We start from the raw sequence: 71,859 nt of genomic DNA on the forward strand, positions 1-71,859 counted from the left end.
AGGATTAGATTTAGGGTTAGGTTAAGGGTTAGGTTTAGGATTAGGATTAGGTTTTGGGGGGTTAGGTTTAGGTGTTAATTTTAGGTTTAGCATTTGCAGTGTGCTTCTGTCTCCGCGCTGTTGTCGCCCTGTGATGACGTCAGCTATGCGGTTTTGTCGAGCGCCCTTTAGTCGAACGCGGTTTTGTGGTGGAACCATGGAACACACAAGATGATTCTTAATTCATTTCCATTCATTGCTTCTTGACCTGCCTTCAGGTGCTTTGGAGAATAGGTTGCTCGCCCCTCTTTTTCGTGGCAACCCCATAGATATTGAAACACTGTCATTGTGTCACTCCTCCTAGCCCTTCTTTTCACTAGGTATACCCAAATTCCGTTCTGTTTTTATACCATTAGTGGGTTATACCATTTTGTTGTTGTTAAAGGCCAAACGAAAAGTAAAAATAGCAGAGGGAGCTTCCGGGCGCCTACAATTTCTTTTGTAAGGCAGGGTTGACTGCCCAGTAAAACTTCCTCTGGAATCCCCCTCCGATTCAGGGAGCTGGCAGAAAGTGGCTGTTTCCCCCCCCACCCCCTCGCGCAGTGCCTGCACACAAATAGAATTAAGGTTTCTAATATGACACCAGGACCTGTAATTAAAAGCAAAACGGCTTTACCGCATCCCCTTGGAAGTCTCCCAATAAATCCACACTTGTTTGTGTTGTTTAAAGTCCCGCTTTATTAAAAATAACTGTTGTTGTTGTTGTTGTTGTTGTTTTCCATGGCAATGGCAGTTCCTGTCCACTCCCCTTCCATCTCCAGTCATTTACATTCACTTGAAAACAGAGATCCAAGACAGAGACTCAAGTAGACTCTTTGGAGCATGCAGGGAGCCAGAACTATGTGTAACCTGCGTGGACAGTAACGTAAAAGTTTGGTGTTCAGGCAACACAAATTGTGAGCAAACCTGAATACTGCAATAACAACCTTATTTTTGTGCTAGTTGGTCAAATTTGCATAAGAGTCATTTTGCATAAGAGTTGGCCAGTTTGACTGCTTTGCATAATTTATTCTCAATGTATTCTAATTTATTTTCACCCAAGGGTAAAACCCGTAAGGCATTGCAGGGTTACTGAAGCCCCACGTTTTCAAAACTCGCTTAACGGCAATTTCAAATGATTTCAAGCAAGCATTGCCCCTAAGCACGTATCTCCATAGGCCCGAAGGCCGGAAAAATCCTGAAAAAAGGAAGCAAAACATTGAGAAAACAGACTCTCGGGAAGATTAATTTTGCAGAGAAATGTTCTCCTGGACTCCTGGCTAAAATGAAAGCCTTAAATGCAGATCCCTAGAACACCTTGGAACATCTTTCCAGCATGCCCACAAGGACCAGATCATGTACACATAGTGGTTAATGATTTTAGATAATTATTGACGTTTTTGAAATTGCCAAGTCTGCAGTTTTCTTCCTAATAAACTCTGTTAAGTAAGAAACACTGTCTCTCTGTAACACATTACCTCTCCCTTCAATGCTCAGAGGTTTTATCTGAACTCAAAGGATCCTGGAATTGAGCTCCAACACTGAAAAGGTCCTGACTGAAATTGGGTGAATAAAACGTGGGCACAAATTAACCCTTTCAGGCAGATACTATGCAAAAAATGCCTAGTACACACATTCTCAGGTCTCTTTGCTTTCATGCAAGTATTAAGGCACACATACGTACATACTCACCATTTGTACAAATACAGATACAAAACGCAGAGCTGCTCTATTTTCTCCCGCAACCAAAGACCGGGTTGTGTAACACCAATATTTTTGCTTCTAATACGTATGTCTTCCCACTGTGATTCTGCTCCAAAGCTTCTCCCCCCCCCACTCCCCACCATTTTTTATTTCCCTCTGCCTAAATCCTGAACGAACCACAGAGGATTGAATGAGGTGCTTTGGGGGATGATGAGAGCATCTGCAGCTTTGGGAATAATGGGAGAGTTAAGGTTATCGTACAAATGTTTTGAACCTGCTCCAATTCTGGAACACAGCTCTGGAGATTTTAAAGAGTCCCACACGGGAACATTTGTAGTCTGTTCTGGTGACATAAACACCTAGCCTCAAAAAACTTAAAAATTTCAGATTCTCAAACCCATTTCTGCAGTTCCTGTACCACAGGGCCTACTCAGGGTTCTTTTAAGGTATCTTCAGATGTTATGTTTATATAAGCTGCTACACTGATTCCTCAATTCTATGATTCATCCTAGTCTTAACAAGAGGGATCTGGGAAAGTCTGTGGTTTCATTTCTCAAACGCAGGCCTCTGCGTTGAAATTTCTATAAGATATTTTTTAGTCATTCCAGGATAACCACGTTGGAATTACACGGTTCCTGCATCTCACTTCTCAAATTGAAAGACATGATTCTAGAGCAGCCTTCATCAGTTAAGAGGTCATCATTTGGCCTTGATCTCTGGAGGTATTGGGAGTGGGAACTTAACAAAGCCGCTGGTGAATGCGCTACCATCTCACCAAAGGTCCTGCCCGCAGAAGATTTTTATGGGAGAGCTGCAAGTCTCTGCCTAATTTCTTCATAATGGCTGGAGAAGGAGAAACCCAAGGAAACCATAAAACCTTCAATGGGTGATCAACATCATTAATAACCGGCAGGTTCCAGCCCTGACATGTTCCTTTTCAAATAGTTAAATTTTAAAAGAGGATGATCGGGATCAAGTTCGAGATGCTGCAATGCACAGGCCCAACATTCCAGAAATACACCCCGCTCCCCCGAAAAGTGTTGGGTTTCTTGGTCTGTACGGAGCTCTTGGGAGAAAGGGAGGAGGAGAAGAGTCTTTGGTTATTGGTGTTGCCACGTCAAGTCTCGCTATGAGATTAGTAAGGACACCATTGCTGTTGATATTTCAGAATACCCAAAAGAACCTTTGCTGGAAGTAGCAGTTGTTCCTGAAAGAGGCACCTCCCTCTCTAGCGTGAGGTATCCAGTTGGCCCCAGAAGACTCTGCCACCGGGGCAGGCAGGTAGAACCAAGAACAAGGAGGTGTTGGTGGACAATGACAAAAAACGTAGCACCCTTGTGTCTCCTACGTAGGATCCAGCTCAAAGACACTGTCATTGGTTGGTGAGGTGAAGAAGCAGGTCTGGTCTGAGGCTGGCCGCCGACTGCCCTGGCTAAGCCCGAGGGACTTCTCAAAATCCAGCAGCTGCCCCATGAAATTGAAGTTAGGTGAGATGTTGGACTTCTTCCGCTTCACCAGGTCGTAGGCATCGTTGAGAGACAGGTTGAGCTTCTGCATGAGGTAGGCTACAGTGACGGTGACCGAGCGACTGATGCCTGCCAGGCAGTGCACCAGAATGCCGCAGTTCCGAGAGAGGGCCTCATCTGACGAAGAGATAAGGGACAGATGGTCAAGTCAATGCAATCGTACACAAGGGCCGCCACTTCTAAGCAAGTGGGATTTGTTAACACTGAGCTGGGGAAAAAAAAATGAAACGGCGCGTCATGATTTCTGTGACTCATTTCTGATCCAAGAGAAACAGCTTTCCGTATGACTCTGCATTTTTCCCATCTTTGTGCCTGGTGTATAAGAAGATGCCAAAGCCTATTTTTCACAGTTAAAGCAAAAGGGGTGGGGGGGACTTCAATTTCATAATCAACCTAATCATATCCATATTGCAAAAACTGGTTTGAAATGAGAGCGCGATTTGAAATTGCTTTGCTACGATATTGCCCAGTAGTCCCTAGATTTTGTAGATGCATGTTACGTTTTGTGGTTCCACCACAAAACCGCGTTCGACTAAACCGCGCTCGACTAAACCGCGTAGCTGACGTCATCAACAGCACGACAACAGCGCGGAGACAGAAGCACGCTGTAAACGCTAAACCTAAAATTAACCCCTAAACCTAAACCTAACCCCCCTAAACCTAATCCTAAACCTAACCCTTAACCTAACCCTAAACCTAAACCTAATCCTAACCCTTAACCTAACCCTAAACCTAACCCTAACCCTTAACCTAACCCTAAAGCTAACCCTAAAGCTAACCCTTACCTTAAGTTGAATCGGCTTGCTTTCAAAGCGCTATTTAAAGCGCCCTTCTTTCTCCGCGCTCGCTGTTGTCGCCCTGTTGATGACGTCAGCGACGCGGTTTAATCGGGCGCGGCTTAGTCGAGCGCGGTTTTGTCGTGCCATGACATTTTGTTAACCAACCAGAAATACCTTTCTAACTGAGGAAAAAAAAAACTTTTAACAATAATTCACTTCGTTTATTCGTGATCTAAATATTAATACCGGTGTCATATTCTACATAGCATTGCAGGCCATATCAGCATATTATCAAGATGACACAAGATCTGGGAAAGATGAAACAGCTGATAGCAAGGGAAGAAAAAAAAAAACCTTGATTCTTTTAGTACTGAGGCTAAAGCAAATTGCAAGCCAATGGCAGAAAGAAAGGAATGGGTGGGAAGAAATGCATGTTTCTGGCTTAGACAAACCAGTCAGAGTGACAAATGTCATTATAGGTAGTCCTTGGCTTATGACCCGTGACCCGTCAAAACCACACTCGACTAAGCCGCACCCAATTAAACCGCATCGCTGATGTCATCAACAGGGCAACAACAGCCAGCGCGGAGAAAGAAGGGCGCTTTAAATAGCGCTTTGAAAGCAAGCCGATTCAACTTAAGGTAAGGGTTAGGGTTAGCTTTAGGGTTAGGTTAAGGGTTAGGGTTAGGTTTAGGGTTAGGTTTAGGGTTAGAGTTAGGTTAAGGGTTAGGTTTAGGGTTAGGTTTAGGATTAGGTTTAGGGGGGTTAGGTTTAGGTGTTAATTTTAGGTTTACGGTTTATAATGTGCTTCTGTCTCCGCGCTGTTGTCGCCCTGTTGATGATGTCAGCTACGCGGTTTAGTCGGACGCGGTTTTGTGGTGGAACCCTTATGACCAACCCCAAAAAGGGGACTTATGATCTGTATTCAAAGTTCAGACAGTTGAGTGCCCTCCATGGTCATATGACCATGTCAATAACGGTTGCATTTATAGTCATTTTGCAACATCCTGTGTTGATGTGACCATGATTTATTATGGTTTTATCGAAAACCAGCCCTTGCTTTTGCTTAATGACTGCTGCAAAAAAGATCTTAAAATCAGATTGGTCACATTTTAAGTCTGTTACAAAATACGAGCATAATGGGCAAGTTCCATCAGTGACGAGCAGTCAGGGGAGGCATAGCCTCACCACTGTCATCATGAAAAGAAGAAAAATGTAAAAGGAAAAAGGCTGAGCTAGTTGCTGCCAGAGTCACAGTGGATGACTCTGCTTAGTGCTTAACTGTTTAAAAAAGCCTCTAAAAAAGTGCCCTCTACAGGAGGAGGCGGGAGAACGACATGCCTCATCTAGTCTGGCGTTTTATGATCACTCGAGCAGAGTTAAGCAAGGGTTAAAAGCCGAAAAATTCCTTATGTAGATGAGGCACGTGGTTCTCTCGCCTCCTCCTGTAGAGGGCAATTTTTAGAGGCTTTTTTAAACAGTTAAGCAGAGTCATCCATTGGGGACTCTGGCAGCAGCTAATCCAGCCTGACCTCAGCAGCTCTTGCCTTTTTCCTTTTACATTTTTACATTTTCATGATGGCAGGCAAGAGCAGAGTTGAAATCCTCTGTGATTGTGAAACAGCTGGAAAAGGTATGTGGGTCGGAGGGAGGGGGAGGAATTCAAAATTAATGTAATTTGTAAGTAATTTAAGTAGTGTGTGTATATGTGTGTGCGTGTTTGTTTCTTCACTCAAACAAACTCTCTCTCAATGCTTTAGTCAGTGGGGTGTCGGGGGCAGAGGACTGCCTCACCAGCCATAAACCTCACCGCACGTCACTGGGTTCCAAGCCGAGGTGGCGCAGTGGTTAAATGCAGCACTGCAGGCTACTTCAGCTGACTGCAGTTCTGCAGTTCGGCTGTTCAAATCTCACCGGCTCAGGGTTGACTCAGCCTTCCATCCTTCCGAGGTGGGTAAAATGAGGACCCGGATTGTTGTTGGGGGCAATATGCTGACTCTGTAAACCGCTTAGAGAGGGCTGAAAGCCCTATGAAGCGGTATATAAGTCTAACTGCTATTGCTATTGCTATATGTTGAGGTCTACCTGTATTAATACTGCAAGTTTAATTAGTGCAAAGAGCTGACCTTTAACTACTTAGGCTCCATTCCTCACCCCTCCTCTCTCTGTTCTTGGATATGCAAAATCCTCTGGGCCTGCGCAAAAGCCTGAGACAGTTTGCACCTCCACACTTGTCTTTTGGCAATACGAGTGGAAATTAGCAGAGGATATGAAAATGCCTTGCTCTGAGTAGATTTCCCAGCAAATCACCCTGAATGAAACACCATTTTCTATTTCCCTCTCTACGTTAATTCCGCACAGGCTTTGAGTCCTCCTATTTACTGTACCTCATCCACTTGAGGGAAAAAAGAGCTGTTCTGAATAGCATGATGAAAGGATCCATGTGGAAACCTGACAGGTTTTAGGGCGCTCTCAAGAATGGTTGCATGTTTTAAGCCCCCCCCCCCCCCGAGCCTTCCTCACAGCATGGGGGCCAGCCATAGCATAGATCCTTCGATAGCTGACATGCAATAGCAGACTTCTGAGTGTGACAGACCAGTAACGTGCATTGGAAGCCAAAGTATCCAGATCTCTTTCATTTTGGTCTTTGCACAAACTTTGGCAACTCATTATAATGGACCCTGGCTTGGGAAAATTTCATTTTCTTTACCACCTGACTACAGAAGGGCATTGGGTTCCGATTTAAGGCAGAGAATGCAAGCACCCTCAATAATCCCCATACTATTTATTGGATATCATCATTATAAAGACTCCTCTCCTTCCTTCTCCCCTCCCTTTCTTTTTCTATTGTTATAGGTCTCTCTTTCAAATCTCAATTTGTGTTTTCTTGGGGTTGGTATTTCCACAAACCCATATAGTTTCATATCATTTCCTTTTCCCCCTCTTTCATTCTAGGAAGAATTAAATAGGTTGCCTCTCCACAGTAGGGACAGAATCAAACAGGGTGTGTGGGAATCGGCAAGATATCTAAATGACCTGATCTCCCCAAAACAAAGAATAGCTTTCTTCAGAGCCAGATTTAACATTCTTCCTTCAGCACTCCTCCAGGGCAGGTATAAGAGAACACCTACAGCAGAACGGGTTTCTATATGTGGTAAAGGAGAAGTGGAAGATAATTCACATGTACTATTACACTGTGAGCTATACAGAGCTTGTAGGTCTGCACATATCCTCCCCTTATTAGAGAGATTGCCAGGGAGGGCAGACAATGTTTATCTAGGCTTCCTCCTCCAGGACACTAACTCGGTTACCACGTATGCAGTGGCAAAGTTCTGTGCGGCTGCAATGTCCATAAGAAAAAAAATGGCTACAGTATAGTACCATCTTGTACCAATTATGTGGACATACCTTTAACAATCTTTGGACCATAATATTATTATCCATTTTTAATGTCAATACTTTTAATTATATTTTAATGTTAGTATTTTTAATATAGTGTAAAGACAAATGTATATTGCTGGTCTTTGACCGTCAAAAAGATCTTACTTACTTACTTACGTTCTACAATCTATATACCTGCTATCGTCCTGAATTGATTTCACCATTCTTAACCTTCTTATTTTATTAATCTGTTTATGTGCTTAAAATAAAAATTCATTTAAAAAAAAAGACTACAGAAAGTCTTAAACAGACTATCTTGCAGAATTGTTATTTATTGATTGATTTATAAGGTGTTTCTCCCTTACGGCTGACCTCTGGAGAGACCAGCACAGCTAGTCTTCCATTTCCAGGAACACATGTAGTTTGAGGGTGACCAGAGGCGTAAGGAAATTACGGTAGATCACCGTAATTTGGGACTTAGAAGATCCTCCCGACAAACCCCTTTACTGAGGAATAATCATGTTAATTGATTTTCAGCAAATGACCTTTTTAGCTGTGGAGTAATCTATGTGTGAACAGGACATAATGTACTCATAATGTGTTTGACAGGGGGAATTGTTGGTTTCTAAGGGGGCCTAAATGCTTATAAACACTGAAAACTAGTAGGGGCACAAGAATGGGGAAGTTAGACACCAATTTTTTAAAAAAGTTTTTTTTTTTGTTTTTTAATCTGCACAAATAACTATAATGATATAATGGAGACTTTAGTATTAAGTGTTAGGCTTAAGATGGAAATCTTTATTATGTTATAAATGATTTTGCAGCGACATCTCTAATAAAATGGAACTTTGAGGAAACTCATGCCTTGGGGTCTTCTTTCGTTGGGGGCATCACTTGGCCCCCTGGCATCTATTAGTGCTAACGTTGAGTTTTAGATGTACATTTTAAGCATTTTTATGCTTATCAACATTAATATTTATATATTGATGTTTCTAATATTGACGTAGTTTTTAAACTGATCTGAACTGTCCATTTGAGCCGAGGTGGCGCAGTGGTTAGGGTGCAGTACTGCAGGCCACTTCAGCTGACTGTTATCTGCAGTTCAGTGGTTCTAATCTCACCGGCTCAAGTTGACTCAGCCTTCCATCCTTCCGAGGTGGGTGAAATGAGGACCCAGACTGTGGGGCGATATGCTGACTCTGTAAACCGCTTAGAGAGGGCTGAAAGCCCTATGAAGCGGTATATAAGTCTAACTGCTATTTAACGGTGGCTTGTTCATTTGTTTAATTGAATATGCCATCCAGAGTCGCAAGCAAGCGACTCTGCTTGTGCTTGAGATTGGGAGTAATATAAATTCAATTCGAAAATCAATGATATCCCCTTTCAACGATTTAAGTTATCTAAGCGTCAAAGTGTTAAACATCTCCAGTCAAAACTGTATGAATATCACTGTATGTGCAGCGAGTATTCTGCCTACATTTCCCATGAGGTAGTTTCTTAAAGGAGACAGTTCTCAATTCCTACACTAGCTACATACCTCTGGGGACAGCACACTGTACCCAAATTACACAATGTACTACTTGTATTTTATAGTGGCAATGACTGCAACGTTGAGGGACCTGAAAGACCAGATTAGGGATGGATCGTCCTGGAGGAAATCTATGTGGCAGCTAGGCAGAGGTGGGTTCCTACCAGTTCGCACCTATTCGGTAGAACCGGTTCGTCAAATCTACCGAACTGGTTAGAAGAGGTTCCACCAGTGGACCCGGAAAGCAGGCCACACCTACAGAAGAGGTTCCAAAATTTTTTGAAACCCACCACTCGTCCTTGGATAGGATTATTCTACACTATCCTGCTCATATTTATAAGACTCAGTGCCTCTGTGAAAGGTAAGGATGACTACTGCGTTTGTGGCGCAATCAGAACATTGTGTGTGTGGAAGTTGTTTTAACGCAAACCAAAGATGCCTTTTAAAAAACAAGTTTACATCCTATTCTTATGCATGCCGGTGCTGTGTGTGAGGTAATTTAAGGTGGTTCTGACAAGTGTCGGAACACTTTTATTGTAAGCCGCCCGGAGTCTTCCGAGAGTGGGCGGCATACAAAACTAATAAATACAAAATATCTTCATATCTGGTCACATGGGCGGCAAGCCACTCCCATCCGGTCACATGGGCAGCAAGCCACTCCCACAAAGGAGGGAGTTAAAAATGATGTAAGCACACAAGCCATCAAATCATCATCATCATCATGGTGGTAATATTACCCTTCAACCTGCTGACACTCACCAATGAAATCAATAGCTTCGGGGAAGAACTGAGAAAGGTTCTGGCTCCAGTGATCTGAGATGGGGATTTGCTTGTAGTGGAAGTCGCCCGTCTTCTCAAAGAGGTTTGGGAGGTTCGGAGTCACATTGAGGATGTAGTGGATCCCCAGTTTGGCCAGAGTGTCCATGTTGGCAGAATCACGGGCACACCCCAGGTAGAGATTGGGCAGGATCTGCACAGGAAAGGAGGGGGGGCTCGTGCCTTCAGACTCCATGCCGCTGCTTAGGGGTTCCGACTCGGCATCCGAGCCATCTGAACTTAAGCTCAGGCCTCCCAGCCCCACAATGGGAGCCGCCAGAGGAACAGGAGACCTGCTGGTACTGGCTGTGTCCAGGTTGGTTTCACAGAGATGGGGCCATTCAGCCTGGAATTTATTGAAGCCTCCTGGAGGAAGGACAGATGCAAGAAAGGAAAGTATCAGTGTTATCGGACGGCATCGGAAGCTCCCCAAATGTGACAAACCTTGAATTTGAATTGGTTTATTTATAGGCCGCCCTTTTCCCTGAGGGGACTCAGGGAGGCTAACAACTCATAGGAAGGGGGATACAGACAATAACATATAACATTACATATAATTAAAAAGTAAACAACATTCATCCAACATTCGGGTAGGGGCAGATCAATCTCTACCCCCAGGCCTGGCAGGATAGCCAGTTCTTGAGGGCTGCGCGGAAGGTCTGAAGGGTGGTGAGGGTACGGATCCCCACGGGGAGCTCGTTCCAGAGGGTCGGAGCTACCACTGAAAAGGCTCTCCTCCGCGTAGTGGCCAGCCGGCACTGGCTGGCAGATGGCACTCGGAGGAGGCCTAATCTATGAGATCTAATCGGTCTCGAGGAGGTAATCGGCAGGAGGCGGTCTCCCAAGTACCCAGATCCACTACCATGGAGGGCTTTGTAGGTGGTAAGAAGCACCTTGAAGTGCACACGGAGATCAACAGGTAGCCAGTGCAGCTCGCGGAGGATAGGTGTTATGTGGGTGAACCGAGGTGCACCCACAATCACTCGCGCGGCCGCATTCTGGACTAGCTGAAGTCGCCGGATGCTCTTCAAGGGCAGCCCCATGTAGAGCACGTTGCAGTATTCCAGCCTAGAGGTCACGAGGGCGCGAGTGACTGTTGTGAGTGCCTCCCGATTCAGGTAGGGTCGCAACTGGCGCACCAGGCGAACCTGGGCGAATGCCCCCCTGGTCACAGCCGACAGGTGGTGATCAAAGGTCAGCTGTGGGTCCAGGAGGACTCCCAAGTTGCGAACCCTGTCTGAGGGGTGTAAAATTTGGCCCCCCAGCCTGAGTGATGGAATGCTAGCCGAATTGTTTTCTACCCATCCCACAAGTCATTTGGAAGATTTATCCACATCCAAGGGGGGTAGGCTGCATACATCCTCATTCAGTTTCCCCACAATTGAGGCCAACATTCCTGTTGCTAAATAAGACACCTGTTAAATGAGTTTTGCCCTATTTTACGTCCGTCCTTGTCAGAGTTGTTACGTGAATCACTGCAATTGTTTTTTTTAATTAAAAGTTTTTATGAGTTTTACAATTATATACCTTCCACCTTCCCTCCCTCCCCCCCCCCGATCCCCCATCCCCTCCTGCCCCCCCCCCCAACCTCCCAGAGCAAATACAGGGTATAAACCAGTGTTTCTCAACCTTGGCAACTTGAAGATGTCCGGACTTCAACTCCCAGAATTCCCCAGCCAGCGAATGCTGGCTGGGGAATTCTGGGAGTTGAAGTCCAGACATCTTCAAGTTGCCAAGGTTGAGAAACACTGGTATAAACCCTTAACAACCATATACTAAAACAAACTAACTAACTTTAGCATCATCCTTCACCTGTACTTTAATTCCCCTTTTGTAAAACTAACTTTAGATTAGTTGTAACATTCCTTGCTCATTCATTCATAAGCTATCTGAAGTTTCTTAGTCCCATATTTATTTTGAATGCAATCAATCCATCTTCTCCATTCCAGCTTGTATTTCACATCTGAATAATCCTTAAAGTATGCTGATATTTCAGCCATCTCTGCTAAATTTGTTACTTTTAACGTCCATTCTTGAATAGTAGGCAATTCTTCCTTCTTCCAGTACTGCGCCACCAGCAGCCTTGCTGCCGTTGTTAAGTTCAGACTCAAATTAGTCTCTATAACTGTACAGTCTGTGATTATACCTAACAAGAATAACCGAGGAGTAAACTTTATCCTCTTTTTAAGGATATGTTGCATAATCCACCGTATTTTTATCCAAAATGCTTTGACCTTTTTACAAGTCCACCATATATGATAATACGTAGCATCAACACAATCACTTCTCCAGCATTTAGGTTGTAAGTTCAGATACACACAAGCTAATTTTTTAGGGTCTAAATGCCATCTATAAAACATCTTGTAGAAATTCTCTCTCAGAGAATCACTGCAATTGTTTAGTTAGTAACACGGTTGTTAAATGAATCTGGCTTCCCCATGGACTTTGCTTGTCAGAAGGTTGCAAAACATGACCCAGGACACTGCAACGGTCATAAATACGATACAGCCAGATTTTTGATCATGTGACCAGGGGAATGCCTGCAACTGTTGTAAGTGTAAAAAATGGTCATAAGCCACTTTTTTCAGTGACTTTGTAACTTTGAATTGTCACTAAACAAGTGACTGTAAACCAAGGTCTACTCCTTGCTACATTTTTGTCTCATACTTTCATGTTGGAATATATTCTGTTTTTGTAGCTTTTTTGCTTTTTTTTAGATTATTACATTGTTTTGTAATTCTAGCACCTCAAAGCCGTTGGAAAAAATATAAATGCATAATAAGAACTATTGAATTAAAAAGGTTATCAAAATATAGATAGCAACAAGGAAGGGGGGGGATTGGAGAAGAAAAACAAAAGCAGGAATAAAAACACGAATCTAGCATTTACGCAGAAAACACCTAGCTGGCCAAATCGATCGCTCGCAGAAACCTCGTGACGTAACGTACCCTGGGTCAGAGGGAAATAATTTCAGAATATTGCCACTTCTGCAGATGCATTTCACCAGGGTGAAAGATAATTATTTAAAGAATTTATATTGCTGCCCAACCCTGAACAATGCAAATTGTGGCACCTTATAAAAAAAGAAGCAATTCAAAAAGCAAAACAACGATGAATAATAATCAGTAGGTGAAATTTCTACATAAGGCCCCATGTGACGGGCTCTCCCCTGCTAAGCCCATCAAACATCCGGATTTTTTTTAACAAAAAAGGCCAGCCATTGCAGTAGTCCCTGACATACAACCATAATTAAGCCTGGCAATTATGATCATGAATTGTGATGGACGTAAAGTGGATCACCAAGGGACCAGATCCATTTTTTCGACCTTTGTTCCAGTTGTCGTTAAGCAAATGTTTTTTTTTATTGAAAATTTTTAGAAAAAAAAACTTTTGCAAATGTTTACCTCCTCCCCCTGCCTTCCCCCCCAACCTCCCCCCCCCAAACTTCCCAGAACAAATACAGGGTATAAATCTTTAACAAAGATGTTCTAAAATAATCTTAAAGATATTTAGTATCATCTTTCATTTGAGCTTTAACTCCTCTTTGCTAGGCTAACTCTAAACAGATTATATCATTCCTTGTTTCTTCAGTCATAAGCTATCTGGAATTTCTTAGTCCTATATTTATTTTGAATATAGTCAATCCATCTTCTCCACTCCAGTTTATATCTCTCATTTGAGTGATCCTTGAGATATGCTGATATTTTAGCTATATCTGCTAGGTTAAGCAAATGTTGTGGTTGTAAAGTAAATACCGCGGACATTAACCAAACCTATTTCTTTTTGTTATGGGCCAGTTTTTGCCAGAAGACATAAATAAATACTGATTTCCAGCAAAATAAATGTGGCAAATTGCAGTCATGTAACTCTGGGGCACTTCAAATGGCTATAAATAGTTGCCAAGCCCCCAAAACATGGTCATGTGACCATAGTGATGGGCAACATTGAAACTTCAAAACTGGATTGCGAGTCCCTTTTGGAGGCTCGTCATAACTTTGAATGGTTGCTATGCGACTGATCCTCTCTATCAATCCCTTACTGATTGTCACTTGAAAAAAAGCTAAGAAGGCCAGAATTAAAAAAACAAAAAACATTCTATAATAGGGCAATAGCAAACGATTTCCATTTTGTCCCCAAGAAACCTACATGGATGTGAACACGATATGGATTTGAGAGAGTTTTTCCGTTCAATGGAGTGGCTTAATTTGCCGTATTTCTCTACTTGAGGAGGTCATCAGAGTTGCAAAACTGGATAAAAAAAGGAATCGATCCACTCTCATTTCTTTCAGTTTGGTTCCCGCTTCTACACTCGGAAACTCAGAGAGGATCGAATGTAGGAAGCATCACATACAGCATTCAAATATTCTCCGTTAAAAAATGGAAGTGGGCCTTGCGAAAAATGGCGAGAAAGTAAGCCAGAGAAGATTCTTGCCTGACGCTCTAGAGCAGGGGTGTCAAACTTAAGGCCCGGCGGGCGGGTCTGGTCCCTGGGATGCTTAGAACTGATCCTTGGGGTTGCCCTGGAAACAGGGAAGGAAGGACCGACCCACAATAAAAATGGAGCTCAGGAGGGTCACAGGAGGGTTGCGGGAGGACGTCGCAGCCGGAAACGGAGCTTGGGAGCCTGTTTTCTTTGGCAGTGCACTCTGCCAGCACAGCACCCCGCCCCGCCCCGCGTCACATCAAGCTGGCCATGCCCACCCCGGTCCTCCAAGGTCAAACAACCCTGATGCAGCCCTCAATGAAACCGAGTTTGACGCCCCTGCTCTAGAGATTCATTGCCCCTCCTGAGGGCAGACCTCAGACCTATGATTGAATTCAATAACTAGATCCTTCTCCATTGCAATTCTGGACAGCAGCCCTGTTGGCCACTGTTTAATAGCAATAGCAGTTAGACTTATATACCGCTTCATAGGGCTTTCAGCCCTCTCTAAGCGGTTTACAGAGTCAGCATATCGCCCCCCCACAGTCTGGGTCCTCATTTCACCCACCCCGGAAGGATGGAAGGCTGAGTCACCCTTGAGCCGGTGAGATTAGAACCGCTGAATTGCAGATAACACTCAGCTGAAGTGGCCTGCAGTACTGCACCCTAACCACTGCGCCTTTCAGTGCCCTTTGAAACAAAGTTAGAAGTCCTAGGGTAGAAATATGACTAGTTCTTACAATGTGAAAAGATACAATGTGATGAGCCGAGGTGGCGCAGTGGTTAAATGCAGCACTGCAGGCTACTTCAGCTGACTGCAGTTCTGCAGTTCGGCTGTTCAAATCTCACCGGCTCAGGGTGAGCCTTCCATCCTTCCAAGGTGGGTAAAATGAGGACCCGGATTGTTGTTGGGGGCAATATGCTGACTCTGTAAACCGTTTAGAGAGGGCTGAAAGCCCCATGAAGCGGTATATAAGTCTAACTGCTATTGCTATTATTGCTATTGCTATATAAGCACAAGGATTCCGATGGGAGAAATGTCTTTTATCACTTTCTATTAGTGATCTCCTCCTTCCAGCAGTGATAGGGCCAACTGTGAAGACAGCCAAATTATTTAGCTTGACGTGAAAATGATGTATATATAAATTGTAAATTGTAAATTGTAAATTTATTTATAGGCCGCCCTTTTCCCTGAGGGGACTCAGGGCGGCTTACAACTTGTGTGGAAGGGAATACAGACAGTGACATATAAAAACAGTACATAATTAAAAATAGAAACAACATTCATCATTCGGGTGGGGACGAATTACAATCTTTAACCCCAGGCCTGACGGGATAGCCAGATCTTGAGGGCTGTGCGGAAGGTCTGGAGGGTGGTGAGGGTACGAATCTCCACGGGGAGATCGTTCCAAAGGGTCGGAGCTACTACTGAAAAGGCTCTCCTCCGCGTAGTTGCCAGTCGACACTGACTGGCAGATGGAACTCGGAGGAGGCCCAATCTGTGAGATCTGATAGGTCGCAAGGAGGTAATTGGCAGGAGGCGGTCTCTCAAGTACCCAGATCCACTACCATGAAGGGCTTTATGGGTGGTAAGTAGCACCTTGAAGCGCACCCGGAGATCAACAGGTAGCCAGCGCAGCTCGCGGAGGATAGGTGTTATGTGGGCGAACCGAGGTGCACCCACAATCACTCGCGCGGCCGCATTCTGGACTAGCTGAAGTCGCCGGATGCTCTTCAAGGGCAGCCCCATGTAGAGCACGTTGCAGTATTCCAGCCTAGAGGTCACAAGGGCACGAGTGACTGTTGTGAGAGCCTCCCGGTTCAGGTAGGGTCGCAACTGGCGCAGAGATTGTCCTTGACTCGGTTTGAAGTTATGACAGGCCCATCATAACTCAAAAGGGGGTCTGTCTTATAACCTGTCAAGTTCCAGTGGTTGGGCTCCCCCACGGGGTCATGTGATCATCTTTCGGGCACTTGGAAACCCGCGATCACATGACCATGATTTACAACAGTTTTTTCCGGAAACTGGTGTTCACTTCCGATTGCCTACAAAAACCACCCATTGCGGACACTAGGTTCGCTTAATGAAAAAAAGATTGCGCATATCTTAAAGATCATTCAAATGAGAGATATAAACGAGACTGGAAAAAATGGATTGACTATATATAAAACAAATACGGGACTAAGAAATTCCAGATAGCCTATGCTTAAGATCAGGAATGATTTAAATTGTTTAAAATTAGCTTAGCAAGAAGAAGCTAAGATCAATGCAGAGATGTTATTAACCCTTTTTTAAAAAATGTTTTCTCTCTCAATATATTTTAGACTGTGTTTGTTAAAAATCTATACCATGTATGGGCTCTGGGAAGTCGGGGGGGAGGGGGAGGGAGGTGGGGGGTTGGTGGGAGGAGGGAGGGATATATACTAGATTAGATTTCAATGTAATGTGACTTCACATGTATACTGTTTTTCTATAATTTCTCTGTAAAAATAGGATAAGTTAAGCACACTGACATATAGTGGAAATACACTAAGGGGAGGAGAAGTGGGATAGAAGAAATACGGGTAGAGAGGGACGGGAGAGAGGATGGGAGGGAGGGTGAGAAGGAAGGGAGGGAGTGGATCGGGAGAGAGGAGTGGTAGAGGGGGAGGGGAAGTAGGGTAGAGGGGGATGATGGAGGGAAGATAGAAAGTTGGAGGGGGGTGGAAGAAAGAGGTGTATGGAGAGGGGAAGAGGTATATTGGGTTTGTATTTTTGGGGGGTATTGTTGACAAGAGGAATTGCTGCGATTATTGTTTAATGTTGTATGGCGCCGGCTATGCACAGTATATATGTGAGTGTATGAAAATGAAAAAATGGAAAATAAAAACCTTTAAACATTAGAAAAGAAAAAAAGAAAGAAAGAAAAACAAGAAAATAAAGATTGCAAAATTGGGCACAGTTACATGATTTGCTTAACGACCAGTATGATTTACAACTATAATTTCTGGGCTCAGTTATAGTCATAAGTTTGGATCTGTACGTGCATATAACTTGATAGTGTTTCATCTAGTAGCAGCTGGTTAGGAAAGGGATTTGGGGGAAGTCATTAATTATTATTTTTTAATGACCCATCGTTATAATAATCTATAGATCAAACTCTTGTGAAAAATACAAATTTCAGAATACAGGGCATTTATACAAGTGGCCAAGCTAAAATGCCAATATGGATCATTCTCAACTTAGGACCACAATTGAGCCCAGCATTTTTGTAGCTAAGTTGTTAATTGAGTTTTGCCTCATTTTGTCACAGTTGTTCAGCAAACCACTGCAGTTGTTAAGTGAATCATATGGTTGTTAAGCAAATCTGGCTTCTCCCATTGATTTGGCTTGTCGGAATCTGGCTGGGAAAGTTAGAAATGGTGATCCCTGGGACAGTGCATCTGTCATAAGTACATGCCAGTTGCCAAGCACTCAAATTTTGATCACATGACCATGGGTGCCGAAATGGTAACGTGAAAAATGGTCGTAAAGCCACTTCTTTTCAGTGCGGTTGCAACTTGCAACGGTCACTAAACAGATGGTTGCAAATCAAGGACTACTTGTATTGTCTTTGTAAGCAAATTATGAGAGTATGCTTGGAACTCAGTGCATGAATCTGGTTATCGTATCATTAAAAAGATGTTGTTGAGTTTAAAAAAGTGACAACGGCTAGCATTTTCTGGTTTAAAAAAAAGTAAACAAAGGGAAAGTAATGGAGCACTGGGAAATAATTCCTTGTAGAAATGAGTACAGAAAAGTTATTTCCACCTTCGATGGACAGTGAAACATTCAGAAGAAATACGATGAGCTTGTCGATCAGAAAGGTCAGCAGTACGGCGGTTCGAATCCCTAGTGCTGCGTAATGGGGTGAGCTCCCGTTACTTGTCCTAGCTTCTGCCAACCTAGCGAGACCTTCATTCAGAATTTAATTATTACCGGAAATTTCTTACGGCAAGAAAGCCACCAGCCCTACTACTTTGAAAGGCAATTGAAGAATAGACTAGAATATTAGAATAAAGAATATTATAATAGGCATTAGCTCCATCAGGGGCTACTAATCCTAATGACTATGTATCACTTCCAGCAATATAAAAGGCAATGGCAAAGGTTTCCCTCGCACATATGAGTTAGTTGTTCCCAACTCTAGGGGGCAGTGCTCATCTCCGTTTCAAAGCCAAGGAGCCAGCACTGTCCGAAGACGTCTCCATGGTCATGTGGCCGGCATGACTAAATGCTGAAGGCACACGGAACGCTGTTACCTTCCCACCAAAGGTGGCTCCTATTTTTCTACTTGCATCTTTACATGCTTTTGAACTGCTGGGTTGGCAGAAGCTGGGACAAGTAACGGGAGCTCACTCCATTACGCAGCACCAGGGATTCGAACCGCCGTACTGCTGACCTTTCTGATCGACAAGCTCAGCGTCTTAGCCGCTGAGCCACCGTGTCCCAGCAACATACCTGTGCATAAATGTGAGAATGGCACCGTGCTCTTGATCTTAGTCATGAATTCCCAGATGTTACTGGCTGGTCACCATTACATGGGATGCTAAATAGATGGTTCTAACTGTGCCAAAAAAGCGAGATGTAATTCAAGTCAGCAAAGGTGGGCATGTTTCTAGTCCCTTCCGCTAAATATTGCCATCTGATGGGAGTTAGGAAGTGGGCCATTTTGTGGCCACCTTTGCCCTATCGAATAATTGGTCCCCTGAAGTTTGATAAGCTTCTGCCCACATATTTATTTTATTTATTTGCAAAATGTATTCGTTGCTGACCTTGGTAAACATGGTAAAACTTGGAAGACCAGGTTTTACCTCCAGATGCTGGGGAAAAAATGAAGTGAGTACACATCAGAAGTCTCACTCGGTGCCAGGTTTTTGTTGGTTTTAATGCATTTAAGTTTTATAATATGGTTTTTGTGCTCTTAACTTTTTTTAATGAAAATTTCGAAAAATTTTTTTTACAAACATTTACTTCCCTCCCATCACCCTCCCCCCCCAACCCCCCCCCCCCGACTTCCCAGAACCAATACAGGGTATAAATCTTTAACAAAAACATTCTAAAATAAACTTTTAAAAAAGTTAATATCATCTTTCATTTGAGCTTCAACTCCTCCTTGCTAGGCTAGCTCTAAACGAATTACATCATTCCTTGTTTCTTCAGTCATAATCTATCTGGAATTTCTTAGTCCCATATTTATTTTGAGTATAGTCAATCCATCTTCTACACTCCAGTTTATATCTCTCGTTTGAGTGGTCCTTGAGATATGCTGATATTTTAGCCATCTCTGCTAGGTTTGTAACTTTCAATGCCCATTCTTGAATAGTAGGCAAGTCTTCCTTCTTCCACTATTGCGCCACCAGCACAACTTAACTCTTAACTGGGAGCAGCCCAGAGTTGGTTATAAGACAGGTGGCTATATCAATGTTTTTTTATTAATAAGTATAATAAATTAAGTTGGCATTAATTCAAACTAATGGATTTGTCACCTGCTTCCTTCGTGGCACAATCGACTCTCCCCCATTTGAACGGTTGAAAGTCGAGGAAGTAAGTACACACTGGTAGGGCAGCAAAGAACAACAAATAAGTAGGATAAAGGAAAACCGGCTGTATTTCCCAGCCCCCCAGTTTATTGGTGGATTTTTACACCTCAGAAGGGAGAATTCCAGCAATCACAATTTTGGCCCAGCTCCATTTTTACTCTCCTGCACCAGTCAAGAATCAATCTAGAAACTAGCATTGATCAGTTATTTCTTTCTCCCACACAGATAGCTTTTTTCTGCACACCTACCCTGAAGGTAGTAGGCCAGGCAGCCCTCCTCTCGGAGCTTCTGCAAAAGCGTGAGCAGCACTGATTCTTCTTCTTCTTCCTGGTTATCCGGCCGAGAGAGCTGGATTGTCCCCTCGTCGTACAGCAGAACCATGTTCTCACAGAGCCCCTGAGGGGGCCCAGGCAGCAAGGACCGGACCGCCAGGCTCCCCTTCCGAAGGCGGCGCAGAAGTAGTCCTGGGAGGGCCACGCTCAGGGCCCGCTCCACGTGGGACGAATCGTACAGGTCCCGGCTGCGGCAATCAAGGATGTGCAAGCATGGAGAAGGGGAGGCCAACTCGGCCTGCAGCCACAGAGTTGACTTGCCCAGGTCCTCCATAAGGCTGCACGCCACAGTTTAGGTGGCCAGAACTGTCTTGGCCCAAAGCCTTCGGGTCAACCTTGGCAGAATTTCTGGAGAGCGTCTGAATTTTCCCACTCAAGAAAATGCATCAAGAGGAGAGTTGTACTTGCCACTTAACTTGCTTCCCTCCCTTCCAGTGCTTGAAAAGGGAGAGTGTGTGTGTGTATGTGTGTGTGTGTGAGAGAGAGAGAGAGAGAGAGAGGGAGGGAGGGAGGGAGGGAGGAACAGAGAGACAAAGAGAGAGACTGAGAGAGAGAGGGAATGCACACACGTAGGGGATGGTTCTGCCAGAAGCCCGAAGAATGCTCCAAATCAGGGGACTGGAAGATCCCAAGTTCTTGCTCCAGAGAAATGTCTACATTGTGTTGCCAGTGTTGACGGCCTTGTCCTCCATCCAGTTTTTGCTAGAAAAACAAGAAAGGGGCATCCCAGACCACGACATTGTGAGCAGAAGTCATCTTTCGTTTTGACAGGGTAAAGAAGGAGCTGCAGCCTTTCCAAAGAAAGATGTGGGCATCAAACAAGGCTGGGACTTCCCGGAGAAGCTCTGGAAAAGAAAAGGTCTGATGAAGGAATAGCCCCAAACAATTAGCGGTATTCAGATGCTGCTCTGCTTTGCTCTCAATATCCCTGATTAGCGTGGCTTAGCAAAGATCGGCCGCTATGAAGGCTACCGGATGAAACTTCATCTCCGTAAATCCAGAGTGTTTATCTTGTTTATCTGAAATAACCTTTGTGGTGGTGCTGCTGCTTCTGCTGCTGCTCGTTTGAGTTACTGCCACAGCTGAGCAGAGCTACCACATTTATGGCCAGCCTGGAGAAGTTCCTCCTTTGGTGTTTCCAAATCCAATCTATCCAACTCCCCTGGAGAGGATGTGCAGAGGCCAAGTGGCTCTGTGGTAAGAAGGCATCCACATAAGCCGGCGAGGGAAGAGGGGGAATGAAAAACGAAGAAGGACCACCGCAGGCAGGGACACACAGCAAGCGAGCAGTGAGGGATGCCTCAGGACTCCAGAGGACAGAGTGTTGCTTGGATGGCTTCGAAAGCCATCCCTGCACAAACCTGCAGCGGAGAAGCCAAGGGACAGAGGGGGAGTGGGGAACAAGAGAGCAAGCAGCTGGGGAAGGGAAATACGGGAAATGCGTGTTCCCTTCCTGGCACCTTGCTGTCCCCCCCTCCATCCTGGCCAGATACTGACGAGAGACTTCCTGGCAACCGAAGGGAAGACAGCTGCAATTCCCAAGAACTGGAGGGCAGCAGGAAGAGAGCCCCCCCCCCCCCACAGCAGCCCCCTCCAAGGCCACTTCATTCACAGGGGAAGAGGTGGCCAGCCTCAACCTGCCAGTCAGAAACGTCTTTGATCCACAAGGAACGTGGTGGCGACTGAGGCTACAGCGAGGGAAGCAGGAAAAAGGGGAGTTTGTTGAATGCCCGTAGCTCAGCAACAGAACATCTGTGTTGCATTCAAAAGGTCCCAAGTGTAACCTCTGGAATATCAAATAAAAGCTGGGAACAATTTTTCCCTATCTTAAAATGAGAGGGATATATAATTGAGTTATAGGGAGCAGAATCTGACTTGTCTCCGAGGGCTGCCCCAGAAGATTAAACTTACGGTATTTATGGAGTTCCCACAACTCACTGATCCATGAACAAATTGCGGGGGTGGGTGGAGGTGGGATGGGACAGGATCTGCACAGCACGTTTTCTAAAAATGAGCAAGCTTAGGACTAATCAGAAGGTATCTCATACTTTCCTTGCACTGATTAAGGATGTTTGTGACCACAGCCAGAATACCGGTAAAATGCAACTTCTCACAACTCTATGCCACTTTTCCAAGAACATCCACTGGAAACTCAGTATATTCAGTACTGGGGTTAGGAGTAATCCTGCCAGCAAAGTAGAACATTGAAATAACTCCTATTGTCATCTCTCCCCTCCTCAAGCTGAAAGGCCCCTTGTTTTCCTAAAAGCTGTACCCCTGGGGAGGCAGGAGAGGCCAAGACTTGTTCTACTGTGACGGCTGCTGGTAAACCAGTATTAAGACCCCTTGTATCATGGCTTTGTGCTCTAAGTAGAGGTTACAGCCTTGTACAAAGTTTTGAGGAGCTTGAATATGTGCAGATTAATGCCAAGAACTGACATGTAACACATCCCAGGAAATGGGCCAACCTCCCAACTTTGTAAAGAGGAAGCAGGGCTTTGCTTATTCGGTTCCACCACAAAACCGCGGACAACAAAATCGCGGTCGACAAAAGCGCGCATTTGACGTCATCACAGCGTGACGAAAACATCGCACTGTGATCGAAAAATGTAAAAATAAAGCGAGAACCTTACCCTAACCCCCCCAAACCTAACCCTAAACCTAACCCTAAACCTAACCCTTAACCTAACCCTAAATCTAACCCTAAACCTAACCGTTAACCTAACGCTAAACCTAACGCTAACCCTTAACCTAACGCTGAACGTAACCCTAACGCTCTAAACCTAACCCTAACCCTTAACCTAACCCTAACCCTTACCTTTATGTGAATCGGCTTGCTTTAATTTTATTTTTATTTCAATTTTTAATTTTTTTCGTCGCGCTGTGATGACGTCAAATGCGCGCTTTCGTCGATCGCGCTTTTGTGGACCGCGGATTTGACGGGTCACGTGCTTATTCATGTGATATATCCCTGAAAACAATTTCACTGTTGGTATTATTTTATAAGCAATCCTCTATATCCAGTTACAAATCTATGAACAAGCAGGAGCACTTAAGAAGATTTAATTACAGATTTCATAATCCTTAAGTCATAATATTGGGTCGCCAGCCAATCAGCAACCTGTTTTATCCCTATGCTTTCAGGAGAAAAGTTTTTTTTTAATAACATAAAAACTGACAAGCTTTAAGTGTCAGGCTTTTTTGCTAAAGATTTCCAGATCTGACTAAGCTGAACAAGCTATACGTAGGCTGAAATCCCCATTTACATCTAAAAGCAGTGGGTAACGCTTCCACCACACACTGAATCTATTTAATCTATGACAAGTCTTGATTTAGTAAAACAAAATGATGTTTGGACAATCCACTAAGGCCAAGATCTGGGAGCATGAAAGGAATGAGAGAGGAAGGTAGGTAGGCTGATTAATGATTAGAGCTCCCTTCAACTCTTTGATTCAACTCTATTTTTTGCCTTAGCCAGTGGAACAAAACAGAAATATAGGCTGAGATCATGCTATTATATTACTTTGTGTCTGCTTTGGTTTTGATTTAAGTGTGATTTAATAATTCATGGTTAAGTAGGCCATGGCTTGCTACATTCCAGGAGTCAATGCTATACAACATAGGTGCTTATTTTGTTATCTTTATGCCATGAAAAGGAATATTTATTTTATTTTATTTTATTTATTTATTTCTATGATTTATAGGCTGCCCAATCCCGGAGGACTCGTAGAATAGGCTAATCAAGCAGAGTTTACTCCTAGTTCTTGAAGGTTTAGGAAGCAGAATTCAGAATCTATTTTCAAACGGGGTGCTCTCTGTTTTAGAAAGTTAACTTGGATTGACCCAGGAGAATTTGAAAGCAATGACCATTTATCACTTGGGTAGAGCTTTTAATGTGTCAAGTGTTTTATTGCCTTATGAAGTGGGTTATGTTGTCAAGCTCACAGAACTCGAAACTGTGCAGCTCCCCATAGGCCATGCAGTCATCCCATAGCAAAATGAAACACAAGCTTGGGTTTCTATGGCTCTATTTTTTTCATGTGCCTTAGAGCTGAGAAGCCATTAAAGATGACAAAAGTGGAGAATTTCTCCTCTGCCAGCCTCCGTGGAGAATAAACTGGAAAACTTTCTCGAAGGCTGTCCCCTCATATTAACTACAAGGAGAATTAGGGTACAGTAGGGTTTTTTTTTATCTCTCCCCCCCCCCCCCACGTTACTCCTTTCTAAATGCTAGAAGCCTCCAGAATTAAAATAATAGCAGGACTAGCTGTCATAATTCATTATTATCATTTGGGGTCAGTGGTAATAATGGTACTGAATGGACAGTAGCTAGATCTAATAATAATTTTGCTCTCAGTATAAACGGTCAATCAAGAAATCTGTTTTTCCCCTTAATAAATGCTTATCAAGGTCCCGTATTCCGGATCAGTCTCTGCCCCAAGTAGATCTCTGGGAACAATGAGGGGATAATTCAGTGTTTCTCAACCTTGGCAACTTGGAAGATGTCTGGACTTCAAGTCCCAGAATTCCCCAGCCAGCATTCGCTGGCTGGGGAATTCTGGGACTTGAAGTCCAGACATCTTCAAGTTGCCAAGGTTGAGAAAGAAACACTGGCCTAATTTATAAGGCTGATGTCAGCTAATGCAATTCATAGATATCCTCAGGACAACGAGCACCCCCGTTCAGGATAGGTTTTAAAACGACTTTTTCTCTCCACCTCCTTTGCTCTGCCGCCCTTGGATGCTTGTTTCGTGGGGAAGACTGCCTGGCACGCCGCACGTGCTACAAACGAACCGTTTGCCTGGGAGATGAAACTCCACCACGCAAGACGGCTCACGATCAGTGGGGAGGGAGAAGGCTCTCTTGCGCGTGCCCAGAAACCATCCCTACACTTACAAGGGAACTGGGTTTTTTTCCCCCCACCCAAAGAGGGGCATAACTGGGATAAAAGTTTATAGCGCATCTAAAGGTTAGGTAATCCCGCTCTCTGAAACGATTGCAAGCCGTTTCTCTTACCCGGTTTTGGTCTCGCTTTTCTCTCCCCCCTCCACAACGCCCTGCAGTCCGTTTCGTCGCGTTGGATGGTGGCAACCGCAGATCAGAAACCCGCCTGCCCGCAACTTCAGCCGTTTCTTTCAGATCCCGCAGCAAGGGCCGGTTTTTTTCGGAAGAAGGCGAGCGAGCAAGCAGCAATCTCCGCAAGATGATCCCCCCCCAGGGCAGGCAAACCAACCAACCTTGTGCAGCCCCCGAGGGTGTTTTGCTCCGGTCGGTGATGCCGTTTGATCCAACCAGCGCGGCGGTTTCCTCTGAATCTCCACGGTTACTCCACCCACCACCCCCAGCCCCGATTCAGTCCGTTTCTTTTGCTTCCGTCACCAGGGGAAGAAGAAAAAAAGAGAGAGAGAACCGCCGTTGCTGCAGTCTCAGCAGCAGCACCAGCAGGAGCGACAAAGTAATCCGCCGCCTCCATCTGCAACGGGGAAAGACAGCGAGAGGACGGGCCCCTCCATCAAGGTAGCTGGCTGGCTGGCTTGCAACCTGGCTCGATTGCCAAGGGCTAACTTCTATCGGGGCATCTAACTTTGCAACGACGTTTTTATTTTTTGTTAAGATCCCCCCGGAGAAAGAGAGCAGAGGAAGAAAGAATGGGCGATGGGGCAAATGATCGCCCAGATCTTCCCGGCGGCCGCCCACTCCTTGCGCGAAGAACCTCGAGCCAAGGTTTCCCGACGCCGCTGCTACACAGCTGCTGACTCTGCCTCCTCGGATGCTCGGCGGCTGCCAGTCCCCACCCCATGCCGCACGTGGTGGCTGTGTACAGCCAGGAGCCCCGCCCAGCGGGCTCCTGATTGGACGGGGCTTCCGCGGGAGGCGGAGGGTTCCCGTGCGCGCGCACGAAGGGGGGGGGGAATCTGGAGCCGGAAACGTTTTCAAGGCAATAGCAATAGCAGTTAGACTTATATACCGCTTCATAGGGCTTTCAGCCCTCTCTAAGCGGTTTACAGAGTCAGCATATCGCCCCCACAGTCTGGGTCCTCATTTCACCCACCTCGGAAGGATGGAATAGTAATAGCAATAGCAGTTAGACTTCTATACCGCTTCCTAGGGCTTTCAGCCCTCTCTAAGCGGTTTACAGAGTCAGCATATCGCTCCTGATGCAGCCCTCAATGAAACCGAGTTTGACGCCCCTGCTCTAGAGATTCATTGCCCCTCCTGAGGGCAGACCTCAGACCTATGATTGAATTCAATAACTAGATCCTTCTCCATTGCAATTCTGGACAGCAGCCCTGTTGGCCACTGTTTAATAGCAATAGCAGTTAGACTTATATACTGCTTCATAGGGCTTTCAGCCCTCTCTAAGCGGTTTACAGAGTCAGCATGTCGCCCCCACAGTCTGGGTCCTCATTTCACCCACCTCGGAAGGATGGAAGGCTGAGTCAACCTTGAGCCGGTGAGATTAGAACCGCTGAACTGCAGATAACAGCTGAAGTGGCCTGCAGTACTGCACCCTAACCACTGCGCCACCTCGGCTCTTACAGGCGCAGTGGTTAGGGTGCGATGGGAGGGTGGAGGGTGGATTTTGGCCGGCTGGTCATTGAGCGATCGGAGGCGAAAGGGGTTCTTCGGCCGCATCAGAGCCGGGCCACCGAGGCCAGAGACGGGTGGTTTAATTAGGAGAGGAGGGGGGAAGCGGGCTTACTCCAAATACAGAGTAAAAACGCTTTTTGTTGTATTTTTTTTAATTTGCATTCTATTTTATTTTTCTGTATGTACCAAAGACAATATACCTCGATAAATTTGAATGGACTGAATGCACACACACACACACACACACAAAAAGAGAGCCCAGATGATTAATAATTTTTTTATTTTAAACACATAAACAGATTAATAAAATAAGAAGGTTAAGAATGGTGAAATGATCAATTCAGGACGATAGCGGGTATACAGATTGTAGAACGAAAGAGAAAAAAAATGAAATGATATGAAACTACATGGGTTTGTGGAAATACCATCCCCAAGAAAACACAAATTGAGATTTGAAAGAGACACCTATAACAATAGAAAAAGAAAGGGAGGGAAGAAGGAAGGAGAGGAGGAAGGAAGTAGAGAAGGGAGGGATGAAGGAAGGGAAAGGAGAGGAGGGTGGAAGGGAGAGAAAGAAAAGGAGAGATAGTAGGAAAGGAAGAGGAAGAGTGGAGGAGAGGTAAGGGAAGAAGAAAGAGGTAAGGAGAGGTGGGTGGAAGGGAGAGAAAGAAGGAGAAGAGCGAGGATGGGAGAGAAAGAGAAGGAGAGAGGGTAGGAAAGGGGAAGAGAGAGGGTAAGAGTAGGGGAGAGGTAAGGGAAGAAAGTAGGGGAAGGAGAGGAGGAAGGAAGGAAGTAGAGAAGGAAGGGAGAGAGAAAAGAAAAGAAAGAGAAAACAAGGTGGTGTCATAATAGGCGCTAGGGATGGTAAACAAAACAATCCAAACTACCTTATAATCTTTTAAACGGAATAACAAAAGTATAAGAACGGCAAAGAAAAAGAATAACTAGAATAACCTAGAATTGTATGCAAGAGAATACACAATAGTAAGAATATATAACACAATATAGGTAAACAATATTTGGTTTTAAATAGCTAAGTATAAATAAATATAGAATAGTACATAAAAATGAATAACGATTAAGGGGACCATGAATGCAAGATAGAAATATATAGAAGGGAAAACACTAACTGTAAAGAAACCGATACGGAACTGCTGTATGATATATGATGGAACTTCTTGTTCCTATGTTGTCTTAAGTCATGTGTTTGTTTTTGTTGATGTGTTTAAAATAGAAATTTATAAAAAATTAAAAAAAACAAAGACAAATTCCTTGTGTGTCCAATCACACGGCCAATAAAAAATTCTATTCTATTCTTTGCAAGATGGGAGGTTAGAGCGACGCCCCCCCCCCCAACCTGGTGCCCCCTTGGATGCGCAGGATCAAAGATCAGGGAGAAGGAGGGCGACGGGGTGGGGTGAGGTTTCAATCCGGCCGGCCGGCAAAGATACAGGAGGGGGCTTAACAAGAGTGGGATTCCTTGAAGAAGGCTCACAATCGACTTAATGTGTGGCAATTTCCTCTGAGAGGTTTAAATGCAATTTCAGTGAGGCTGCTGTTCAGTTCGGTTTATTCTGGAAGGTATTATATTTATTTACAGATATAAAAAGGGGGAAGAGTAAAATAGCTTAATAGTCTGGAATGAGGCAATAGCAATAGCAGTTAGACTTATATACCGCTTCATAGGGCTTTCAGCCCTCTCTAAGCGGTTTACAGAGTCAGCATATCGCCCCCAACAACAATCCAGGTCCTCATTTTACCCACCTCGGAAGGATGGGAGGCTGAGTCAACCCTGAGCCGGTGAGATTTGAACAGCCGAACTGCAGAACTGCAGTCAGCTGAAGTAGCCTGCAGTGCTGCATTTAACCACTGCGCCACCTCGGCGCAGTAGATCCGTGCAAGATCTCAGATGTCACCAGCCCAATACCCTCCCATTTGGATCTGGGATCTTCTGCTTTTATGCAGGTCTAAGAACAACCATCAGTTACCTTCCTAACAGGCTAAATTAAGCCAGCCAGTTTGACTGTTCTAGTGGTGTTACCTTATAATTGCTTACACCTGCTATCAGACATCTCAAGAACACAACCAGTTGTTAGAAGGTGATTTATATGCCACGCTGTATCAAAGATAAATTTCATGTTTCTGGGTCACTTTGTACATAACAAGAGCGAGTGTGCAGGTACAATAAAGTAAAAATAAAACTCCCACCCCCACCCCCAAAGCCCACGCAGTATGGATCACCCTTAATGACTTCCAAAATAACTGGCTGCCACCATCTCTGGAATAGATTCACAAGCTCACACAGGCGCTAATCCTTCATGCATTTATCTGAGAGTAAAACTAAAGATCATGCCTGACTCATGGTGGCTTCACTGGGACATTCAAGTAATTTCTTTGGGACCAGGACACGTGATTTGCTAGGGCCTACTTTGTGAATGCTTTCCTCAACTTCCCAATCCATTCCTATAGTCCTGGTAAGCCTCCCATCCAAACACCAGCTATCTTAAGCTGAGCTGAGTTTCTGAACTCATAAGAGGTATTAGTATTGCCAAGTGTTGCTGAATACATTAGAACTTGTTCCAGATAAGATCAAATTTACGCTCTACGTGGGGCTGCCCCTGAAGAGTGTTTGGAGACTACAGTTGGTCCAGAATGCAGCCGCGCGAGCAATATCGGGTGTACCTAGATACACCCATGTTACACCTATCCTCCGCGAGCTGCACTGGCTCTCTATTGGTCTCCGGACGCGCTTCAAGGTGCTGGTCATCACCTTTAAAGCCCTACATGGCCTAGGACCTGGATATCTGAGAGACCGCCTCCTGCCACATACCTCCCAACAGCCGATAAGAACTCACAGGTTGGGCCTCCTTCGAGTGCCGTCGACCGGACAATGCCGGCTGGTGGCCCCTCGGGGGAGGGCCTTCTCTGTAGCTGGTCCGGCCCTGTGGAACGATCTATCCGTAGAGATCCGGACCCTTCCCACCCTCTCAGCCTTCCAAAAAGCCACCAAAATCTGGCTGTTCCGGCAGGCCTGGGGCTGTTGACCCATGAATGAGGTCCAGCCCCCAGCTAAGCCGAGTGTATGGTGTGTTCTTTTTAAATTTGTTCTCGTCTTTTCCCTATTTTTCATTTTTGTTTTATTCCTGTATTTGTAAGCCGCCCGGAGTCCTACGGGATTGGGCGGCATATAAATTTATTAAATTACAAATTACAAATTACAAATGCCGAGGGTGGAATAGACAGGAAAGGTACACAGGTAGTCCTCAACTTACAACAGTTCATTTAGTGACCATTTGAAGCTACAACGTCACTGAAAAATATGATTTATGACCGTTTTTCAGACTTGTGACTGTTGCACCGTCCCTGTGGTCACGCGATCGAAATTTGGATCCTTGGCAATTGATTCATATTTATGATGCTTGCAGTGTCCCCAGGGTCATGTGATCCCCTTTTGTGACCTTCTGACAAGCAAAATCAATGGGAGAACCAGATTCACTTAACAACCAGGTTACTGATTTAAGAACTGCAGTGATTCACTTAACAAATGTGGCGAGAAAAGTTGTCAAATGGAACAAACTCACTTAAATTTCTCACTTAACAACATCAATGTTGGGCTCAATTGTGGTCATAAGTTGAGGTCTACCTGTACTTGATGGTATTCTCCCAAGTGTAACTTTTGTTACCAGCTGTCCGATACTTTCTTCTGAAACACCTTTGCTATGGCTTCAAGACCTTGATCATTCCAATCAGGTTGCCATGTCCATTCTTCCCCCTGTTGCTTGTTTCCCCATAAATCAATTTATATTTATATAAATTAATTAATTTATATTAATTTAAAATTACACACACAGAAAATATAAAAGAGAAACAAAATAAGATGAAGACAACTAAATTAAAGCACAATAAAATCTTGGAAATTTGAACAAAAGTAAAATATCTTTTCGGATTTCCTAAAGGGTTCCACCACAAAACCGTGGTAGACTAAAGCGCGTGTGACTAAAGCGCGGTGACAAAACCGCACCGTCAAAACCGCGCGACAACAGCGCGCCGACAACAGCGCACCGACAGAAGCGCGCTGTAACATAACCCTAAAAATAACCCTAAACCTAACCCTAAACCTAACGCTAAACCTACCCTAAACCTACCCTAAACCTAACCCTAAACCTAACCCTAAACCTAACCCTTAACCTTACCTTAAGTTAAATCGCGCTTCTGTCGGCGCGCTGTTGTCGGCGCGCTGTTGTCGGCGCGCTGTTGTCGGCGCGCTTTTGACATCGCGGTTTTAGCGCCGCAGTGTTGTCGGCGCGCTTTTGACATTCGCGGTTATGTCATGCCACATTCCTAAAGATAAGAGCTATACGTCACTGTGCACAAAAAGCGATGCTTTTAACTTTCTTATGTTTTCCTCTTTCTTCCACCGGATATCAGAACACAGTCATCGACAACCTGATTTCTGTCACGGAGAATCCCATCTTCCCTCCAACTTGGGTAGGAGTGTTATTTGTGAGTCACAGCAAATGACTACAGACAAAGCAAAATCTCCAAAAATAGTTTATGAAAGCACAGTGCACACACAAAGAAAGGCATAGCCTCTTCTTACAGTTCTAATCACCTTGGCAACATGCCCATTTTCATCTTGTAAGAAAAGTTAAAACAAAAATGGAGTTTCCCTTCCTATGATGAGTGGGTGATTTTCTCCATTAATGATTATTTAAGTCATGTTTATCATCAAGTTTGTTCAGCCAAGAGAGAATGCTTGTGATAGCAATAGCAATAGCAGTTAGACTTATATACCGCTTCATAGGGCTTTCAGCCCTCTCTAAGCGGTTTACAGAGTCCGCATATTGCCCCCAACAACAATCCGGGTCCTCATTTTACCCACCTCGGAAGGATGGAAGGCTGAGTCAACCCTGAGCCAGTGAGATTTGAACAGCTGAACTGCAGATCTGCAGTCAGCTGAAGTAGCCTGTAGTGCTGCATTTAACCACTGAGCCACCTCGGCTCTGTGATGCTCCTTGTGATGCTCTGTGCACAGTCACTCATGCCCTCATCCTTTCTCGCCTGGCGTGCATTACGGAGACCTGGTTGGGTCAAGAGGGGGGGTGTTCCCCTTAGTGAATTATGCCCACCAGGCTTCCGGGCGTTTCACCAGCCGAGAGCCCAGAGCAGGGGTGGGGTGGTGGTGGTGGGGGTTATTAGGGAAAGTCTCAGACCTCAGGAGGTCACTGTGCCTCAGATAAGCGGGTGTGAGTCCCTTTTTTGTGAAATGGGGCCTTGGAGTTCAGGTGGGCCTTTTTGTTACGTACCTGTCTCCCTGCTGGGGAAATCAACCGCCAATCCGGCTAACATATTCAGCAGCTCCGGCAGGGCCAATGAAACGTAGCCTGAACAAAACAAAACGAATTATTGATCACTGTTAATTTTAATTTGAATTCTTTTTTTAAAAAATGTCATTGTTAATTTTAATTGGGTTTGGGGTATTCTATTTAATTTTTTAAAAACTTTTGTATCATGTGTTTCTTTTAATGTTGTACGCTGCCCTGAGTCCTTGGGAGAAGGGCGGCATATAAATCTAATAAACCTAAACCTAATCAGCGGAAGAATTTGTCTGAGGTCAATCTTTTCCTTCAGGAATGGGAATCCTACCAAAAGAGTATTTTGGAAACCATCAGGAGGCAATGAGGAGGATGAGGACAATCCAGAAGTCATAAATGGTTTTGGCCCAATACTATTGGCCTTCTCCACTCAGTCCAGGAGAAAGGGCACATTGCAGCGTGGCACGACAAAACCGCGAATCCCTTATCCGCGGAAACATAAGCGCGTTGCTAAAGCCGCGACGTCATCACCGCGCATCATCACCGCCGCGACAACAGCACGGCAACAGAAGGGCGCTTTAAAACGGCGCCGCAGCAGAAAGCCGATTTCAATTAAGGTAAGGGTTAGGATTAGGTTTAGGGGTTTGTTTTAGGGTTAGGTTTAGGGTTAGGTTTAGGGTTAGGGTTAGGATTAGGGTTAGGGTTAGGTTTAGGTTTAGGGTTCGGGTTCGGGTTCGGGTTCGGGTTCGGGTTCGGGTTCGGTTTAGGGTTAGGGTTAGGGTTAGGTTTAGGTTTAGGGTTAGGTTTAGGGTTAGGTTTAGGGTTAGGTTTAGGGTTAGGTTTAGGGTTAGGTTTAGGGTTAGGTTTAGGGTTAAGTTTAGGGTACTGAGTGCTTGGGAATGCGCGGATTTGCCCTCTGCGATTATGTCATCGCGGTAGGGTCGCGTTTTTCCTTAGCGCTTCGAACGGCGCGAATTAGTCTTCGCGCTTATGTCTCCGCGGATAAGGGCTTTGCTGATTTGTGGTGGAACCACATTGCAGATGCTGTCAAATAGTTTTGACTGATGGGCTCTAGAAGGATGGGGTCTAGAAGCATTTTCTGCCATGACTCCTACTGTATGGAATATCTCTGAGATGTGGTGTGCCCTGTCCATTTGGCCTTCCAGAAGGGCATTAAAACCTGGCTCTGCCAGTAAGCATGGGATCTTGAGGGGGTGCTCATCATTGGAGGTGGTTGGTGGATTTGCTGACAACATTTAACACATGCTGATCGTGCCTTTTTTTGTTTCTTGTCGTTGTGTTTAATGTTTTTAATATCTTTTTATGATTTTGTGAGAGTGAGACAGGCAGCATATACATTTTAAAAAAGAATTAACTAAAGTTTTGTGCAGGAAGTCACACTTCTGCGATCACACCTTGATGCAATTGTAGAATGCAATGTCACAAGACTACATCACGTAGCATCAGAAATTCCAGCACTTCCAGCTGCTGTTGTTCAGCTAACCTCCGTGAGTTACTTAAGCAAAGATGTCATGTTTCTGACTTCCTGCCAACTTTCCTATTGACTTTGCTTGCAAGACGTTGGCAAAGAAGGTTGCAAATGGCAATCGTGACTGGGGATGCTGCGATCTACATAAGTTTGAAGACTGGACGTAACTATCACTTGTACAGCACCGTCATAAGTTCAAAGCGTCACTGAGCAAGTGGTTGTTAATTGAGGATTATTTAAGGGATGGAGGAGTTAATTAGGAAGATTACAGGACCCGGATTGTTGTTGGGGGCAATATGCTGACTCTGTAAACCGCTTAGAGAGGGCTGAAAGCCCTATGAAGCGGTATATAAGTCTACTGTTATTGCTATTGCTACAGACTATCAGCAACCGGGTTTCTGATGTGCTGGATAACACAGGGATCGCTGGAAGAAAATGTTTCCCAATAGTGATTGGCTGCAGAGCTAATGATAATAATGTCCTAAGATGAAGGCCAAAGGCCCTACTTTGAGTAGGAGTGATGCTTTCAAAATTAGCCCTTGTTAATTACTAATTCACAATCTCCTCCTATGTAAAGGCACGGGGAATACCTTGAAGGATGGGAGAGCCGAGGTGGTGCAGTGGTTAGGGTGCTGTACTGCAGGCCACTTCAGCTGACCGTTATCTGAAGTGCGGCGGTTCAAATCTCACCGGCTGAAGGCTGACTCAGCCTTCCATCCTTCCGAGGTGGGTGAAATGAGGACCCAGACTGTGGGGGCAATATGCTGACTCCGTAAACCGCTTAGAGAGGGCTGAAAGCCCTATGAAGCGGTATATAAGTCTAACTGCTATTGCTATTGCTATCTGTAGCCATTCTAATAAATTTAGTATTGGATTAGGCCAGTGGTGGGATTCAAATAATTTAACAATCGGTTCTCTGCCCTAATGACCATCTGGGTAGGTGGGGCTTGGTAGTCATGTGACTAGGTTGGCTTGGCCAACTCAAGGTCACTCAGGTCGATGGGCGCTTCGCCTTAGCTGTGGCAATGGTAATAAGGGTTAATCGGAGAGGCAGTTTCTGTAAGCAGGTCAATAAAGATTAGGCTAGAAACAACACTAGAATGTTTCCTTCCTGCCTTCCTTACAGGATTAGCCCTGTAAAGTGGGAAAAAAACAAAAGGAGATTTCTTCCAACAATCGGTTCTCTTAGCTACTTAGAAAGTTAACAACCGGTTCTCCTGAATAGGTGCGAACCAGCTGAATCCCACCACTGGATTAGGCCTACATGGCATATGATGACAGACTAGTCTACTGCATTGCTTTACTGCTCTCAGTGGAATAGCAGCTTCAGACTGGGGGACCTCACAATAAAGGTAGCGGTATGAAGAGGCCCGAGAAAGGAAGTTCCAACAGTAGATTAAAGGCAGATGTTGTCCTTTTCATCTTGCTTGGTACAGGATCAGATGGGGTCTGACTTTTGGGGAGATCTTGGCCACTTACCTACTGATCTCAAGGCAACGAGGCCATCCCCGAACAGTTCCCAATAAGAGTCACTGTATTGATCTTGAGTAGTTTCAGAAAAGTACATAAGGGATTCCAGGGCTTTTTCTGAGAGCCGGTGAGAACTCGAGGGTGACAGAGCATCAGAGATGCAGTAGTGGAGGAGGCAATTATAGCTTTGGAGTCTGGGACCTTCTAAGCCTACTTCCAGGTGCCAATGACTGTGATAAGTACTCTGGAGGAGTTTATTAAATGCTTTCAGTTGTCAGAGGATTCCATTGTGTGTCTTTCCCCAAGCTGTAAAAGCTGCAGCAATCCAAGAGAGGCATGCACTCTGCAACGTGGCACTGATACTTCACAATCCTTAAGATCACAGGGCTGGAGGAGGACCATCAGAATAATTCACTGATATTTGTACCAAGCCCCCTTCCCTTTTCTTCCTCATGTTGTATATATTCTACCATTTTTGATATATATATATATATATATACTTAAAGTCACAACCCCTGGTATGCCCAAGTGTGGGAGGAAGGTCACACTTCCACTCTCTGTCATTAGGCTCGTCACAAGAGACCATCCAGACAGAAACCCAATATTTTTTACTGTTGCCTTTTTTGTTACATTTGTTATATAACAAATAGCCAGGTGGCATTTATATAACAAATGTAACAAAAAAGGCAACAGTAAAAAATATTGGGTTTCTGTCTGGATGTCTCTTGTGACGAGCCTAATGACAGAGAGTGGAAGTGTGACCTTCCTCCCACACTTGGGCATACCAGGGGTTGTGACTTTAAGTATATACCTCCCACCCTGGCTGGCTGGCTGATAAAGGAGTCGTTCTCTGTAGCTCAAATGGTTAACTCCCTGCCTGGGAGGCAATGGAGCACAGGTTCGATTCCCAAACTTGGGTATGGCTAGCTGATGAGAGCTAAATAGCTTGAAATAGATCTATACTAGTCTCCCTTTATTTATTTATCAGCATAAATATAACATATATATATATATATTTTAAAAAAGTGGGGCGGAAGGATTATTCTGAATCAATGTACAAGCTTGCCATTGTGGTGACCAAATTTAACACGAGGGAGTAAAGACTCCGTGCCAGGAGTTCTTCCTCACAGCCATGTTAATGTTTCTTTTTCATCCTCTCTGTCTCCCTGTTGTGGGGCAAGTATATTGACATAACTTGCACTGTGTTTAGAACTCAACCGTTACCACCTTTGAACAACAATGCCAAGGCAGTGCAGCCGTGTTCATATAATTGTGCGACGTGGGCATCTTTCAGAGTGGCATTTGGTAGATTCCCTATGGTCCTTTCCTCTTCCACCCAGCATCGCCTACCAGTGGGAAAGCTGAACGTACACCTGGAATGAATCGGGGATTCCAAGCTTAAATTGGCTTTATTTATTTAGCCACCGATCCCCACTTCCCCTCCCTGTACTAATGCCTCTTCTGACAGGACTCTTGATCTCCCAGATGACCAATAATCCTAATAATGAAACCTATAAACCTGATTCATGGGGCTGTGAAGCTGCTGGAGGATCAATAGGCCTGCTAGAGAGATAAAAGATCAATATACTTGCATCAAACAACCCCATCCCCCCATCCCAAAGACTGTCTTGAGTGATCAGGCGATTTGAAATAGAAATCAGAGAAATGGGAACCAGCGTACCCTCAATAAGAGGGTACTTAGAGCCGAGGTGGCGCAGTGGTTAGGGTGCAGTACTGCAGGCCACTTCAGCTGACTGCCGGCTCAAGGTTGACTCAGCCTTCCATCCTTCCGAGGTGGGTGAAATGAGGACCCAGACTGTGGGGGCGATATGCTGACTCTGTAAACCGCTTAGAGAGGGCTGAAAGCCCTATGAAGCGGTATATAAGTCTAACTGCTATTGCTATTGCTATTGCTAATAATGTTATGGTTCTGGAATTTTTTTCCCTTATTCTCTCCACAAATCATTTTGGCCAGGCACTAAGCTCTTTCTCTTGCCTAAATCTCAGGTAGTCCTCGACTTACAACCATCCATTCAGCAACCATTTGAAATTACAATGACATAAAAAGAGCGACTTATTACTGGTTCTTGCACTTAATGACCATTGTGGGATCCCTACAGTCACATGATCAACTGGCACATATTTACGATGGTTGCAGAGTCCTGGAGTCACGTGAAGCCCTTCCTTTTGCAAACATCCCAACTAGTTTTCTGGCAAGCAAAGTCAATGGGGAAGCTGGAGTCGCTAAAGTAAAGGTAAAGGTTCCCCTCGCACATATGTGCTAGTCTTTCCCGAGTCTAGGGGGCGGTGCTCATCTCCGTTTCTAAGCCAAAGAGCTGGTGCTGTGCAAAGACGTCTCCGTGGTCATGTGGCTGGCATGACTCAATGCCGAAGGCGCATAGAACGCCGTTATCTTCCCACCAAAGTGGTCCCTATTTTTCCACTTGCATTTTTACCTGCTTTTGAGCTGCTAGGTTGACAGAAGCTGGGACAAGTAACGGGAGCTCACTCTGTTACGCGGGCCTAGGGATTCGAACCGCTGAACTGCCGACCTTTCTGATCAACAAGGTTGGTGTCTTAGCCACTGAGCTAACCACTAACACAATTCACTTAACAACTGCAGGGATTTGCTTAACAACTGTGTCAAAAAGGTCATAAAAATCAGACGCGACTCACTTAACAACTGCCTTGTTTAGCAAAGAAAATATTGGTCCAAATTGCAGTCGTAAGTCAAGAAATATCTGTACGCTCTGGAGCCACCTTAAATATTTTACAGAAGTTCTAATGGGAGGATATTTCAAAGTCTACAATAACTTTGTATCTTAAAAAAACTTTGATCTTGATCCAGAATTTAATTCAAGTTGGAAGCCAGACGATAATTTGAGACACGGATTGGCACCGCATCCAATCCATGTCTCAAAATTATTATTTGGGTTTCTCAATGCACAAAGTCCATACTTCAAATTTATAGGACTTTGGTAGTGGGTAGTGGTTAAGGCATTAGGTTAGAAACTGGGAGACCATTAGTTCTAGCCGGTTCACCGACAAAATGGCGAATGACAAAAGCGCGCCCGACTAAACCGCGGTGACAAAACCACGAGTTCTAAACCGCGCCGACGAATGAGTGCTGAAGTGCGCCAACAACAGCGCGCCGACAGAAGCGTGCTGTAAACCTAAACCTAACCCCAACCCCAACCCCAACCCTAACCCTAACCCTAAACCTAAACCTAACCCTTACCTTAACTTAAATCGTGCTTCTGTTGGCGCGCTGTTGTCGGCGCGTTGATGACATCGCGTTGATGATGTCGTGGTTTTAGCGCCACGGTTTTTTCAGCGTGCTTTTGTCGTGCGCACATTTATTGGGTCACGGTTCTAGCCATGTTTTGGGCCTGCAGCTAGCTGGGTGATCTTGCTCAGTCACTCTCAGCCCTAAAAAAGCAGGTGAGGGCAAACCACTTCAGAAATCTTGCAAAACAAATAGAAAGTTATAGTTATTGTTATGAAGGTTTTTTCCCCTGTTATGATATAGAGCACTATTCACATGATATATAAAGAACAATAATGATCTCAATGTATAAGAGTGGGATGATTTGAACACTTTGGTATAATTGTATGTAGTGACCATTTTATATTAGAAAGATCTTTGTATATTAAACGGATTAATGATGATGTAATGAACAATTGATATACATATGAATCAGAGGTGGGTTCCTACCAGTTCGCACCTATTCGGTAGAGCCGGTTCATCAAATCTACTGAACCAGTTAGAAGAGGTTCCACCAGTGGATCCGGGAAGCAGGCCACATCTACAGAAGAGGTTCCAAAAATTTTTGAAACCCACCACTGATCTTGTAACTTGACAGCTTTAAGACTTGCATGCTTCAATGCCAGAGTTTCTGAATAGCTACTTGGACCGACCTAAGTACTAATTCATAATTTCATATCCGGACACATGGGCGGCAAGCCACTCCCACAAAGGAGGCCACACCCACAGAGTAGGTTCCAACAATTTTTGAAACCCACCACTGATATGAATTGAAATACTTAACCACTATATGGATTAATAATTAATAATGGAAAACTCTTCTTGGAACTCTGGATGACTGGTGACATTTTGGTCAATTGAAAATATGAATGTATATTACAAATTAATGGGAATTCTTTGTCCTAATCTCTGCTTTTTCTCCTTGGAGATAGGTGACATTGTAATACTTTAAAGACTTATTGTTATTTGATATATAATTATGAATTCAAGGAAGTAAGGATTGTTACAAATGAAAGAATATTAATGGTAATTTGAAAACACATAACGCTCAATGACAGCGAAATATTCAGTTATGTTTAATGCAGGGATGTGCAGTCAGAGGAGGCAGGGGAGGCAGAGCCTCACCACTGTCATCATAAAAAAAAAAATGTAAAAGGAAAAAGGCTGAGCTAGTTGCTGCCAGAGTCACCATGTGGATAACTCTGCTTAGTGCTTAACTGTTTAAAAAAGCCTCTAAAAAGCGCCCTCTACAGGAGGCGGCAGGAGAACGAGGTGCCTCATCTAGTCTGACTTTTTATGATCACTCGAGCAGAGCTAAGCAAGGGTTAAAAGCCGAAAAATTCCTGACGTAGGTGAGGCACGTCATTCTCCTGCCTCCTCCTGTAGAGGGCGTTTTTTTAGAGGCTTTTTTAAACAGTTAAGCAGAGTCATCCAAGATGACTCTGGCAGCAACTAGCTCAGCCTGACCTCAGTTCTTGCCTTTTTCCTTTTCCTTTTACATTTCTTTTCTTTTCTTGATGGCAGGCAAGAGCAGAGTTGAAATCCTCTCTGAAACAGCTGGAAAAGGTACGTGTGGGTCAGAGGGAGGGGGAGGAATTCAAACTTCATCATCCTGGTGCAACTGTGTGTGTGTGTGTGTGTGTGTTTGAGAGAGGGGGGAGGGAGCATATTGAGTCAGTTCTTTAGTTTATGCATTATGTAACACTCTAATACTATGCCTTTGGGTCTTCTGAAAATTTAATTATCCAATCATAAGCAAAAACAATGTTTTCAGTCGAATGAATTTCCACTTCTACTTACACCTGCCAGCCAAAATGCTGCTAGTGGTATTGCTAACATGGGCTGAGGAGGAAAACCTAAATTTTCTGAATCCTGGTGCAATTGTTTGTGTGTGTGTTTGTGTGTGTGTGTGTGTGTGTGTGTGTGTGCTCGAGAGAGAGGGGAAGGAGAAGAAAAAGAAAAAGAAAGAAGGAAACTTCTTTAGGAGAAAAGGAGAAAAACATGCTGTCGCTTTAAATCGGTACTGAGCGTGCCTGGCTGTGGAATTCTGGGAGTTGAAGTCCACAAGTCTAAAAAAAATTGCTGCCTCCCCAGCCATAAACCTCACCGCACGTCACTGGTTTAATGCAAAACCAGTGATGTTATTCTTAATCTTAAGAATTGATGCACAAAAACTTGTAACCCAACGACATGCTTGATGAAATGGAGGAAAGTTTTTTTTTCTTCTTGCTTTTGTTTTGTATGTGTTTTTTTTTTTAAGAAAAAGAATAAATATATATATTAAAAAAAAGAAATCTTACAGGGACGTATCCTAGCAGTCTCCAGAACTCAACACTAACTAAAAGGCACTCCCTTCCCCCCCAAAAAAGTGGTGTGGGCAGAATTTAGTGTAGCTCCTACGTTAATTCTATGACTCATACTTTGGTCCTTGATATTTATGCTCCGCTTAGAGCTTAATAATGATTCACCGGCTTTCAAAACAAAATAATGACTTCAGTTATTTATAATCAATTAACATTTACTGCAAAATCATAATATGGACATTTGTAATTTCCTTGTTTGTTCATTTGCATCTTACCCTATATTCCATTCTTTTGCTCCCCCCTTTCCTGTTTTTATATTTTCCCTAAAATGTCTAGTTAAAACTGCAGATATTTTTTTTTAAAGAAAGACTGTTCAGAAGCTTCCGCTAGGCTGTAATTTGAAAGCCAGAGTGCCAAGTGAAATATGGATTGTGGTCATCTTCAATGGCTTCCAGTTCATTTCTGGTCGTATTCAAGATGCAATTCTGGTATTAAGTTTTTTTTAAAAATCCTTTAAATGCTTCTTCCCAGTAAGTTTGTGTTGGGGTTAGAATTTTACAGTCCAGGAATGTGCAGAATGTAAATTGGGAGTTCTGTTGCCCCTACTTTTGGTGATAACAATAGTTAGAGCAATCCTTTTCAGTGGTGGTCTCCCAACTTCGAAATTCTCTGCCCCGCAAAGCTAACCTGGTACTTTGTTGGGTAGAGAATCCATCCCCCCCTCCCCAGATTACATTTTATTTAATTTTTAAATACATTAATTTTTAGGCTAGAGTGGAACTTTTAAAGTGATTTCATCCAGAAGTTTTGACTTTTGCTGTCTATAAATAGTATATTATACTTATAAAGCCCTTCATGGTATTGGATCTGGGTACTTGAGAGACCGCCTGCTGCCAATTACCTCCCACGGACCCATTAGATCTCACAGGGTTGGCCTCCTCTGGGTGCCATCTACCAGCCAATGCCACCTGGCTATTACCCGGGGGAGGGCCTTCTCTGTGGTAGCTCCGGCCCTCTGGAACGAACTCCCCGCAGGGATTCGGACCCTCACCTCTCTCCAGGCCTTCCGAAAGGCCGTGGCTTTGCCAGCAGGCCTGGGGGTGATGAGTTCCTTCCCCTCTCGACATGTATGGTTGTGCGACTGTTGCTTACTTTTATTATTTGTATTTTGTCTTTTTATGTTCCCCTTTCCCCCCCTTCAATTGTTCGCCGCCCTGAGTCCTCCCGGAGAAGGGCGGCATACAAATAATAAAATACAAATACAAATATCACTGCCTGCTGTTCTTACTTCAGTATTTTAACTGCAATTTTGAAGGATCATTAAACTACCTTGAGCTGCTTTGAAGGTCAGGATATACAGTGTGCATTTTAAAAAATAAACATGTAAGTAATTGTGGGCATCCCTCAGACCACTGTGGGAAACAGGATGGATGGTGACTTGGTCTGAACCACTTGGGCTGTTGTGCTGGTCAATAGGGGTACTTGAGAGACCGCCTGCTGCCAATTACCTCCAATAGACTGTTCAGATCCCACAGATTAGGTCTCCTCCGAATTCCATCCGCCGGCCAATGCCGGCTGGCGACTACCCAGAGGAGAGCCTTCTCTGTGGCTGCTCCGACCCTCTGGAATGAGCTCCCCGTGGAGATTTGAACCCTCACCACCCTCCAGGCCTTCCGCAAAGCCCTTAAAACCTGGCTGTTCCGACAGGCCTGGGGCTAAAGAGCTTTTGCCCCCCCTCTCGAATGGTATGGTTGTTGTGTGCTTTTAAATTGTGTATTGTTTTGTTCGTCTTTTTTATCCCTTATCTGTATCCCCTTCCCTGACTTGGATTGTGAGCCGCCCTGAGTCCCTTTCGGGGAAAAGGGCGGCATATAAATGCAATAAATTCAATTCAATTCAATTCAATAGTTCCTCCCCTCTTCTTCCCCGTGCATTCTTCTGTGGTCCGTGGACCATCCTCTCCATTGAAATGCTGCTGCTCCCTTCGAGGCTACCTCTCCAATGACATCATCTCTTTTGAAAGGGAAAGATCTGCCAGGAGCACATCAGCCTTACACACAAAGGAGCTGAGAGACAGCAAGAATCATCCTGATAAACAAAGGGCTGGTTTCATCAACCCTTAAAAGCCTCCCTCCCCTCCCCACCAGTTTAATGGAAGAAACAGTACGTAAAAACAGATGATCTCATCTCTTGGCTGGATCACTTGGTTTCTCCATTACTTGCTTAGAGATGCCAGTGTGTGATTCCCGTATCCTCCACAGAGCTGGGCCGGAGGACGGGATCAGGCACTGACGGAGACCTCAAGAGCATTAGAGGGAAGGCTGGCAGAAGAGAAGCAAACATGGTTTATTGTCTGGTTTTGTGTTAAGCCCCATGCCATTCATTACAAACTGGCCTGCTTGCTGCCAAGGCCCTGCTCCAGAGACAGTGAATGTCTGGAGTGATGCTTCTCACAAATTGTTTATATTTATACTCATGTATACATTTATAAAGCATTTTTTTCTATGGAACTGCAGTGCGGGAAATTAACACAATACTGCGCAGTCATAATGCAAGATGCGAAACCACAGTGTGATAACATCTTCTCCGTATCCGATGCTGGTCTCCTGAAAGACCCTGATCTTAGCTCATTTCCAAAAAGGCCATGAGAGTGTTGTCAACTCTTGTTTTGGGGAGGGGGCAAACTATTCCCCAGGAGGGGAACTGCTTCTTAGAATACCTACCTTAAAATACAAATTCTTGTTTCAGTGGCATTTTCTTTTCTTTTTTTCCCATTTTTTTAAATGAAAATTTTGAAAAAAAAACCTTTTACAAATATTTACTTCCCTCCCCCCCTCCCCCCTTCCCCCCCCCTGACTTCCCAGAACCAATACAGGGTATAAATCTTTAACAAAAACTTTCTAAAGTAAACTTTAAAAAAAGTTAATATCATCTTTCATTTGAGCTTTAACTCCTCCTTGCTAGGCTTGCTCTAAATAGATTATATCATTCCTTGTTTCTTCAGTCATAATCTATCTGGAATTTCTTAGTCCCGTATTTATTTTGAGTATAGTCAATCCATCTTCTCCACTCCAGTTTATATCTCTCATTTGAGTGGTCCTTGAGATATGCAGATATTTTAGCCATCTCTGCTAGGTGTGTTACTTTTAATGTCCATTCTTGAATAGTAGGCAAATCTTCCTTCTTCCAGTATTGTGCCACCAACAATCTAGCTGCGGTTATTAAGTGCAAAATCAGGTTAATCTCTACAACTGTACAATCAGTAATTATACCTAACAAAAATAACTGAGGGGTAAACTTTATCCTTTTTTTAAGAACATTTTGCATAACCCACCATATTTTTTTATCCAAAATGCTTTTACCTTTTTACAAGTCCCCCATATTATGAAAGTAAGTAGCAAGTGTCCACCCTGTCCTTTTCATTTCAGTAAATCTTGTTAAGCAGATTCCATACGATTTGTGCTGAGTAAAGAATTACTTTTGATCCGAGTCAACTGCCAATATTTATTTATTCGATCTATAGCGCTGCCCATCTTGCAGATGTGATTCTTAAGCAGTTCACAACACCTTATCAAACAGCAAAAAGAACAATATTTATGCAACATAAAGAACCTACAACGGGTGCCAAGAATAAAACCAAAAGAATTAGCAAAACAATTACCATCTGTTGATAGTCTCCCTCGTATTAGACCTTAATAAGGCACTTGTCTTCAAATACATTTTCTAACTCATTACTGTGTACTGTATTCTTATTTGGGAAAAGATTCAACTTTTAGAAGCCAGGATTCCAGGTGTTTTTTTGACCGTTTTTGGCTGTCCAGGCTTAGGACCACACGGATGTGAGATCAGAGTTGCTTTTGCACATCTCTATGACAGCATGGGACTTGCCATGGACCGTGGCACGACAAAACCGCGCTCCACTAAAGCGCGCCCGATTAAACCGCGTCGGTGACATCATCAGCAGGGCGACAACAGCGACCGCGGAGAAAAAAGGGCACTTTAAATAGCGCTTTGAAAGCAAGCCGATTCAAGTTAAGGTAAGGGTTAGGTTTAGGTTTAGGTTTAGGTTTAGGTTTAGGGTTAGGGTTAGGGTTAGGTTAAGGGTTAGGATTAGGTTTAGCGTTAGCAGTTAGCAGTTAGACTTATATACCGCTTCATAGGGCTTTCAGCCCTCTCTAAGCGGTTTACAGAGTCACCATATTGCCCCCAACAATCTGGGTCCTCATTTTACCCACCTCGGAAGGATGGAAGGCTGAGTCAACCCTGAGCCGGTGAGATTTGAACAGCCGAACTGCAGAACTGCAGTCAGCTGAAGTGGCCTTCAGTGCTGCATTTAACCACTGCGCCACCTAGGTTAAGGGTTAGGTTTAGGGTTAGGTTTAGGGTTAGGTTAAGGGTTAAGTTTAGGGTTAGGTTTAGGATTAGGTTTAGGGGGGTTAGGTTTAGGTTTAGGGGTTAATTTCAGCTTTAGCGTTTACAGCGTGCTTTTTTCGTCGCGCTGTGATGACGTCAGCTACGTGGTTTCGTCGAGCGCACTTTATTCAAACGCGGTTTTGTGGTGGATCCGCCATGGACAACTTAATGAAAGATGAGCTCATTCATTCCAGAAGTTAATTGACTCAGCTTCCAGTCCAAAGGAAAAATGACAAGGACAGTTTCATGGCAATTACTCTGGAGGGAGCAGGGAGGGTTCCCACACCCGTGGGAATTCCTATCATGCCCCAACCCCACTCATCACCTCTTAAAGCCTAAGCTAAGTTTGGCTTCTACTCCCAGCCTAACAATACTGTAATCAAGAGGGACTTTGGTCTTTCCATCTTCCATTAAAAAAAGCATGGCAAATGGAAGAGTGGAGGTGATGTAGGAAGTTATCACCCAGCCCTCTCCCAGAAAAAATGAAATATCCTAGGAAATATTGAAAAGGCAGAATATTTCTCTGGATGTGAAAAGAAAGAAACATGTTTTAAAAGACAGAATAGTTGCCTGTAGCTTCCTGGCCATCCCCACTTTGTCAATGGGCCATTGAGAAGGCCAAGCTAGTCCCTTTACATAATAAAGGCTTCTCCACTGCAGCTGCAGGGGGAAGGAATGTTGGAACTTTACTCAACTGAGCACATGGCATCTGAGAATTCATCCATACCTGGATTCAAAACACAGCCTAGAGAGTAGCCCCTGCATGGCCCCATGGGAGTCTGACAACCAATCAGAATACATTTCTTACACAGGAACAGGAAACAGAGAGGTGGGACTGAACAGATTATAAAAAGCCTAGCAAGCCCCTCCCTCGGCCCTTCTCTTCCTCTCCACCAACATTGAAGCATGTGATCACCTTTCCTGTTCAGGGCTCAAGCCATATGGTCCTGTCCACCAATAAACCATCTTTCCAAGCAGCCTCCATGTCTCCAGTGTCTTTTCCCCCACTTGGAGCCGAACCCAGAAGGACATTTCTTTCATCAGTGGCAACACCTATTGCAGAGTTTCTCAAAGTGTAGCCTAAGGAACCCCCCGGGGGTCCCCCAAGCCAAGGTTTTCTCAGGGATCTAAAAAATGAAAATTATTTGCAGTCTATATTGAAAAACAATACATTATTAAAATCTTATCAAATAATAATGAGCAGTGATAGTGACATCAAATAAGTCAGTTTTAATTTTTAACGCGGTAAATTAACCCAATATAAGGCATAACAACAAAAGTTATTTTTTTTGGGGGGGTCTTCCATAATTTTTTAAAATGGGAAAGGATCCCGAGAGGAAAAAAGTTTAAGAAACACAGATTTAGTATATCACGTTATCTACCCAGATTTTAAATCGGTAGAGGCTCTACTTTTTATAATGCTGCTATGGTATTAAAAAAAAAAAGATTAACAGATGATACCCATCATGTTTATATGAGTAGGAGAAAAATGGAGAAGGACAGGGAGCAATAAAAGTTGATTATTGGAAATATTTTCCTTTCAGTGGCTACATAAATTCAGGCTGGGGTAGGTAAGTGAGTAGTTAAAACACATAGAAGTAGACATTATATTAAAAACTAAAAACACTGAGTGAAGAAGAGGCAATTTGACAACACTTGTTGGCTTTTTCATAGATTAGTGGTGAAGGGAAAAGCAAGTAATTCTGGGTATTGATTTTTAAATAAGATTTCATTCCTAGCCTAGAAAAACAGGCAGTGATGTCATTTTCTATTTGATGATACATAGCCTGTATTAGTCACTGGATCAAATATACCAGGATGACATGTTACTTCTTCAAGAAGATGTACTACTGAAATACAAAGAAGAATTAAAATGCTTTTTAGAAATATATATGACTCCTGGGGATGACAGAGACAACCATATGGGAAACAAATAAAACTTACATGAGAGGAATTCTCAAAAGCATCATAGCAATCTAGAAGAAAGAACATAACAGACAGAAATAATACTGGGAAGAAAATAATAAAAGAACAGGAAGAGTTTCACAAAACTAACTCACCAGTTTTCGTGTTTTAAAATTATTTTTAATGTTGCCCTTAAACTTTATTTTTGTAGAAGCCTGGACCGACAGATGAGGCGACAGACCACTGAGTAACAGGAACAGCTTTTTTTCAACAGAACCACTCGCAAAGGTAACTATGTACAGGCGTGACCCGTCAAAAGCGTGAACGTCATAAGCGCGCCGACAACACCGCGGCGCTAAAACCGCGATTTCAAAAGCGCGCCGACAACAGTGCGCCGACAACAGCGCGCGGACAGAAGTACGATTTCATTTAAGGTAAGATTTACAGTTAGGTTTAGGGTTAGGTTTAGGGTTAGGTTTGGGGTTAGGTTTAGGGTTAGGTTGAGGGTTAGGTTTAGGGTTAGGTTTAGGGTTAGGTTGAGGGTTAGGTTTAGGGTTAGGTTGAGGGTTACGTTACAGCACGCTTCTGTCGCCGCGCTTTTGTCGGCGCGCTTTAGGGCTAATTAGTCGCTCATTCGTCGCGCAGTTTTGTCACCGCGCTTTAGACACCGCAGTTTAGTCAGGCGCGCTTTTGTTGTGTGCGCATTTGTGGTGGAACCCAATTCAGCACCCTGCTCTAATTGACGTCCGCAACCTGGGTGTCCTCCTGGACCCACGGCTGATGTTAGAACACCACCTGTCGGCTGTGATCAGGGGGCTTTTGCCCAGGTTCGCTTGGTGCACCAGCTGCGGCCCTACCTGGACCGGGAGGCACTTCAAACTCATGCCCTCGTCACCTCAAGGCTTGATTACTGTAATGCGCTCTACATGGAGAGTGCCCCTGAAGAGTGTTCGGAGACTACAATTGGTCCAGAATGCAGCCACGCGAGCGATATCGGGTGTACCTAGATACACCTATGTTACACCCATCCTCCCCGAGCTGCACTGGCTCCCTATTGGTCTCCGATCGCGCTTCAAGGTGCTAGTCATTACTTTTAAAGCCCTACATGGCTTAGGACCTGGCTATCTGAGAGACCGCCTCCTGCCACCATACCTCCCAACGACCAATAAGATCTCACAGGTTGGGCCTCCTCCGGGTGCCGTCGGCCGGACAATGCCAGCTGGCGGCCCCTCGGGGAAGGGCCTTCTCTGTAGCTGCTCCGGCCCTGTGGAACGATCTACCCATAGAGATCTGGACCCTTTCCACTCTCTCAGCCTTCCGAAAAGCCACTAAAACAATGTCCAGCCCCATCTAGACAGAATGGATGGTGTGTTATTTTTAAAAAACTGTATCTTTTTATCCTTGATTTTTAACTTTTTTTTATCTTGTCTCTGTAAGCCGCCCAGAGTCCTACAGGATTGGGCGGCATACAAATTTATTAAATTTCAATTTCAATTTATACGAGAGCTGTCAAGCAGAGCAGCCAATAGTAACAGTGTAAAAAGCCCACTTCCAGCCCGGCGCGTCTTAGTCAATAGGTACGAGCCTTCGGTTGCCGGGTTGTCAGTTGTATGTCGAGGACTTGCGGCCAGTAGTAAGGCGAGGACTTAAGACCGGTCACAAGTCAAGAACATTAAACTTCTTCCCCCCCCTCCCAAGAGGACGTATGTGCGGAGGTGGTATCTGATAGCATTTCTTTGGCGGTGTTCTCCTTGCTCAGCCTGATCCGCTTTTCTTCCAAGATCTCTTCCTTGTTGATACTTTCTCAGAGAGAGATGGAGGCTAGCCTACTTTTGCTGGAGTCTGTGATCAGCTGGAAGAGTTCTGATCATGAGTGCACTGACTATAAATAGAGAAAGGGGAAAAATCAATAACTCCGAGGCCAGACAGAATGCAATTTAAACCGCCCTCCCATCGCCTACGGCTGGCACTTTCTTCACTACCTCTTCATCTCAGGTCTTGGCTGCTTTGCTTATTTCTCTTGGCTTTCCATTGGCCTCAAGCCCAAGATGGCATTTTCTTGAAGGCAGAGTATTGACAGCTCCTGGGAAGGCGTTTAAATACACCTTCAGCATGATTTTTTTTTTTTTTTGAGAGCGCAACAGCCCACGGGCTCTAATTTCAGTAAGAAACTACCGCTTCTTTGAGAAATTCTCCGATAAGCATGTCCTCAAATAATCCCTAAATCGCTGGGAGGTGAAGAAGTTCCATTTCAAAACTTTGATGGTTCCACCACAAAACCGCGGTCGACTAAAGCGCGCTCGACGAAACCGCGTACCTGACGTCATCACAGTGCGACGAAAAAAGCACGCTGTGAGCGCTAAAGCTAAAATTAACCCCTAAACCTAAACCTAACCCCCCGAAACCTAACCCTAAACCTAACCCTAAACCTAACCCTAAACCTAACCCTCAACCTAACCCTAAACCTAACCCTAAACCTAACCCCTTAACCTAACGCTAAACCTAACGCTAACCCTTAACCTAACCCTAAACCTAACCCTAACCCTTAACCTAACCCTAACCCTTAACCTAACCTAACCCTAACCCTAACCTTAACGTGAATCGGCTTGCTTTCAAAGCGCTATTTAAAGCGCCCTTTTTTCTCCGCGGTTGCTGTTGTCGCGCTGCTGATGACGTCAGCGATGCGCTTTAATAGGGCGCGCTTTAGTGGACCGCGGTTTTGTCATGCCACGAACTTTGATATTTTTCTCTTACCCGTATTTTCTCTGGCATGGAATGTTCAGGTTCACGGCGTACAAATGTTGAGTTGTGTTACATGCAATAAATGTCTTGCCTGGGTTTGGGGTGGTGGTGGTGGAATCATATGCTTTTCAGAAAATCCTCTGTGAAAAAAAAAAGAGAAAACTGGTTTTCTGTTTGAAAGACTGACCTGTTTAGGGCTAAAGAACCATAAACAAAAAGCACAATAGCGATAGCAATAGCAGTTAGACTTATATACCGCTTCATAGGGCTTTCAGCCCTCTCTAAGCGGTTTACAGAGTCAGCATATTGCCCCCAACAACAATCCGGGTCCTCATCTTACCCACCTCGGAAGGACGGAAGGCTGAGTCAACCCTGAGCCAGTGAGATTTGAACAGCCGAACTGCAGAACTGTAGTCAGCTGAAGTAGCCTGCAGTGCTGCATTTAACCACTGCGCCACCTCGGCACAAGAAGATTCTTTGCTCATCAACATTTAATACCTGGAGCACGCAGACCAAACAGGTATATATTATAAGTTGCTTGGTCCACTATATTAAAATGTTTAATTTCAATTATAATTTTGTTCCTTGAAGTCAGGTTTTTTTTTGAAATTTCTGGCAACTATGTGGACATATCTCTGCAGTTTTCTTGGCAATGTCCTTTGGAAATGGTTTACTGTTCTGACCCTCTCCTCCGTCCAGTAATGAAAGCTGAGACAAGCTTTACTAGAATGTACTTTTAATAGCAGGAAGCCAAAATCTCGGTGGCTGAAAGCCAAACAAACAAACAGATAAGGACTTTGGCAGCAAGTCGACAAACCTTGGGTGCAATTCAGACAAACCTTGTCAGCAATCCAGCCTGCCAAGTTAGTTACGTCTCTTTAGTCAATGAGTTGACTTCTGCAAGAAGGGCGTGTCACAAGCAGCCTTTTTTATAGTCTGGAGAGGAGCCTAATGACCATCAGCTGAGCGCAATTACCTCCTGTAATTGCGTAATTGTTCTTGACGCCGAGAAGCTCTTCGATGGCGTGCATCCAGGAACAACTCACACAGTCGTGGGTTTCAAAAATTTTTGGAACCTCTTCTGTAGATGTGACCTGCTTTCCGGGTCCACTGGTGGAACCTCTTCTAACCGGTTCAGTAGATTTGACGAACCGGTTCTACCGAATAGGTGCGAACTGGTAGGAACCCACCTCTGAACTCACTGCTGGTTTCTGGATCACTCTCCCTTGCCTCCTCCCCACTGGTCCAAGGCTCAGGCGCCACCTGGTAGCCAACCAGTCTCTCTGCACCCTGCTCGGAGTCGGAACCCTATCCAGGGTCCTCCATATCTTCCAGAGCCGACTCAGAGAGCCCCTCGCTGTCGGAGTCTGGTGGCAGCTCCAACGGCTCCTGCTGGGCCACAACAGTTTACCATGGCATCTTTCCTAGGGAGGGGGAGGGGAGAGGAGAGGAGGAGAGTGGGAGTGAGAGTGAGTTTCTAGACTGGTGCCATAACCACTCCACCAAATTATAACTGAAATAAACTGATCTTTCCCCCCAGTTATAATAATCACCTCTAAATTTGCACGCATGTGACATTTGGCTTAAATCCAAATTCTGTTTTAAAATCTTATATTTGATGACACAAATCTTCTCCCTGTTTTGGGGTGATGTTTAAGTATTCACCCATTCACTGTATTAACATGTAGAATTTTTTTTAGCTGTAAGCATTTGTTTCTGATATATGTTATGCGGGGCTGGCTTTGAAAAAAGTTCAGATCCGTTATTGAATGCACAAAGGCTCCTGTTTGCTTACAAAGATGGACAGATATGAGGGAGACCTTAAGGAGGTGGCAGATTGTTCTCCAAATTGTACCACTTCAGCTTTCAGGTGGAGGCTCAAATGACAGAGTGTTCTTCCCAATTAAAAATGCCCTATATCTAGAAAACATAGCAGATAACAAGGCAAAATTTTAATCCAGCCTTTTTTTTTTTCAAGAGGAGCAATCCACGACTGCAATGCGCTCTACATGGGGCAGCCCTTGAAGAGTATTCGGAGACTTCAGCTCGTCCAGAATGCAGCCGCGCGAGCGATTGTGGGTGCACCTTGGTACACCCACGTTACACCTATCCTCCGCGAGCTGCACTGGTTACCGATCAGTCTCCGGATACGCTTCAAAGTGCTAGTCGTAACTTATAAAGCCCTTCATGGTATTGGACCTGGGTACTTGAGAGACCGCCTGCTGCCAATTACCTCCCACAGACCCGTTAGATCGCACAGGGTCGGCCTCCTCTGGGTTCCGTCTACCAGCCAATGCCATCTGGCTACCACCCGGGGGAGGGCCTTCTCTGTAGCAGCTCCGGCCCTTTGGAATGAACTCCCCGCGGAGATTCGGACCCTCACCTCTCTCCAGGCCTTCCGGAAAGCCGTCAAAACCTGGCTGTGCCGGCAGGCCTGGGGTTGATGAGTTCCCCTCCCCTCTCGACTTGTATGGCTGTATGACTCTTGTGTATTTTAATTATGTGTATTGTGTTTGTATCCCCTTTTCCCTCTTTCGAGTTGTTCGCCGCCCTGAGTCCCTCCCGGAGAAGGGCGGCATACAAATAAACTAAATCTAATCTAATCTAATCTAATCTAATCTAATCTAATCTAATCAATAGGCTTACCATTGCCATGAAAATCAAAGAAATTGCTGTGGGAAATTAATGTGAATTTATCTATTTAAAGATATGCATTACAACCAAATTACAACTGTAATGTATATTACAAAAATGGTTTTGCAAAGGGAGGACAGTGACTTATCCATAGTAAACTGTGGCACGATATACAGATGAATCATTTTTAGGAGAACACTTTTGGAAAGTAAAGAATTTTTAGGAGACGAAAGAAGTTTATGGGTGGAAAAAAACACCCTTTAAAATAATCTTCAGTGCTAAATAAAACTCCCATTCTCTAACCATGAAGATAAAAGCTTCCAAGAAGACAACCTGATTAGAAATAAGTGCAAGTACCGTGTGTATGTGCCACTGTCCCACTGAAGGCTCTACCAGGGACGTGCAGTCAGGGGAGGCAGAGCCTCACCCCTGTCATCATGAAAAGAAAAGAAAAATGTAAAAGGAAAAAGGCAAGAGCTGAGGTCAGGCTGAGCTAGTTGCTGCCAGAGTGACCATGGATGACTCTGCTTAGTGCTTAACTGTTTAAAAAATAACGTGCCTCATCTAGTCTGGCGTTTTATGATCACTCGAGCAGAGTTAAGCAAGGGTTAAAAGCCAAAAAATTCCTGACATAGATGAGGCACGGCGTTCTCTTGCCTCCTCCTGTAGACGGTGCTTTTTTAGAGGCTTTTTTAAACAGTTAAGCACTAAGCAGAGTCAGCCATGGTGACTCTCGCAGCAACTAGCTCAGCCTGACCTCAGCTCTTGCCTTTTTCCTTTTACATTTTTTTTCTTTTCATGATAGCAGGCAGGAGCAGAGTTGAAATCCTCTCTGAAATAGCTGGAAAAGGTACGTGTGGGTCGGAGGTGAAACTTTGTGTATATGTGTGTGTGTGTGTGTGCGTGTGCGTGTGTGTGTGTGTTTGAGAGAGGGGGAGGGAGCATATTGAGACAGTTCTTTAGTTTATGCATTATGTAACACTCTAATACTATGCCTTTGGGTCTTCTGAAATTTTAATTATCCAATCATAAGCAAAAACAATGTTTTCAGTCGAATGAATTTCCACTTCTACTTACACCTGCCAGCCAAAATGCTGCTAGTGGTATTGCTAACATGGGCTGAGGAGGAAAACCTAAATTTTCTGAATCCTGGTGCAACTTTGTGTGTGCGTCTGTGTGTGTCTGTGTGTTTGGGAGAGGGGGGAGGGAGGGAGAGATGGAGGAAGGAGGGGAAGGGAGAAGAAAAAGAAAAAGAAAGAAGGAAACTTATTTAGCAAAGGAGAAAAACAAATGCTGTCGCTTTAAATCGGAACTGAGCATGCCTGGCTGTGGAATTCTGGGAGTTGAAGTCCACAAGTCTAAAAAAATTGCTGCCTCACCAGCCATAAACCTCACCGCACGTCACTGGGCTCTACTATATTATTCAGTTGCTGCATGTGATGAATTAGAAGCACTAATGGGAGCACTCACTGAAGCTTTTCAAATGCAATTGCCACTGCTTCAGAATTGTCATTTCATGGGGACAGGGATGGTCCATTTCTACTGTGTTTTCCAGCTTCTTCTACTGTGCAATGTATTTTGATTATAACTAAGACCACTGGGAAGACAAGGTCCCCTTGACTTCATAACTATTCCATTCCAGCTGTACACACCTTTTGGATTAGATACTGTTGAAAGAAATGTCCTTCTGGGTTCAGCTCCAAGTGGGGAAAAAGACACTGGAGACATGGAGGCTGCTTGGAAAGATGGTTTATTGGTGGACAGGACCACATGGCTTGAGTCCTGAGCAGAAAAGGTGATCACATGCTTCAATGTTGGTGGAGAAGAAGAGAAGGGCTGAGGGAGGGGCTTGCTAGGCTTTTTAGAACCTGTTCAGTCCCACCTCTCTGTTTCCTGTTCCTGTGTAAGAAATGTATTCTGATTGGTTGTCAGGCTCCCATGGGGCCATGCAGGGCAACTCTCTAGGCTGTGATTTGAATCCAGGTTTGGTTGAGTTCTCAGATGCCATGTGGTCAGTTGAGTAAAAAGGGCCAATATTATCATGCCTTTACTCCCATCCCCCCTGGGGCTGCAGTGGAGAAGTCTTTATTATGTAAAAGGGACTAGCTTGGCCTTCTCAATGGCCCATTGACAAAGTGGGGATGGGCAGGAAGCTACAGGCAACTATTCTGTCTTTTAAAACATGTTTCTTTCTTTTCACATCCAGAGAAATATTCTGCCTTTTCAATATTTCCTAGGATATTTCATTTTTCTGGGAGAGGGCTGGGTGATAACTTCCTACACTATCTAGTAGTAATCACAGGGCTGTTTTTCATCATCTCCTGACTGCCAGTCATTGAAATTTTAGTGCCTGAAATGCAGCAACATGCTGTTGTTTATGCTGGAGAGTATGATTAAAAGCTGGAAAGTGTTACGGAAATTGGACGAAAACCAAAAGGTTATCCACACTATAATCCATATTGCAAAAGAGCAGTTAAAATGACCTGGCCCATAGGATATGGCCAATTACTTATGAGGTCTGGTGAGATTGTCACTAGCATAGCATTCTTCCTCAGCCATGATATTAACAAGAGCCGAGGTGGTGCAGTGGTTAGGGTGCAGTACTGCAGGCCACTTCAGCTGACTGTTATCTGCAGTTCAGCGGTTCTAATCTCACCGGCTCAAGGTTGACTCAGCCTTCCATCCTTCCGAGGTGGGTGAAATGAGGACCCGGATTGTTGGGGGCGATATGCTGACTCTGTAAACCGCTTAGAGAGGGCTGAAAGCCCTATGAAGCGGTATATAAGTCTAACTGCTATTGCTAACTGCTATTGCTATATTAGGAAGCAGGCTATTGCACTGATGGATAAAATGGCCACCCTTCGTCCTGTTCTACATATAAAAGCTGATAGGACTGGCAGTTGTCATTTATAATAATAATATGAATCGATCAATTAAAATGTTAAGCAATGCCACTAGACCAGAGGGGTATCACACTCTCATTGTCACATTGTCGTCATGCGACGTATCACGACTCGGCCCCCGCTACACTGGGCATGACGCATCTCTGGCCCGTGGGCCACGAGTTTAACAGCCCTGCACTAGGCTAATACATGCATATCATAAATCACATTCCCCAAATTCAAATGGAAAAGGAAGAGAGAATGGATATGATATATAAATATAAGTAAGCATTCTATTAACAGAGCATTAAAAGATGACTTTGATGGAGATAAGCCAGATCCATTTCCAGGGTGATAAGGTGAGAAGTACAACTCATTTGGAAAAAAAAAATCTGAATGGAAGAGAAAATGTCTAAGACAGACCCCTCACAGGAGTATAAGGGGGGGGGGACGGATGCCATAAAACCTATCAGAATCTGTTGCTATAGCTGATCAAGTAGGTTTAACCTTTCCTTTGTTGTTCTTTTCTTAATCTGGCATATGCCGTGGGGGGGCTGGCAACTATTTTCTTCCTGTTCCCTGAGAGAAAGTCTTGCTCACCCCTTAAAAAGGTGTGTGGCCTCCACTTTGAAGACCACTGGACTTGACTAAAAGAGGGAGGGAGGCTTCCTGCAAACACAATGTGGAGTACTACGGCTTTCCTCACTGTCTACTATCTAAGGCCATCACGTCACTGTGCCTAATAGTAGTGATGAAAGAAATGTCCTTCGGCTTCAAGTGGGGAAAAAGACACTGGAGACATGGAGGCTGCTTGGAAAGATGGTTTATTGGTGGACAGGACCACATGGCTTGAGCCCTGAGCAGAAAAGGTGATCACATGCTTCAGTGTTGGTGGAGAAGAAGAGAAGGGCTGAGGGAGGGGCTTGCTAGGCTTTTTATAACCTGTTCAGTCCCACCTCTCTGTTTCCTGTTCCTGTGTAAGAAATGTATTCTGATTGGTTGTCAGACTCCCATGGGGCCATGCAGGGGCAACTCTCTAGGCTGTGTTTTGAATCCAGGTTTGGTTGAGTTCTCAGATGCCATGTGGGCAGTTGAGGCCAATATTATCATGCTTTCCTGTAGCTGAAGTGGAGAAGCCTTTATTATGAAAAGGGACTAGCTTGGCCTTCTTAATGGCCCATTAACAAACTGGAGATGGGCAGGAAGCTACAGGCAGCTATTCTGTCTTTTAAAACATGTTTCTTTCTTTTCACATCCAGAGAAATATTCTGCCTTTCCAATATTTCCTAGGATATTTCATTTTTTCTGGGAGAGGGCTGGGTGATAACTTCCTACAGTAGAACAAGCCCTTTGTGAGATCACGATCAAATAGCAGGATGGTGATAATCATAATGGCAAAGATGTATGCTGTCAGTACTTCTGCTCAACAAACTTATTTTCACCTCCTTTTTCTTTCTTCCCCTTCCCCTTCTCCCTCTCTCTCCCCCCCTTGACCTGCAATGTTGTCTTCTCCATTCCTCCCCCAGGGGACTCTGGTATGCAGTTAGCCTTCTGCCCCCTTTCCTGTGATCTGCGGTGACTTCAAGGAGACTTGATACCTGAGATATTTAAAAGGCGAGCTGCTTGATGTAGCCCTAATGGGTCTGATTGATTCTTAGGCTGTAGATCCCTCCCTCCCTCCCTGGCTGAATCTCCTTCAGGATGCTGGAAAAACAACATTATTTCTAGCTAAGTGGTATCATCTCTCAGGCAAAGCTGTTCTCTTTACCTTCCTCCAGCCGATGAAGAAAATCAAGGGAAAAGCCTTTTTCGTAGCAAACTGGCACGTATGGGAATGGAAACTATGGTAACAGGAAATGTGGGAACCTGTTTACTCTGCAACTCTATGGCCCTTTCTATTTCTCCTTATATGTAGAATTGACTTCATGCTTCTTTGGATGATATATAGCAGTGTTTCTCAACCTTGGCGACTTTAAGTCCTGTGGACTTCAACTCCCAGAATCCCCCAGCTGGGAATGGAAACTATGGTAACAGGAAATGTGGGAACCTGTTTACTCTGCAACTCTATGGCCCTTTCTATTTTTCCTTATATGTAGAATTGACTTCATGCTTCTTTGGATGATATATAGCAGTGTTTCTCAACCTTGGCGACTTTAAGTCCTGTGGACTTCAACTCCCAGAATCCCCCAGCCAGCAAAGCTGGCTGGGGGATTCTGGGAGTTGAAGTCCACAGGACTTAAAGTCGCCAAGGTTGAGAAACACTGATATATAGTTTTGTGGGAAGGTCAGTGCTTAAGGAAAAAGGGTTTGCTATGTAACCTTCGTTGCTTTCACCAGATGGAACAAGGCTGGGGCAACATGCTTTTTCATCCAGACCCGTTCCCACCTACCGGTATCTCTCCATCTGCTATTGAACCTCCAGATGTCTTTACAGCCACAATAATACTGGGAACCATTTCAGAAGCGATTAGCAAACTTTTTGGCTGCGTTCACACATCACACTAAGTCATAATTACATTTGACTTTAGCGGTGATTGTTTTGTGAGGCCGGTAATGGCAGTTTTGTCATCCTTGGTTTTTTTTTGTTTTAGCAAGAGGTACGATGATCCCAGTCTTGGAATGATATTCAAGCCCACGAAAGATGGAAACTTGGAGGTCTTATTAGGGTAGTTTCCCCCCCACCCTCCATGATATTGGCTTTTGGGTAAGACTGCCATGGCTAGCCAATCCCTTTCACAAGCATCTGCGATCTAAAAACCTTCTGGCGAAAGTGCTTGAAAAGGAACTTTGTGTGTGAACATTTGGGTAATTTCCACCTTTTGCATTTTTGATCGTGATATATAATAAAGAGATTTTTAGCGTGAAGTCTCATTTCCTACCATACTATATAGATTGTCCCTAAGGCCAAAATTCTTACTAAATCTTCAGTAGAGAAATTTACCAAAGCTCACTACTTTTAGGCCTACTTTTAGGTCTCTACTGTTGCTACTGTGTTGTCTAGTATTGTGAGCAGTGGTAGTATCGGAGGGCTTCTCCTAAAATCTACTATCATTACAAGTAGAATGTCCCACAAAATTTTGCAGTTTAGGAAGCTCACAAATGGGAAGTCATCAGAGGGACAGAAAAATGGAACAAGATTCAAGGGTAAACTTTTACCTCAAATTCAGCTGTTCTGGAACTTAGGTTGGCTGCTAGTAAAGTCTCAAAGATGGTTTGAGATCCTGCTGGTGGCCTGTTTATTGATCAGGCTTTCACCCCAAGTTAAACAGGTTAACTAAAAACACTTTACAATTATTTAACCAACGACAACAGAACAAACGAAGTACCTTAGTACACTGTAGAAAATAAACCTTCTCTCCTTTGGCACTGTAGGAAGTTATCACCCAAGCCCTCTCCCAGAAAAATGAAATATCCTAGGAAATATTGAAAAGGCAGAATATTTCTCTGGATGTGAAAAGAAAGAAACATGTTTTAAAAGACAGAATAGCTGCCTGTAGCTTCCTGCCCATCCCCACTTTGTCAATGGGCCATTAAGAAGGCGAAGCTAGTCTACTTTACATAATAAAGGCTTCTCCACTTCAGCTCCAGGGAGATGGGATTAAAGCATGATAATATTGGCCCCAACTGACCACATGGCATCTGAGAACTCAACCAAACCTGGATTCAAAACACAGCCTAGAGAGTAGCCCCTGCATGGCCCCATGGGAGTCTGACAACCAATCAGAATACATTTCTTACACAGGAACAGGAAACAGAGAGGTGGGACTTAACAGGGTATAAAAAGCCTAGCAAGCCCCTCCCTCAGCCCTTCTCTTCCTCTCCACCAACATTGAAGCATGTGATCACTTTTTCCGTTCAGGGCTCAAGCCATGTGGTCCTGTCCACCAATAAACCATCTTTCCAAGCAGCCTCCATGTCTCCAGTGTCTTTTTCCCCACTTGGAGCTGAACCCAGAAGGACATTTCTTTCATCAGCACATTTAACTATTTTATTTTAAAAGCCGTTGCCTTTCTCCCCACTTGGTATTACACATCCAGTGTATTTCTGCTAATATAGTACACAAAGAGCTTGCAGTCAATTGGCAGTGTGCTTCTCCAATTCTCAGCACTCTGATGTAAGCAAGACCTCTTCATGCATCTCATAGTATGAAGAGGAGACAATTCATTGTCATAGTGACTTACTATAACCAGGCATTTAAAAAAAAACAAACCTCTTGAGTTCTACTGAGCTTAGTGTTTATCCTAATCTCTTGTGGAACTGAATATGCGCTAAACCTGGTCGATTTGGAAATATGCTCTCTTGTTTTCTGATTCAACTGACTTGTTTGCATACCCCTGAAATCTAGTCCTGGAATGAGCAATGTTTGAGAGCTCAGAGATCACAACTCATAACTTCTACCCTTCTGAGAGGCTTTAAGCCAGTGCCCACCAACCTTTGGGGCACCAGGGACTGGTTCCACGGAGAAAGGTTTTTTCCATGGACTAGACGGGATGTGGTTTTCCATACTGCCTGCTTCGCTTGTTTGTGCGGCCTGGTTTCTGGCATGCCATGGACCGATGCTGGGCCACAGACCGGAGGTTGGAGACTGTGTGGCACGACAAAACCGCGCTCGACAAAAGCGCACCCGATTAAACTGCGTCGCTGATGTCATCAACAGGGCGACAACAGCGAGCGCGGAGAAAGAAGGGCGCTTTAAATAGCGCTTTAAAAGCAAGCCGATTCAAGTTAAGGTAAGGGTTAGGTTTAGGGTTAGGTTTAGGGTTAGGTTAAGGGTTAGGTTTAGGTTTAGGGTTAGGTTAAGGGTTAGGGTTAGGGTTAGGTTTAGGGTTAGGTTAAGGGTTAGGGTTAGGTTTAGGGTTAGGTTAAGGGTTAGGGTTAGGGTTAGGTTAAGGTTAGGTTTAGGGTTAGGTTTAGGATTAGGTTTAGGGGGGTTAGGTTTAGGGGGGTTAGGTTTAGGTTTAGGGGTTAATTTCAGGTTTAGCGTTTACAGCGTGCTTCTGTCTCCGCGCTGTTGTCGCCCTGTGATGACGTCAGCTACGCGGTTTCGTCGAGCGCGCTTTAGTCGAACGCGGTTTTGTGGTGGAACCAGAGACTGATGCTTTAAGCCCTCTGTTGATGCTGTGACATCACTGGGAGAGATATAGATGACATTTCTCTGCCTTTGAGGGTGAATTAAAGTTATGGAAAAGAACACATGGATTCCCAAACATTAATTCCATTCCCATAGTTGGAACCACGCTAAAGCTTGAAAATGGGCCTAAATTAAGGTGACCAGATTTTAACATTGGTAAAGAGGGACACCATTGACCGGTGGGTGGGTGGGTGGGTTCTTGATTAATTTTTTTAAAAAAATCGGGACTTTTTAAAAACGCCGTGGGACGTGGGACAAATTGTTCAAAAGCAGGACTGTCCCGCCAAAAGCGGGATGTCTGGTCACCTTAAATTGCACTTCCAAAGCTTGTTGAAGGGTGTACATACAGTCTATTGATTATCTATCCCTGATCTAGGATCTGACTGGGATGCTAAGGAACATTTTAAATATCCTTCTTAGAGATGTTCCAGTGAGGTAAGATAAATGAACACTCTCTGTAGGATTAACACTTTTTTCCAATGTATTATTTAATTATTTAATTATTTCTCCCTTGGCATCCTGCCCTAACTGAAACAGACAGGGAGGAAAAGATGGAAGTATTTGGGAAGTGTGTTGGAAGAAATGTCCTTCTGGATTCAGTTCCAAATGGGGGGAAAGACACCAGAAACATGGAGGCTGCTTGGAAAGATGGTTAAAACAGTGAACAGGATCATATGGCTTGAGTTCCTGAACAGAAAAGGGGGAATCACATGCTTCCAGATTTTGGATGAAGAAGAAAAAGAGGCAGAGATGCTGAAAGTTCCTGGTTTTATGCCCTCTCTGGCTTTTGATCTTGATCTTGTATTCTGATTGGCTGTCAGACTCCCATGGGGTCATGAAGGGGCAACTCTGTAGGCTGTGAGTCCATGTTTGGATGAGCATTGCTTCTTCCTAGATGCCCTGTGGTGAGATGGGTAAAGGGCTAATACTATCATGCCTTAATCCCATCATCCTGCAGTTTAAGGGGGAGATATTTGTTATGTAGAATAGACTGGCCCAGGCTTTTTTAATGGCCCACAAAGGTGGGAGCTATTAAGAGCGAGTCTGCTTCCTGCCTAAAAACATGTTTCTCCATTTCTGATCCAGGGAAATATAATAATCTGCCTTTTCAATATTTCCCAGGATATTTCGTTTTTCTAGGAGCGGGGTGGATGCTAACTTCCTGCAAGTGAATTATAAGGGTTTGTTTGGATATATGCACAGTAATCCAGAAAAGTAATGCGTACACAGTATTCTGCTTTATTAATACCCTGTAATTGTTTAGGTGTGAGCAACCTCACAGCACACGAGAATAAAATATGATCACATGTTCTCAACTTTCAAAACAACCAAATCAGCCCCCCAAACACTTGACCCTTAACCCAAGCCGTTTTCTGGCAGTTTTTGGCCCCCAAAATGGCCCCAAAACACACTTTGGCCGTTTTGGGGGCTTTTTCAGGCATTCTGGCTGAGGATCTCAGTTTGTCTTGAGAAAACATGTCCTTTATGGAAAATATAATATTTTGCCTTTTTAATATTTTCTAGAATAATTTCATTTTCCTCGGAGAGAGATGGGTGCTTCCTACACTTAGATGTTAAAACCAACTGCTTTCAGTCAATGGATTTTACTTCTAGAAAATTTGTTTATATTGAAAAAGCTGAAATTGCCCTGGCAAATGAAACCATTCATTTTGTAAATGAATTTTAAACAGCACCCTCTAGTGAATTATTTTGATGCATCTTTTACAATTGTTTCTAATTTATGTTCTATTGTACAGGGAGTCCTCAACTTACAACAACAATTAAGCCCAATGTATGTGTGGCTGACAAATTTGTTAAGTGAGTTTTGCCTCATTTTATGACTTTTTTTGCTACTGTTGTTTAAATGAATCATTGCAGCCGTTAAATTAGTAACACACTTATTAAGTGAATCTGGTTTCCCCATTGACTTTACCTGTCCGATGACCCCAGGATACTGCAATTGTCATAAATGCGAGTCATTTGTCAGGCATCTGAATGTAAATCACATGACTATAGGGATGCTATGGTCATAGGGTCATAAGTGTGAAAAATGGTCATAAGTCACTTTTTTCAGTGCCGTTGTAACTTTGAATGGTCATTAAGTGAATTGTTGTAAGTTGAGGATTACCTGTACTTATTTACTTAGCTGTGCTTTTCTAATTCAGTATTTCTCAACCTTTCGTGTTTTACTTTTGAGCAATCATGGATCCCACCAGAAAGTAAATATTCATCTGAGAACAGTTATACTTTTACAAGCATTTTATGCCTATAATTTTCAAAAACAACAATAACACTGCTACAAGTAGTAAGCTGGTAGCATAGTAAAGCTTTAGATGTGTACATAAGGGAGTAGAAATGGGATGTTAAATCTGGGGAGATAATTTTGAAAAAAATTGGGCTGAAACCTGGCTGGTTTTTACGGTACTTTAAGCAGTGGTGGGATTCAAATAATTTAACAACCGGTTCTCTGCCCTAATGACCAGCTGCATAGGCGGTGCTCAGTGGTCATGTGACCGGGTGGGCATGGCCAACTCAACATCACTCATGTTGATGGGCGCTTCACCCATGTAATAAGGGTTAAGCGGAGAGGCAGTCTCTGTAAGCAGGGCAATAAAGATTAGGCTAGAAACACCACCAGAATGTTTCCTTCCTGCCTTCCTTACAGGATTAGCCCTGTAAAGTGGGAAAAAAACAAAATAAGTTTTCTTCCAACGACCAGTTCTCCGAACTACTTAGAAAGTTAACAACCGGTTCTCCTGAATAGGTGCGAACTGGTTGAATCCCACCACTGACTTTAAGGCTCTCAAAAAGATATGGAAGAGGAGCTGTTACTAGTTAGCATCCAGCAACAGAGCTGCCAGCACATCCGTGAGTTTGAAAAAAGTGAATTAATTCTAGATATCAAGCCATGGCTATTGCTTCCTCTTTTCCATTCAGTTGAATTGTTTATGTGTCATCAAGTTGGTGTCAGCTTTTAACAGTCACTTGGATAAACTTTCTCAGGATGATCTGTCCTCAAACTTGCCCTTCAGTAGTGGCCATCACTGCTCATTGAGTTCATCCACCTCATTGTTGAAACTCTTCTTATTCTCTTTCCTTCCACCATTATGGACTCCTCAAGGAAGCTGGGTCATTGTATAATTTGTCCAAAATATGATAACTGGAATCTTGTTATTTTTGCCCCGAGTGAGATTTCCAGGTTTATTTTTTCAATGATACCTTTATTGGTTTCCTTGGTGTTGCAGAAAATGACAGGCGTTAGACTTCTCAGGATACAGGAAAAGTTTATTTGGCAGCCAGGTTCAGAAAGCTAGCCTATGACTAACATTGCAAGTTCTGAACACCCTTAATTATCGAAGCACGCATTCTTTTTCAGGTTCAAAAGTTTTATTTCTTTTAAAACAAACATTTCATCATTCCTCAATCAGTAAGACATCGAAGTACAATTTTTTGTGTGTCAAAATAATTCTAGTTTACCACCAAATTTTTGTCTAGCCTAATGCATACCCCTCCCTCCCTCCACCCTCCCCCCCAATCCCCCTCCTCCTCCCCCCCCCGACTTCCCAGAACCCGTACACGGTATGGATTTTTAACAAACACAGTCTAAAATCTATTGGAAAAAAAAAGAAATAAAGAAATTAATGACATTCTACATTGACCTTAGCTTCTTCTTGCTGAACTAACTTTAAACAATTTAAATCATTTCTGATCTTAAGCATAGGCTAACTGGAATTCCTTGGTCCCGTATTTATTTTGTATATAGTCAATCCATTTTTTCCAGTCTCGTTTATATCTCTCATTTGAGTGATCTTTAATATATGCCGATATTTTAGCCATCTTGGCTAAGTTTGTAACTTTCAATGTCCATTCTTGAGTTGTAGGCAAGTCTTCCTTCTTCCAGTATTGCGCCACCAACAGTCTTGCGGCCGTTATTAGGTGCAGAATCGAAGCACACATTCTTATACATTCTCAAAAGCATTGCAACACGGAAATACTTAACACATTTCTTAGTGGTTACCTTGAGGAGAAAGCCTTATAAGGAGCTGAGGGTCTTACTTCTCCTTTTGTTTCAGGTATGGCTTACGTGTTATTAATGAACTTTAATTGAACTTTGTGGTTTGGACTTTTAACTCAAGTTTTGACATAGGGACATTGGCGAGAACATCCTGTGGTTAGTGAATGGGGACACTTCTTTTAAGTAACTTCTAACTGTCCCTGTTATTCTATTGCAAGTTCCAACTCTTGTCTATGTGACTTTTAATATAGAAGCAAAGGGGTTCTAAGAGGCTGTCCAGCCTGACCCAGTAGGTTTCACACTTAATGTCCAAATCTCACTTTACGGCTGCTTTATCGGCTATCTATGACATTCTCATGAGCCTTCTCCAACACTAAAGTTCAAAAGTGTAAATACCCTTGCTATCCAGCTTTTTCAAAGTCCAACTTTCACTTCCATAGTGTCACAAAAGCACCATTGCCTGCACAATCGTGATCTTTGTAGATGGAGACACACCTCAACATCTGAACATCTTCTCCAGGGTCTTCAAGGCTGTTCTAACAAGGGCTCGTCTGCAGCATATTTCTTGACTACTGCTTCATTTACAGTCTTAAGGTTAAAGTTATGGGGGGTGTGTGTTTGAGTTGTAACGTTCTGTATGCACAATAGTTTTACACACAGCAGCCAAGGAATGCTTTTTTTTTTTTGGCTCAGCGGCCAGTTTTTACATTAGTGCTGTTTGTTACGAAATGTTTTCACAACGCTATTCACAATACTACTCCCGTTGCGTAGGATGCGAAAAGGAAAAAAAACGAAACAAAACCGGAAAACAAAAAGGCCCAGCGCGTTCTCTTTCATTGAGCGATTACTCCGGAAGGCACTGCGCACGCGCGAGAGAGAGAGGGCCCGCCGAACGCAACCCTCCGCGCAAAGGCTGGAGCGCGCGCCCTCGGCAGGCCCCGCCTCCCTCTCTCTCTCTCACGTGACTTGGTGCACGTGGGCGCATCAGCCGCCGCTGCTGCTGCTTTCTGCGTCTCGGCGGCGGGGTGGGAGGCTCCTCTTTGCGCCTCGTCCCGGGCGTTTCGGTGGGGGGGAAGCCGGAGGACGAAGCCCAACGCGACTACAGAACCCGCTCTGGTTCTCTCCAGCCGAGTTAAAGGACAGAGAGCCGGGGGAGACATGCCCGAGGGTGGTCCCGGGAGTGGCTGTGAACCGGGTACGAGGAGACCACCGGGACAGAGACTGAGCAGGAAGGGGCTCGGTGGCGCCTGCTCGTGCTCTCTTCTCTGCAAGTGCCCGGGGGCTTTCCCGGGGCGCGAACCGTCCGCCATCCTAGTGGCCGAGCGTAGTAGGTGAGATCCAATGCAACCATCTCCTGCAGGGGGAACCAAATTCACGACGGCGCGAAAGTTTCGACTTCTGGCCGGTCCTGAATAGACCCTCCGGGTCTGGAAAGATAGGGGTGGGCGGGTCACCCTAGGATAAGGATCTCCCCAGCAACCGGTCGGCGCAAACAAGCGAAGCCCCCTTCGTGGGATGCAGGCAGCACGCAAAACCACGCCTGCTCCGGTCCCTGCTGCCCAAGAGGTTGAAGGGGGTTGGGGGTCTCGGTGCCCCTTAGGGTGCCGTTCAGATGTTGGGAATGGCGACGCTGATGTGTCCTGGCCAAACTGACTCTTTGTTCATTTTGTCTTAAGAATCAAGGTAGCTCATTTCAATGGCAGGTGGAGGAGCCCAGATTGAAGAACACTTCCGTAGGGTCTGTTATCACTAGGCATGATCTAGTTATAGATTGATGATGATTCATTCTCAGGATTTTGTAAATAATGAAAACACAACTATCTTTGATTTTATAATAGCAGTAGCAGTTAGACTTATATACCGCTTCATAGGGCTTTCAGCCCTTTCTAAGCGGTTTACAGCAGTGTTTTTCAACCACTGTGCCACGGCACACTAGTGTGCCGTGTAAGGTGTGCCGTGGGAAAATTACTTTATATATAGTCAATATAGGCACAGAGTTAATTTTTTTTAACATTTTCTAATAGTGGTGTGCCTCGTGATTTTTTTCATGAAAAAAGTGTGCCTTTGCACAAAAAAGGTTGAAAAACACTGCTCTAAACGGTTTACAGAGTCAGCATATTGCCCCCACAGTCTGGGTCCTCATTTTACCCACCTCAGAAGGATGGAAGGCTGAGTCAACCTTGAGCCGGTGAGATTTGAACCGCCGAACTGCAGATAGCAGTCAGCTGAAGTGGCCTGCAGTGCTGCACTCTAACCACTGTGCCACCTCGGCTCTAAGATAGATAGATAAATAGATGCGCGCGCACACACACACACACCCTGTTAGAGGAGGAACTTATTGTACTCATGGTGCATAATGCCTATAGTGTTATAGTGCTCATTTGATGTATTTACCTTTTCTACCCATGAAACAGTTATTAAGTGATCTTTCTGTGTCTCTTCCCCTCCTCTTCATCTCTCAAAATGTTACTGTTGAGGACCTATCCCCTTAAAAATTAACACTGCTATTTTTGTGTGCAGAACTAATGGCGCAGTTGCAGTGGCCTTTAAATACATGATTCAATTAATTATATGATAACATCCGACTGCATCAATTCAGCCATTGTCTGCTATCCCCAGACTGAAGCTCCGCAATCTTACTTTTTGGTTCACTTCTGCCAAAGATCTCTGTGTAAAACATATTGCTATACTATTCACCCTTTCCCTTAAATGTAGATTCAGAAGAATATTAGCAAGTTTTCAGGGGCAGTATTTAAGTTTTAATATTCCACAGGATCAATAGGGTTGCGAAGGCTACTGCTACGGTCCTTCCTCCTAGGAGTTCTATAGTGCTCCTACCCCATATTTCTAGTTGGTTCTGTAAGAAGATGAAAGCTATTATCTTTCTTCTACAAGTGTCCTTCAATTTACTGAGAAAATGTAACTCTTCCTAGATTATCTTCACCCTGGAGTAGAAAACAGGTTCCACCACAAAACCGCGGACGACAAAATCGCACTCGACGAAAGCGCGTATGTGACATCATCACGCTGTGATCGATAAATGTAAAAATAAAGCGAAAACCTTACCCTAACCCCCCCAAACCTAACCCTTAACCTAACCCTAAATCTAACCCTAAACCTAACCCTTAACCTAACGCTAAACCTAACGCTAACCCTTAACCTAACGCTAAACGTAACCCTAACGCTCTAACCCTTAACCTAACCCTAACCCTAAACCTAACCCTTACCTTTATGTGAATCGGCTTGCTTTAATTTTATTTTTATTTCAATTTTTAATTTTTTTCGTCGCGCTGTGATGACGTCAAATGCGCGCTTTCGTCGAGCGCGCTTTTGTGGACCGCGGTTTTGACGGGTCACGAGAAAACATGGGTAGCTGATGCTTGAGTTTCAGTTAAAAAGTGAAACGAAGTAGAATGTGGTTAATAGCAACTTGTGAGGAGAGTTTTGTTTGTAGAGAGAATAATATAAGTTTTGTAAAGAGCGTTTGCTAAATTGACTGACTGTTTCTCTTGCTTATGCTCAGATCCTCTGAGACTAACCAACATCCATGAATCCCACTAGGCTGCATGAAACCAGCCAGCTATCTGCAAATGTCAGAATTCACTTCAAAGTCTGCAGGTTCATCATGGAAGCAGGTGAGCTAAGAGTTGATACTGCTGATTAAAATATCTCCCTTCCTTGGTTAGTCCAATTCCTATGAAAAAGGATTTGCTGTATTGGGAGAAAGTGCCAATCTATGAGGCACTTGGAGTTAGAGGGACTTAACTGGATAGGCCTAAAGTCAAAGACAATACAAGATTGATGGAGAGCCGAGGTGGTGCAGTGGTTAGGGTGCAGTACTGCAGGCCACTTCAGCTGACTGTTATCTGCAGTTCAGCGGTTCAAATCTCACCGGCTCAAGGTTGACTCAGCCTTCCATCCTTCCGAGTTGGGTGAAATGAGTACCCGGATTGTTGGGGGCAATATGCTGACTCTGTAAACCGCTTAGAGAGGGCTGAAAGCCATATGAAGCGGTATATAAGTCTAACTGCTATTGCTATTGGTAGCCTTCATGAAGTAATATGAAATAGATATGACTTACTCTATTTCTTATTTAGCTTTAGTCACGTCTGATACTTGAGTAGACACGTGCAGACATTTCCAATGTGTTTGCATTTATTAGTGAGAATTATAGAAAGTGAGAACTGGTTTATTTCTCATGGAGGAACTGGATAAAAATACTTGGATTTTGAACCATTACAACTCCCATTTTCCTAGAATCTTAGCTGTGTTGTTTGGCAGTGTTGTTTCAATTCCACTAGGCCTCAAGTCTCGCATTCCTAAACAGCTTTACAACTAGAGTTCTGCAAGTAGGACAGATCTTGTCAATTTCTATTAATTTCAACTTCCATTAATTTTGTGTAGATGAACTTCCTGGTGGGCTTTACCAGGGATGAAATTCAGCAGGTTCTGACAGGTGCTGGAGAAAGGGTAGCAGAAATTTTGAGTCGTTCGGAGAACCGGCAAATATCACCTCCGGCTGGCCCCAGAGTGAGGTGGGGATGGAGATTTTGCAATATCCTTCCCCCAGGAGTGGGGTGGGAATGGGGATTTTGTAGTATCCTTCCCCTGCCACATCCACCATGCCTTGCCCATAGAACCGGTAGTTAAAAAAAAAAAGAATTTCACCACTGGGCTTTACCTTACATTCTCTGCTTGTAGTCAGCCTGTAACAGTACAATTTCTAATCTACTGCTTCAGGAAAGTTCTCTCTATATATGGTCAAATCCTGGGCGTCATTGGTAGGGCACATCTCAGAATGTTATGTTATTCACTATCAGGATGTTATGGCTTTCTCGGAGCCAGTTGTCTCCTGTGTGATTCAGCGTGACCCTGCAGGCCCTAGTGTGACCTAGGCCATGGAGGACACACACCTACACAAGGAACCATATTACAACAGTAAAGATTTTTTTTATTTTCAAAACCAACATACAAATCCTCCTTCTTTACATACTGTAGAAAGTGTATCAGCTGGTTACCAAAGGCTTTTGTGCATCTCTTCCACCGTCATCAAATATAATTCATATTAATTCAAATACCTTAACTCAAATATTTATTATATTACCATCATCATACCTCCACTTTTATTTGACTATAGTTATTTAAACGTCCTTCATCCTAAAATATATCAATATTTAATACATAACCACATGCTGGCATTTCATTTACTTATTTATAAAATCCTCCATTAACATTAAATCCTCATATCCTGTTTAAGCTAAACATCCATAATATTTAATACCAAAATTTTCTAATCTTCCATGTATATAATTTATTATCATGATCCTTTCTTTCTTTAACTATATCCTATATCATAACATTTCCCCCCTATTAGTTAAAACATAACTGTGTCTAATTTTGTTCTTTTTTATTATTGTTGTTATTAATAATCTTTATATATAGTCCAAAAATATTTCTAACCTTCCCTTCTCATATCCAATTATTACTTATCATAACAGCTCAACATTGTATACATTGCTATCATTATCAATTTTTATTTAACTATACCTATTATCACTGAATTTAACTAAGTTTAGCTAATTTTGAATTACACTCTTCCATCTATCAACCTGTATCTCTCCAATAGCAAAACAATCTTATATCTACTGCCATTTGTGGATCCTGGTCATTTCTGAGTCAAAAAGTTGTGTCTCGATTCATTCTTCCTTATTCTTTCATGAAATTGCTTGCTGAATCTCCTGTAAGGCTGTAAGAAAACCAAAAATATGCATATAGACTGGGTGAAACCAGGCTTAATAGCAATAACTGTGAGAGGGATCTTGGAGTCTTAATGGACAACAAGTTAAATATGAGCCAACAGTGCGGCAGCAGCCAAAAAAGCCAATGCAATTCTAAGTTGCATTAATAGAGAGATACTATCAAGATAAAGTAGGTACTAATACCACTCTATAAAGCCTCAATAAAACCACACCTAGAGTACTGCACCCAGTTTTAGTCACCACACTGTAAATAGATCTTGAGACGTCTAGAAAGAGTGCAGAGAAGGGCAACCAAGATGATTAGGGGACTGGATGCTAAAACGTACAATGAACGGTTGCAGGAACTGGGCATGGCTAGTCTAGTGAAGAGAAAGATCGAGGGAGACATAATAGCAGTCTTCCAATATTTGAGGGGCTGCCACAGAGAGGAGGAGGTCAAGCTATTTTCCAAAGCACTTGAAGGTCAGACATGGAATAATGGATGGAAACAGAACCAATGGAACAGAAGTTGCCTTCAGAAGTTGTGGGAGCTTCATCACTGGAAGCTTTCAAGAAAAGAGACTGGACTGCCATCTGTCAGAAATGGTGTTGGGTCTCCTGCTTGGATTAGATGACCTACAAGTTCCCTTCCAACTCTGTTAATCTGTCAATCTTTTCTGCTAACAGGTGTGAAGTTAAGCCTGCGCTCTGTCCCTATTGCAACAGCGTGCACCATTTATCACCGATTTTTTATGGAGGTGCCTCTGGAGCCATATGACCCTTACTTGGTAGCTATGGCTGCACTGTATCTGGCTGGGAAGGTAGAAGAACAACACTTGCGGATAAGAGACATCATCAATGTGAGCCACAGGTAATAAGCATGGGGATCAGGATATGTAGTTATGAAGGGCAGGCTGGATGTATGCGAAGTAGCTGCTTAGAATCAGCAAAGCCAGCTTCCTGCAGCTTGGCATTTCCCATTGCAAAGAGAACCTCTACTACAGTAAAAGTAGCCCTTGAATCAAGGGATGGGTAGCCAGGTGGACCTGGCGTTTTTCAAAATTTGGAATTCCCAGTATTTGGTCTTACTAGTTAGGAATTCTGGCTATAGCATCCCCCACATACGTGGAAGAATAGCAAATTGAAGAAGATTGGCTTAGATCATAGGTCCACTAGCTTTAAATTATAATGCACGTTATCCCTTATCTGATTCTTTAGTTCCAACTGTGTTAAGTCATCTTAATACACAAGACTTCTTTGTAAGATTCAGGAACCCCAAAAGACCTTGTGAATTAGGAAAAGACCTCATCCATTCTTATTTTGGTCAGGTTTTCTCAGGAAGTCCATAAATAGAACAGGAAAATTACACTTTTGTGCTTTTGAGTTCTCCTGAACAATTGTTATTCATTGCCTCTGAACCCAGGAGATATAAACTGTGAATATCATGTAAGCCAAATGTCTTTTCTACATCTTGTGATGTGAATTCCGTAAGCTGTTCCAAGCTGTAAGATATACCTGTGCACATTATAGTCATTAGGTAAACCTAAGTTTTAATATAGAACTTTGTGGGGTTTGGCAGAATCTCCTAAACCTGCAGAGAGCTCAGACTTCTATTAAAAAAAAAGTTAAGTTTGGACAGCCAAGATTATCTTCATGAAGTAGGATGGGGGCATAAGCCCAACTGAACTTACAAATAATAATAGTTCTGGGGAAAAAAAACCTTGAAATTCTATGAAGAACCTGAAGCTTAGCTTTTTTATCTGCCCAACCCCTCCTCCCAGTTAAATTTTCTTACCTTTATTCCAGATGAAGAAAGCAGAATTGGGCAAAAGTTCTACATCGCAGGGCCAGCTTCAAACCTTAGTCGTAATAATATTGGGGAGCTTTGAGTCCATTG

At 43.8% G+C, this 71,859-nt stretch overlaps 2 protein-coding genes across 3 annotated transcripts in view; one reads left to right on the top strand and one right to left on the bottom strand.

Moving 5' to 3' along the window:
• Window positions 1–853: 853 nt before the first annotated feature.
• On the bottom strand, window positions 854–20,544 carry DUSP9 (dual specificity phosphatase 9). Its single transcript, XM_014066986.2, has 3 exons — window positions 19,986–20,544; window positions 9,696–10,118; window positions 854–3,365 (listed from the first exon to the last, which is right to left on the bottom strand). The coding sequence occupies exons 1-3, from the start codon at window positions 20,341–20,343 to the stop codon at window positions 3,067–3,069; spliced, it is 1,080 nt and encodes a 359-aa protein (XP_013922461.2). The 5' UTR covers window positions 20,344–20,544; the 3' UTR covers window positions 854–3,066.
• A 44,680-nt stretch (window positions 20,545–65,224) lies between these two features.
• The window catches only part of CCNQ (cyclin Q), a 14,027-nt gene continuing 7,392 nt past the window's right edge, over window positions 65,225–71,859 (top strand). Inside the window, exons 1-3 of one of the 2 annotated variants that reach the window (XM_087710869.1) lie at window positions 65,225–65,419; window positions 67,748–67,859; window positions 70,650–70,833. In XM_087710869.1, the coding sequence (XP_087566995.1) occupies window positions 67,772–67,859; window positions 70,650–70,833 (272 nt within the window). In that variant the 5' untranslated portion in view covers window positions 65,225–65,419; window positions 67,748–67,771. Of the gene's footprint in view, window positions 65,556–67,747; window positions 67,860–70,649; window positions 70,834–71,859 lie in introns of both variants that reach the window. The other variant, XM_087710868.1, reaches the window with a different exon arrangement.

This window comes from Thamnophis sirtalis, unplaced genomic scaffold (assembly GCF_051295495.1).
Source record: "Thamnophis sirtalis isolate CommonGarterSnake01/CBP01778 unplaced genomic scaffold, rThaSir2_p1.2 scaffold_3, whole genome shotgun sequence".
Lineage (NCBI taxonomy): Eukaryota > Metazoa > Chordata > Lepidosauria > Squamata > Natricidae > Thamnophis > Thamnophis sirtalis.

Bases quoted from the DNA above. Each gene is read 5' to 3' on its own strand.
- DUSP9 (XM_014066986.2), bottom strand. From the start codon at position 20,343: ATGGAGGACCTGGGCAAGTCAACTCTGTGGCTGCAGGCCGAGTTGGCC. The intron at 10,119-19,985 runs GTAGGTGTGCAG...TCCTTCCTCCAG, and splicing joins CCTGGCCTACTACCTTCAGG to GAGGCTTCAATAAATTCCAG. The intron at 3,366-9,695 runs GTGAGTGTCAGC...TCTCTTCGTCAG, and splicing joins CGAAGCTATTGATTTCATTG to ATGAGGCCCTCTCTCGGAAC.